Below are 51,831 nucleotides of genomic sequence, written 5' to 3' on the forward strand. Positions count from 1 at the left end.
GAAGAAGAGTCAATGCTTTAAGAACTGACAGAGGTGGAGAGTTCTGCTCGAACGAGTTTATTAAACTTTGTGAAGAGAAGGGCATAAGGAGGCAGTTAACAACAACATATACACCACAACAAAATGGTGTGGCCGAAAGGAAAAACAGGACCATTATCAACATGGTTTAAAGTTTACTAAATAAAGGAGAAGTCCCGAAGGAATTTTGGCTAGAAGTTATCGTGTGGTCCGTTCACATTCTCAACCGGAGCCCTACTTTTTCTGTTAGAGATATGACTTCACAAGAAGCATGGAGCGGAAGAAAACCTACAGTAGACCACTTTAGAATCTTTGGGTGCATAGCATATGCACACATTCCTGATGAGAAAAGGAAGAAACTTGAGGACAAGAGTTTGAAGTGTGTGTTCCTTGGAGTAAGCGAGACTTCTAAGGCGTACAAGCTCTATGATCCTTTGACAAAGAAGGTGGTGGTAAGTCATGATGTAATCTTTGACGAAAAGAAGACTTGGACATGGGAAAAAAAGATCACTGTGAATCAGCAGATTCCTATAGATCTTGAAGAAGAACAAATTGAAGCCCCTATTCAGCCTCACTATGAGCATGGAGAGAGCTCATCACAAGCTCAACAAGAAGAACAAGTAGAAGAAGATCATGATTATAATTAAAGAAATCCAAGAACAAGAAAGAGACCAAATTGGATGGTTGATTATGAGATGACTATGAATCAAGTGATAGTACTTATTTTGCATTCTTTATGGATAGTGATCCAATTGTCTATGAAGAAGAGAAGAAATGGAAGGAAGCTATGGACAGTGAAATCAAATCCATAGAGAAGAACAAGACTTGGGAGCTCACTGATCTTCCTAGAGGGCAGAAAACAATCGGAGTAAAATGGGTTTTCAAAACCAAGTTGAATGAAAATGGTGAGGTGGATAAGTACAAGGCGCGACTCGTTGCAAAAGGACACAAGTAGAAGTATGGAGTTGATGGCACGTCAAGATACTATCAGGCTTATTATTTCTGTTGCAGCATAGAAATCTTGGCCTATTTATCAACTTGATGTGAAATCGACCTTTCTACATGGAGAGCTTCAAGAAGAGATTTATGTGGAGCAACCAGAAAATTTTGTTCAAAAAGGTAAAGAGGAAAAAGTATACAAGTTGAAGAAAGCTTTGTACGGTTTGAAGCAAGCTCCGAGGGCATGGTACAGTCGCATTGATTCTCATTTTGAAAAGATGGGATTCACTAAATGCCCGTATGAACATACGTTGTATGTGAAAACTGAAAAGGGAGGTAACATTCTCATTATTTGCTTATATATTGATGATTTAATATTTACTGGCAATAATGAAGAAATGTTTGAATTTTTTTTAAGAAGAGCATGATGAAGAAATTTGAAATGACAGATCTTGGTTTAATGAGATATTTTCTTGGAGTAGAAGTTACTCAAACTCCCGCAGGTAACTTTATCTTTCAGAAGAAATATGCTCAAGAATTACTTGAAAGATTTAAATTGGATGAGTGCACATTTAGAACTCTGATTTAAATTGGATGAGTGCACATTTGGAACTCCATGAGAATTGGGTTTGAAGTTGCACAAGGATATTGAAGGTTGAGAGGTTGATAATAGGTACTTCAAACAAATTGTGGGAAGTTTGATGTACTTAACTTCAACAAGACCAGACATCATGTATGCGGTTAGTATGATAAGTCGTTACATGGAGCATCCAACGGAAAAACATCTCAATGCAGCAAGAAGGATACTTCGTTATGTGAGATGAACCTTTGATTTGGGGGTATTCTACAAGAAATGAGATGTTCCGAAGATGGTTGGCTATACAGATAGCGACTATGCAGGTGATATAGATGATCGTAAAAGTACTTCAGGAAGTATTTTCATGATGAGTTCAGGAGCTATTTGCTGGTCTTCAAAGAAGCAACCTATTGTAACACTCTTAACTACAGAAGCAGAATTTGTGGCAACAGCAGCATGCTCGTGCCAAGCAATTTGGTTAAGAAAAATGCTTGAAATTCTTAATTAGAAGCAACCAGGTACGACGGTTATATATTGTGATAATATGTCAACTATTAAGTTGTCTAAAAATCCTGTGTTGCATGGAAGGAGTAAGCATATCGATATTCGATTTCATTTCTTGCGTGATTTGTGTAAAAAAGGCATTATTGAACTCAACTTTTGCCGAAGTGATGAACAAATCGCAGATCTATTCACAAAGCCCTTGAAACAACCATTGTTCGAGAAGCTTAGAAGAAAGATGAGGATGTGCAGAATCCAAGATGTATATCAAGAAGATAAAGTGAAGTCCTGATTTCTGCAGAATTCAGTTTAAGGGAGAGCGTTGAAGGGACACTAGTAGATACATTTCTAAAGATAGAAAAAGTAGTAATTTGTTTAACAAATTTAGTTACTACGGATACGGAGAAGGAGGAGGTGAAAGCAATTTCATCCACAGAAATCCCAACCAACTCGGGGAGCAATGAAATCCCGTCCTATAAAATGACCTCCCTTTCCAATCATTCAAATCACTCATCCTCTCAATTTCACTTCAATTTTTGTTGTCACCAACAGGGAAGCTCGAAAGGGAAAGTCCAAAAAGAACAATATCTGCTAGCCGTAGATTTTGGGCTCGTTACATATATATAACAAAGGGTGGTGACCTAAAGATAAAATCCGTGCGAAACTTCGAGGCTAAACTCTCTTAATCGTATTAGGTGGGATAATCACAAGAAAGTTTGGACTCAAATATTTAAGGACGATAATAAATTGTTGGCTACAAAAGAAAATATAAATTAAACTTGTGAGATCTCACATCAATGGAAGAGGGAAACAAAACATTACTTATTAGGGCGTGGAAACCTTTATGAAACCTCTGTGACACTAACTGTGATACGTAACGGGCTAAAGTGGACAATATGTGCTAGCGGTGGACTTGAAAGGTTACAAATGATATAAGAGCCAGTCACCGGGTGGTGTGTCAACGAGGACGTTGGACACCCAATGAGGTAAATTGAGATCCCACATCGGGTTCGAGAGGGAAACGAAACATTTCTTATAAGAGTGTGGAAACCTCTCCCTAAAAGATATTTTAAAACTGTGAGACTAATAACAATCCGTAACGAGTTAAAACGAACAATATCTGCTAGCGGTGGACTTTAAAAATCTAATATAGTCAAAAGCTATTAAGAACATAAATTGACGTAACGAATGGTATTCTATAATAAGCTCAAAATTGAAGGGTGAAAAATAAAAAAATTTAAAAGTAGAGGGGCATAATTGAAATTTAAATAATAAAAAAAGTATTTTTGTATAATTCTAATAAATAAATAAAATCTCATATTACGTAAAATTAATTATTGTGGTCAACTCATTATGGCCGCCCGGAGCTGGGCGGCGATAACTTCAAAATTCTTAACTTACCCGCTTTTCATTTTACTAAAATCACCGACGTTCTCATTGGACGGTGACGCTAAAGTCTTTTATTATTATTTAAAGTTATATTTTGTATTTTTTTTCTTTATTATTATTATTATTATTATTATTTATTTATTTATTTATTTATTTATTAGATAGCACGATTATCTAACGTCGTGTTCACGTGCCCCATTTATCCATTTATTTTTAGGAATGAAGTGAAGATTACCCACGAGAAATTTGTGGGGATCGAGTTCCCATAAATAATTTTTTTTTCCGCTTATTATTCGTTTTTTAAAAATATAGACTTATTTTAAAATTTTCATTTATCAATATAATATTTATTAAGAGGGACACCACAGCCCCACACTCCCCCTATTCTTCATCTAAATGGGGAATCTCCTCCCAGTTTAGTACACGTCTATCATTGTTGAACCAAGCTCACTTTCACTTTCAATAATTTTATAATTTCTAATTTACGAGAAAAATATGTGTTTATTCTTAGTTTTATGCTGGTCGAGAAATTTAATCTTTTTTTTTTTTTTTTTTTGTATTTTTGTTGAAAATACACCATTCATGTCAGGTAAACTATGCTCGTGTTGTTTTAAGTTATTCTATTACATTATCGTACAAATGCTTGTAACATTAAAGCCGGAAAGGAAAAGCCTAAAGAAGACAACCCTTTATAAGGGTATGCGTTTTAAAGCTGGGGAGCCCAGGAGGGAAAACGGAGAATATCTCCTAGCTTTGAAAAAGTAGGAACATGACAATATCTACCGTGGATTTGGGCCGTTATATATATATATATAACTAAGAGAAAACCGAAAAATAGAAAAGCGTAAAATAAAGACGTGTAAATTTGGGCTGAATCTCCGTGGTGTTGTTGGGAGAGGCCGAAAACGAAGAAATTAATTTTGGTTTTCGATTTCATTTCCAGGAGGGAATAAGGTTCGGTCAATTTTTCCCCCTTTAATCTGCAGCCGACCTTTTTTCCTGGTCGGCGTGCACGTCCATTTCCAACCTCTTTCCCTTCCTTCTCTTCCATTTTCTTTAATACCCTAAAACACAATGTGAATTTTTGAGTCCCCAATTGGTTGGATTGTTCAACCTTTTTGGTGGGCCTTTTCTTTGATCATTCTACATTTAATCTCTTTCTGGGTTTTTGTTCTCACTTTGCATCTCTTTTTCCTTCGATTCATTGCTGGCTTCTTTTGCGATCAACGGGATTTCCTGCCCACGGGTACTTTTCCTTCTCTCAATCTCATTTTTGTTTTGTTTTGTTCCTGTTCTTGGTTTGGAATTTGGGTTCTGATCGTTGTGCTTTTTGTTCTGTTCTTGTGTTGTTCTTTGTTGGGTTTGTGCTATGCTTGTCTTTTTCATGATTTTTCCCGTCTTTTCTCTCTTGATCTGCTGGGTTTTCCTTTGATCATTTGTTTTATGATGATCTGGATGCGTTATGATCTGTAACGAGACTTTAGAAGAGCTTGGATTTCTGTATTTGTAGCTATTGATTAATGTTCGACAATAGATTTCATGCTTTTATGATACCTTGATCGTGAGATCCCACGTTGGTTGGAGAGAGTAATGAAGTATTCCTTATAAAAGTGTGAAAACCTCTCCCTGGTACACACACACACGTTCGTTTTAAGACCTTGAGCTCGTGAGAGAAAACCCAAATAGGACAATATCTGTTAGCGATGGGCTTGGGTTGTTACAATTGGTATTAGAGCTAGAAACTAAACGGTGTGCTAGCGAGGACGTTGGGCTCCCAAGGGAGGTGGATTGTGAGATCTCACGTTGGTTAGAGAGAAGAACAAAGCATTCCTTATAAAGGTGTAGAAACATCTCCCTGATACACGCGTTCGTTTTAAAATCTTGGGGGGAAGCTCGGAAGGGAAAGTACAAAGAGGACAATATCTGTTAGGGGTGGACATGGGTTGTTACAAATGGTATTAGAGCCAGACACCGAACAGTGTGCCAGCGATGACGCTGGGCTCCCAAGGGGGGTGGGTTGTGAGATCCCACGTTGGTTGGAGAGAGGAACAAAGCATTCTTTATAAAGGTGTGAAAACCTCTCCCTAGTATACGAGTTCGTTTTAAAACATTGAGGGAAATCTCGAAAGGAAAAGCCTAAAGAGGACAATATGTGTTAGTGGTGGGTCTGGTTGTTACAAATGGTATCAGAGCCAGACACTGAACGGTGTGCCAGCGATGACGTTGGGTTCCCAGGGGGGTGGGTTGTGAGATCCCATGTTAGTTGGAGAGAGGAACAAAGCATTTCTTACAAAGGTGTGGAAACTGAGTAGACGCTTTTTAAAACCTTGAACGGAAATCTGGAAGAAAAAGCCAAAAGAGGACAATATCTGCTAGCGGTGGGCTTAAGCTATTATATTCATTGTGTAGGCTTTTGAATTTATGGATTGGGTTGACTCCATTGATAGATCTCTTCCTGATTACATATTTAGTGTTCTTCAATTCTTTTGAACTTACATGATCTGCCTCTGATTCAATTTGTTCTTCTCATGGTTTGTTCAAGAATTCTGTTCTATCATCAAAGTCAACCTGTTTGTGTTTGAATCTTTTTGATCTTCCTAAGCCTGGTTGTTGTTTGGGCGGTCTGAATCCGAGGAGACGGGTCGTTTTCTTCATAAACGTGCTGTTTCCTTTTCTACACTTTGTATTAATAAGTGTTGTAACTTCTGTCTCTCCACAGTTGATGATTTGTTGAGTTACCTTTTCGACTGCTTTGGAGGGGTGAAGTTTATGCACACGAGACGGTTAATTCATCCCGTGAACTTAGTTTTGTTGGGACGTTGGCTGTATAATGGGAACGTCATCTCCTAAAGCGTGTGCTCGAAAAAGTCCTGTTACTTCTTTGTTGTATGCTGTTTCTGAATGGCTACTGATATTTATGCTGTTTGTGGATTCTATATTCTCGTTCTTCATCACAAAATTTGCTCGCCTTTGGAAATTGTGCACCCCGTGCCTGCTATGTTCGAGACTCGATCATGTTTTTGGCTCGGAGAAGAAGGGGTACCTTTGGAAATTGATTTGTGGCAAACATAAGCTGGAGATTTCATCTTTGGTACTTTGTCATGCTCACAACAAACTTGTTAATGTTCATGAAATGTGTAATAGCTGCCTCTGTTCATTTGCAACAATCCATAAGTCAAATTCTGAGACTTATAGATTATTGGTTGGTAAACTGAGGGAGGATCCTCATCCTGCCAGCCAAAGACTTTGTTCGTGTTGTAAGGTGCCGTATGTTCCAAGAGGGTTCGTTCAAACGTTAATTCAGACCAGATCGAGCGGATTGGAGACGGAGGATCTCAATGTTCTCCTGTCGAGTTCTGTTTCTCGAAATCCATTACCTCATGTTCAATGCAGAGAGTTAAAGATCACTTCAGACACAGTATCTGATGGAAATGGATGCACTTCTAAGGACGATATCGGTGTTCGTATGGAGGCTAACTTCATTTCGGTGGCCAGTGATTTAACCACGACAAAGCTAGTCGAGCCAGCTTTGACGCCTGAACCATTGGTCTTGTTAACCGATACACCACCTCCTGTAGAATGCGATGTCTTGATCGGGCATGGTTTGGATGAATTGACTCCAAAGCACGTCGAAAATAATGCGGTTTTCTCTTCATCAACTGATCTCCTTGCCCTTGATAACGTGGTTCCTTCTTCAAACACAATAGCAACCTCTGTTAAAGCTTTAGAAGAAAGCTGTGAGTTATTTTCTCCACTCATTTCTAGTTCTAGGACACCACACAAAATGATAAGAAAAAAACTCGAGCTTTGTTGTTGTTGTTGTCGTCGTCGTCTTCCGTTTCCTAAGGGTAAATGCTATACAACGTATATTATGCAGTAGGAATACGAGAATAGGCTGCGACCTCTCGGTCTTGTCAATGCAACCAGATGAAACTCTTTGTGATTATCACTGATGTATGTTCTTATAAACATTGTAGATGTTACTAGAGGCGAATACGAGACGAAATGCAAGGAAACCGAGAAGACAGGTATTTTGGCGACAAAAGTGACATCTGAAGCACCTTCAGAAGCGCAATCCGTTTCGAGTGAGGCTGTTCAGATGGCACCAAATGTATTGGAGCTCGGTGATGCTTATAAGCTAGCTTTAGGCGCTCGAGGATTAAGACAAATGTCGGGCAGGCTTTCGCAACAATGGATCGGGAAGGAATCTTCAAAAGAGACTGAAGATCTGAAGCTTCTCTTGACACAACTCTCGTTTAACCGAATGAATGACCAATCACGGGATATGAGTCCGAGGATGTCTGTATATGGTGATGAGCCGAGGAGCTCAGATGTCTCGTGCGCCGCTGGGATTCAGATACTACAGAGAAGGTTTTCGCTTGAAAGAAACGAGTTCAGTTTAGAATCTCTAGATGCATTCAATGTCAGTGAGATCAGTGAAATCGAAGGCGAAAACATGGTCGAACAGTTGAAACGAAAGATCGAGTACGATAAGAAGCTTATGAATTCGTTATACAAGGAATTGGAGGAAGAAAGAAGTGCATCTGCTATTGCTGCAAATCAAGCAATGGCCATGATTACAAGGCTGCAAGAGGAGAAGGCAAGTCTTCACATGGAAGCATTGCAGTGTATAAGGATGATGGAAGAACAAAGTGAATATGATGATGATGCGCTGCAGAAAGCAAATGATCTCATTACAGAGAAGGACAAAAAGATGCAAGATTTCGAAGCCGAACTCGAGTTTTATCGGATGAATTTCCCGAACGCATATACAATAGATAATCTAGTGGAGACGTCTGATGTGAAGGAAAGAGATATCGGGGTCGTTCATTTAGAGTCGAACCAGATCGGAACAACCGGTTACGACAATTCCGTTGCAGGTAAACCCGATATCCACGAGAAAGTTGGAAACGAAGGCAGCACGTACAACAAGTTTTTGTTGGAGTTCGAGGACGAAAAGCTTGGCATCATGCAATGTCTTGAGAAGCTGGAGAACATGCTTCATTTGTTTTCAAACAATGGGGTCAAGATAGATCTTTTCAGCAATGAGCCAAAACATGTGGACGATCATCTTCCCTCGCTTGCTCGTCCTACGTTCGATAAAGAAAGCGGTGAACTTGATTGTGTCGATAGGAACTCCGTGTTGGCCACGGGAATGACGGATTTCACCTCTCTAAGAAGTGAGATGGCTAATCTTAACAAAAGAATGGAAATGCTTGAAGCTGACAAGAATTTCCTTGAGCATACAATCAATTCACTCCGAAAAGGAGAAGACGGGCTTCGTTTTGTTCAAGAGATCGCTTCCCATTTACGAGAACTACGAAAAGTCGGGATAAGAAGTTGAAAGGACGTCCTGGTGATAGATACGCTTCAAAGAAACCATTCAAAACTGTGAGTTTTTTTACTCGAAATCTGCTTACAAAGCTCGTTCTTTGTTTCTGCTATACCATTTTTGTATTCACGAACTCGGTTTTCTACCAGTTATGTACAGGGGAGAAAGGCGACATGAACCGATCAAAGATTTCGGGCAACTGTACAGTAGCTTGGAGCTTGGAGCTTGTTTTCTCCGAAGGTATGAAGAATTTACAAAGGATTTTTAACTCTTTTGGTGTAGAAACTGTCACTTTTAGGACATTTGAACTCTTACCTCCCTACTAATAATTTGAATCAAGACTTATTTATTATTAGTTTGTTCTTCCATTTATGGAGTGGATTGAGTGAATTTAATGTAAAAAAGGAGATGGTCTTGTGTGAATATTGTAACAATTATTTTCATCATTGTATTGGATGATGATCTATATATATCATTAATGAAAAGCGGTTTTGGCTGCAATCTCGGGATTGTTCTTACGAACCATTAGATATAGATTCGAAAAGACTTTTCATTTCTCTTTGTTCGTGGTTTTGGTTGCAATGTCGGGGTTGTCCTTATTAACCATTAGATATAGTGTAACAGTCTAAACTCACTGCTAGCAGATAGTATTCTCTTTGGGTTTTTTCTTTCGGGTCTCTCTTTAAGGTTTTTAAAACGCGTCTGCTAGGGAGAGGTTTCCAAACTCTTATAAAGAAAGCTTCGTTCTCCTCTCCAACTGATGTGAGATTTCATAATCCGCCCCCCTTAGGGGCCCAACATCCTCGCTGACACACCCCCTCGTGACCACCCCCTTTAGGACTCAGCTTCCTTGTTGACAAATCATCTGTTTTCTGATACCATTTGTAATGGCCCAAGCCCACTCTTGAGCTTTCCCTTTCGGGCTTCCCATCAATGTTTCTAAAACGTTTTTGCTAGGGAGAGGTTTCCACACTTGTAAAGAATGCTTCGTTCTCCTCCGAACCGATGTTAGATCTCACAATCCGCCCCCTTAAAGGGCCCAGTGTCTTCGCTGGCTCACCCCCTCGGGGCTCAGCCTCCTTGATGGCACATCACCTGGTGTCTGACTCTGATACCATTTGTAACAGCTCAAGCCCACAGCTAGTAGATATTGTCATCTTTCCTTTCAGACTTTCTCTCAAGGTTTTTAAAACGTGTTTGCTAGGGAGAGGTTTTCACACCCTTATAAAGAATATTTCATTCTCTTCTCCGACTAATGTGGGATCTCACGTATAGATTCAAAAAAGCTTTCGTTTCTCTCTATTCATGGTTTTGGCTACAGTATTGGGATCGTCCCTAATAACCATTAGATGATTTGAATAATTTTAAGATTGAAAACTTGTAATAAAACCAACTAATGGTATTGAGATCCATTTACAAATTACGTTTCAGATAATTCCTTATTTCATGCTAACTGTATTCATTGGTGGGAATCAAACAAACCGTTATCGTTTCAGTATATTATTACACATGAACTATGAACTACTCGTTACAGACATCTAAATGAAGAAATACATAATTAATCGTGTTTAACTTAGAACAATTCTACTTTATAAATGAGTATGAATTTACTCGAAAGAACCACGTTCAAAGGGAATCTCGTATTTTCACTTTAAAGTTGCTTTGATTTTGATATACATAGTTGTTGAATATGTTGTATTATTTAGACGAAGAAGCTAGGCGGTTCAAAAAGGTACAATAAAAAGTTGCTAATCAAACCTAACAACCCACTAGCTTTTCAACCTTTGATCATCACCCTTTTCATATCTATATTTTATTTATATATATGTTGTTCAACTTTAATGTGTATGTATATGTATATTTAATGTGTATGTATATGTATATACGTAGGTGTGCATATATATATATATGCACACGCGAAATTAATATAAATATCCGTATATTTACGATTAGTTTTAGATAGAAACTGTTAGTATTTTATTTCAAAAATACTCTTGAACTTTTTATTCAATCAATTTTTTAATATCTCGTTAATTGTTGCGTTCACATTGGTAAATTTTTTATTTGATGAATCAGTTTCAATGGGTCGTTATTAACTAACCGTTTAATTATGCTTCACATATGTTCGTGGGGAAGAACAAACTTATTATCGAAAAATTTGAAAAAAAAAAAAAAGTATAATAGGTTGATTGCAATGCTTATCATAGTACATTTTGTTGATTGCAACATAAACTATCTAATATAAATCGTAAAAATTTATAGTTTGGATAGTGTTGAATTTTTAGAATATTAAAAAAATTCAGTTTGGCTCACGAGTTAAAACTTTCTTGGTCGGACCTGACCAACCCAATCCTATTTTTAAAATCTCGTTTCTAACAAATATTAGTAATGTATTATCTTATAAATGTTCAATATTAAACTTTATGAGATTTTAGTTAATAATGTGTCACGTATTGTAACTCAATAATTAGAAAATGAATAACTCGAAAATCCAATCCAACCCAATCCGAAAATAAAGAGTTGAGTTGAGTTGTGAACCCTGTTCGGGTAATTCGAGTCAAAGTAGATTGTTTTGCAATAATTAAAAGATGAATAACTCGACAATCCAATCCAACCCATCTCGAAAAAAGAGGGTTGAGTTGAGTTGTGAACCCTGTGTTAGGATCGCTTAACAACGCACATACTCGATCAAGATGAACACAAAGAACATGAGAGGAAAATTCAAGGAGGAATATTAGCAAAAGGTTTTATTGATGACTTCATGTGTGTACAACGATAGAGAATACAAAGAATGAAGAAAATACGTGTACTAGATCTTTACTGTAAATAGGCATCAGGCTCCATCCCAACAATCTCCCGAGACTGATCCAATCAACCAAAAATTTCATTCTCGATTTGCACCATACCATTTGAGGCTCTGTACAATCTCAATGTTCCAACATCAACACAACATGTTGCTGGATTCTTTGCACCCTCTCTCTCCTCCAAACACACCACCATCTTCCACTAACCTCCAAGTGAAATGATATCGCCTTCTGTATTTTGTCTTTGAATGATAAATCGGGTTTCTCACCAATTGTATGACACTCTAACTATCTACCTGAAGAATCTTCTCACACTGCTTCTTGCCTAATTCTTCTAGATAGTATGTCATCCATATCATCTTCTTTTCAGCTTCAGCTATTGCCACGTACTCAGCCTCAAGAAATGAAAGAGCAACGCATTTCTGAAGTCTAGACATCTCATCATCCACGGCTTGCTCCCACTTGGTTGTATCCTCCTACTTTAGGGTCTCATCAAGGGGCTCTCGTTCCCCTTCATCAGTCACCAACTGATAGTGTAAAGAAGGTACATACCTATCTGGTACTCTGATAGCTCTGGATGATATTTTCAACACCTGCTTAGGTGTCACTTGCTCCGCTTCTGGTTCCTCGGCAACAGTGTCAGGAGTTTCTTGAGTATCCACTACAACATCACTAGGTGAATCTTTCAGCAACTCAAACTCAACTCCCACTTGCTTCATTGTACCAAAACCTTTCTTCAATTCTCTAACAGTCTTTGTGAAGCTAACTCGTTTATGTTTGCTCATAACGCAATTCTCACAAGGACTCATATCAATAGATTTCAGACCTTTCAAAACTTCTTCGCAACCAACATCTTCATTCCTTTAACGCTCATATGTCCAAGTCTATTGTGCTATAGACTTGAATTGGAAGCACTCTCAGCAACGACAGCCATGTTCATACACCCTGCAGTAGTGTATAAGGTTCCAGATTTTGTGTCACGTGCTTCCACCATAGCACCCTTCACAATCTTCCACGAACTCTAAACTCTGTTGCATAACCTGTGCTATCCAACTGACCAATAGAGATCAAGTTCTTCTTGAGATAAGGAATGTATCTGACATCCTTTAATGTCCACTGATATCCTGCTGAAGTTTTTATGCATACGTCCCATTTTCCTTCAATCTCCAAATCTTTGTTGTCAGCAAAATACACATTCACAAAACTTCCAGACTTGAAATTTCGAAACAACTCTTTGTTTGGAGATGAATGAAAAGATGCATCTAAATCCAAAATCTAGGATTCAATCGGACTGTCCACACTGAGGATTAGAGCATCCCCAATGTCTTCTGCTGAATGTATAGAATCATCACTATCCTCTGATTTGTGATTTTGCTTCCTCTTTGTACAATTTGCCACCTTTTTCTCCACAACTCTAACACTTTACGTTTGATTTATTTGGAGATTTTCCTCGGTTCTTTGATTTTGATCGCCCATTGTTTGGGCCCTTTGATTTACTTCTTCCCCTTCGATCAACACTGAGAACATTGCCTGATGAATCTCCGATTTCTCGTTTGCGAATACTTTCGCTGAGAACTACATCTCAAATTTCATCGAACTTCAGTTTATCAGATCCTCGTGAACTGCTGATTGCGGCAACAACAATATCTCACGATTCGGGTAAAGATGACATCAAAATCAATGTTTTAATTTCATTCTCAAAATTAATTTCTACCGAACTCAATTGACTTACAGTCGTATTGAACAAATCCACCTTCAGACATTTGTGGATTGAACAACCTCCGCATCAAATACACCTTATTCATAGCCGACGGTTTTTCGTACATATTCGATAGCGCCTTCAACAAATCTGACGTTATCTTCTCCTTGATGATGTTAAATGCCACATTTTTGGACAGCGCCAATAGGATCAACCCTAAGGCCTGACGATCCTTGAGCTTCCACTGCTCCATGGTCATAGTATCCGGCTTCACTCCCAACAGGGGTTCGTGAAGATCTCTCTAGTACAGACAATCTTCAATCTGCATCTTCCAGAAACTGAAATCGAATCCATCAAACTTTTCAATTCCAATCTTTGAAAAATTCATCTTCATAGATCGAGGTGAATCTCTTACCTCGCTCTAATACCAGTTGTTAGGATCGCTCAACAACGCACTCACTCTATCAAGATGAACACAAAAAACGATAGAGAAAATTCAATGAGGAATATTGGCTAGAGGTTTTATTGATGACTTCAAATATATATAATTTCAGTTTAGTATAACACATTTAACCTACTTTAGATATAATCTATCAGATCTTTACGAAATATCTACCAAACATATTTCTATCGGTTAATAAGCATCAAGCTTCATATCTCAACACCCTGTTCGGGTAATTCGAGTCACAAGCTCAACAACTCGATACTTTTCAACCGAACCCGTGCACACCAAGAAAGTTGACCCATTAAAACAATAATTTAATTGACTATGTATTATCTCATAAAAATCCAAATTAAAATTCACATATCATATTTTTTAGTGCCGTTGAATTTTTCATCGTTTTCGTTATTCAACTTTCAAACCCAACTACCCGCGGATTGTATCAGTCAACTCCGACCAAAACCCATTTCATTTTTAATTTCCTTTTTCCTTATAAATATTTTGTTCCTCTCACTCCAAATTCATTCCCTAAACCCATTTCAATTCTATGCCTTTTTCTGTTATGAAGACGCCGGCAGCGGCAGCGGCGGCGTTTGTTTTCATTCTTCTCTGTATTTTCCACGTATCGGCGGCCAGGGTCTTGACCGGAGAGCGGTGGCGACCAGTGTCCGACAGGATGCTACGAGGTCCGGTGCCTCCTTCCGGTAGGAATCCCTGTTCGTTTATTCCCGGGCTTGGCCGTGGACGCTGCACGTTGAGCGAGGTGGAAGACGAAGCCGGCGGCGGCGGCGGCGGTTCCTCCGCCTTTCCCGGCATGAACTTTGATGGGTTTGCGGCGGGTGCCATGGTTAACGGAACCCAGAAGCAGGATCCTTCATTGAGGCCTTGAATCTCATGGGGGAATGGAATTTGAAGCTTATGTATAGTTCTTCTTCATACAAAGTTCTTATTGTTCTTATTTTATTTTGTTAATTATTTGTTTTTTTGTTCCATAGCTTGAGGCTCATGATGTAATTGGATTAGCCAAATTTTGACCATTGTTTGTTCCTTAAATCCCAAGGAATTATCAAAAGAAAAAAAAATGAATTTTTTTTTCCGTGAATTTTTATCTTTCAAGAGGATTGTTGCAACGAGTTTAATATACATAGTTTGTGTGACTTCAGTATTTCAATGCATTTCTTGCAACATGACCATATTACTTATTTATTGGTAGGCGTGCGGGGGGAGCGCGCATAGGAGGTGTGTGGTGGGCGTGCGAGGGCGTGTGCGGGGATGAGCACACGCGGGAGTGTATAGGGGGCGCGGTCGAGGGTGTGTGTTTAACTATTTCGTGTAAAATTATCTCCATACACAGGCACTGAGTTATTTTTAGCATTGTCTCGCTTACATGTTTTTTAGAAAAAATTTTCAAGTTATGGGACTAAATGATTAAGCTACCCGAAGAAAAAGATTTTATTGATAGAGATAATAATTATCAATTCTTTCTTAGGTTCATCTTTGTAATATTCGAATGAACTGAGTTGTAAAAATGAAAGCTTAAGAACTCAACAAGATCCCCTCGAATCAGAAGAAAAAAAATGGTAAGTTTCGTTCGTCTCTTACTAATTAGAATTAGAATAATTTGTGAGATCCCACATCGATTGGGGAGGAGAACGAACATGCCACTTAAGAGTGCGGAAATCTCTTCTTAGCAGACATGTTTTAAAAACCTTGAGGGAAAGCCTAAAAGGAAAAGCCACGAGAGAACAATATCGGCTAGCGGTAGGATTAGGTTGTTACAAAATGTATAACAATATCGGCTAGCGGTAGGATTAGGTTGTTACAAAATGTATCAAAGCGAGATACCAGGCGATGTTCCAGCAAGAAAGTTGAACCCCAAAGGGGGTGGACACGAGACGGTGTGCCAATAAGGACGCTGGGCTCCAAAGAGGATGGATTGTGGAAGAGAAAGAGCATTCTTTATAAAGGTGTGAGAACCTCTCTAGCAGGCGCGTTTTAAAAACATTGAAGGAATACCCGACGAGATCAGAATCACTCTCATTCGAATATGATATCAGTTCGTTCGTTCGTTCACTTCTCATAAGCACAAAAGAAAGAGAAGAAAATTTACGTAATACACTACAAACAAATACCTTAACTTGGAAAAAGAACACCAAAGATCAAAGTTTTATGAGGTTTGAATCCTCACCCCATTGTTTACTCATAATTTCTATTGACTTTATTCTCATACTTTCAGTTCTCATCATCAGCTGATTTCAAGTAGAGCGTCTCACCTCCATCGCCGCCATGGCTCCCGGAGCTCCCTCCACGTCCCTCGCCCGACCCGCTTCCTCCCATATCTTGCTTGCTCCCACCAGCTAGGCTGCGGTGCAAGCTATCAGCTGCAGCATTGTGGCTGAAATCTGGGAATCCTCCTCCTCCTCCAAGGGCTCCTCCGTTGCCTCCGGCATTGGCGGCATCGTTTTGCAGCATGTTGAATCCTATGCCGCCTCCGGAGCTCATCCCGAGTTGGCTGTGTAAAGCTTGCTGCTGCAGGCTAGAAAATGGCTGTTGGGTGTACAACATGGAGGACCGAGCAGCCATCAGTGATTGTGGTGTCATTTGCTGAGCTTGTTGGTGTTGAATGTAATGTCCTCCTGGTTGGATTAGGCCACTAGAAGAGTACTGGAGAGAACATGGCAAAACCAAAACATATTGGATTCATTTCAATTCAATTTACTTTGACATGGTTCGGATATACGTAACAACCGAAGCCCGCTTTGGCCCATTCCGTATTATCGCCAGTCTCACGGTTTTAAAACGCGTATGTTAGAGAGAGGTTTCCACACCCTTAGAAGGAATGTTTCGTTCCCCTCTCGAATCAATGTAGGATCTCGCAAATCCACCCTCCTTAGGGGCCCAACGTCCTCACTGACACACCACCCTGTGTCTGGCTCTAATACCATTTGGAACAGCTCAAACCCACCGCTTGCAGATATTGTCCTCTTTGGGCTTTTCTTTCTGAGGTTCCTTTCAAGGCTTTAAAACGCTTTTGCTAGGGAAAAATTCATTAAGAATGCTTCGTTTGTTTCTCTCTCCCACCGATGTGGGATCTCACAATCCACCCTCATTGGGGGCCCAACATCCTTATTACACACCGCCTTGTGTCGGGCTCTAATACCATTTGGAACAGCTTAAACCCACAGCTAACAGATATTATCCTCTTTGGACTTTTCCTTTTGAGGTTCCCTTCAACGCTTTAAAACGCGTTTGCTAGGGAAAAATTCATAAAGAATGCTTCGTTTGTTCCCCTCAACCGATGTGGGATCTCACAATCCACCCTTATTGGGGGCCAACGTAATCACTGGCACATCGTCCGATGTCTGACTCTGACACCATTTGGAACAGCCTAAGCCCACCATTAGCAGATATTGTCCATTTTGGCCCGTTACATATAGCCATCAGCCAGACACGTTCTAAAACCGTAAAGCTGACGGAGATACATAACGCACCAAAGCGGATAATATCTACCAGTGGTGGGCATGGGCTATTACATACTATTACATATTACATTCTAAAGTCCAAGATTCAAGCCGCTAAATTTGTAACCGACTTAAAGTTAGACAAAACCTCCCCAAATGATCACCCGCCAAACAAAACACGGCTAACTATGTTCATACCTGGGCATGCATGGCAGAAGGTTGAGGTTGAGAATCAGCAATGGCAGCCAGGTACATGAGGTTCCTCTGTAGCCTTGCTTGATTCCTGCACAGGAAAAGATATCAGAAATACTTTTGTTCTTCAAAACCTTCGTTTTCAGCCTCAAAACTTTGTTTAAGCAATATTAGGGTTGGTTTTGACTCTCGATCGACCTTTCAATATATGACTGTCATATCCCATGTGTGAGATCCCACATCCGGGGAGAAGGGAACAAAACATTTCTTACAAGGGTGTGAAAACCTCTCCCTAGCAGACACACATTGAGGAGAAGCCCAGAAGGGAAAGCTCAACGAGGACAATATCAGCTAGCGGTGGGCTTGAGCTGTTACAAATGGTATCAGAACCAGACACTAGACGGCGTGCCATCAAGGATACTGGGCCCCCAAAGGGAGTGGATTGTGAGATGTCACATCGGTTGTAAAGGGAAACTAAGCATTTCTTATAAGCGTGTGGGAACCTCTCCCTAGCAAACGTGTTTTAAAATCTTGAGGGGAAGCACTAGAGGGAAAGTCCAAAGAGAACCATATCTACTAGCAGTGGGTTTGGGCAACAAATGGTATCATAGCCAGTACTGAACGGCGTGCATAGCCAGACACTAGGTGGTGTGCAAGCGAGGCGCTAGCCTCCAAAGGGGTGGATTGTGAGATCTCACATCGGTTGGAGAGGGGAACGAAGCATTTCTTATAAGAGTGTGGAAACCTCTCCCTATAGACGCTCTTTAAAACATTGAGAGAACAATATCTGTTAGTTGTGGGCTTGAGTGGTTGCAAATATATCAAAGCCAGACACCGGGCGATATGTCAACGAGGACATTGGGCCCCTGGAGTGTGGATTATGAAATCCCACATCGAAACGAAGCATTCGAGGAAACCTCTTCCAAGCAGACGCATTATAAAACCTTGAGGGGAAGCCCAGAAGGGAAAGCCCGATATACTTACTCTGTTTCTTCATCCTAGGAACCGAATGGATCAAACCGAAAAAGAAAATTCACATTTATCACAATGATTCAACCATATACTTACTCTGCACATTCATTCAATTTTCCCGAGTTTTGGCTCTCAACAATCTTCAATATCAGCGACTTGTTCTCATCCAGATACTGCAACATAGATGATCAAATAAGACATCATAAACCTTAAAAAACATGAGCTGAAACACAAACAGAACCAGACAGCAACTTATAATACTGTTTCATGGTTGACCAATCACTATTCAAGCTCTTCTGTCTTCCATTATAAACACTTTTTACTTCTCTACTGATGTAGACTGTTTTAACATTATCCTCATTATAGTTCATCACAAAACTGTTAAAAAATACCAAAAAATCACTTGAATCTTGGCCAATTCCAGTGAGATTATATGAACTCCGGCCAAAATTCATGAATAATTTTCTTAAGAAACCTCATCAAAGAAGTTCATAAACTAAAAGAATAATGTAACGGTCCAAGCCCACCGCTATCGGCAGTCCTTTTGACTTCCCTCAAGGATTTTAAAACGCGTCTACTAGGGAGAGGTTTCCGCACCTCCTCCTCCCCAACCGATGTGGGATCTCACAATCCAAGACTTCCGTGTCTACTAGGGAGAGGTTTCTCACAATCATCTCACAATCCAGGACTTCCGTGTCCTCGCTAGAACTCGTTCCTTCATCCAATCGATTTGGGACCCTAATCCACCCCCATTTGGGGCCAGTGTTCTTACTGGCACACCGCCTCGTGTCTAACCCCTTTCGGGGAACAGCCTCCTCGCTGGCACGTCGCCCGGTGTCTAACTCTGATACCATTTGTAACGGCCCAAGCCCACGACTAGCAAGTATTATCCTCTTTGGGTTTTTCTTTTTGAACTTTACTACGTGTTTGCTTGGGAGAGGTTTTCATACCCTTATAAAGGGTGTTTGGTTCTCCTCCCCAACCGATGTGGGATCTCACGAAACAATTTGAATCAAGATTTCTAGTAATTAATGAAGCTGATATCACATTCATAGTCCAAAGAAAAGCTATTATTTTCTTTCTAAAGAAACCCTTTTACCAAAAACATAAATCTTAGTTAAGAACTTCTATATGGTACATTCATTTACAACAAGTTTAGACCAACATGAAAGAACATAAAATCCAAAACCTTAAATTAACCTTATAGTCCTCAAAAGCTCAAGCTCTCAACAGTTTCATGAGCCACTTTTTGCCCCACTTGATGAACAGAGAAAGAGAGAAGAAAAGGGAAAAAAAAATGCACCATCCAACCAGTTCTGATTCCTTTTCCCATTAAGATTAAGGCCAAAAGGGTTCAGAAGTCAATCATGGAATTGAAAGATTAAAAGTAATTAAGCTTTGACCAATATGGAAACAAATACTTAATCAGGAAAAGAGATGGAAATAAACAAGAGAAAAGCCATTGATGGACTGGTCTCACCTTTTGGTATTAGATATTAAAATCAGTCAATAGAGACAAGAGCACGTGAAAAAGGCAACAATTAAACCCAATAGGATAAAGGAAGCAAGACATTCTGATGAATCATCTCTAACATGAAGAACAAGGAAAACCCATATGAAAGAGATTAAAAGAATGAATAAATAAGTTATGAATCATCTCTAACATGAAGAACAAGGAAAACCCAGATGAAAAAGATAAAAAAAAAATGGAAGATGAAGATGAAGAAGAACATGTTATGAATCATTTCTAACATGAAGAACAAGGAAAACCCACATGAAAGAGATCAAAAAAATGGAAGAAGAAGAAGAAGAACATGCTATGAATCATTTCTAACATGAAGAACAAGGAAAACCCACATGAAAGAGATCAAAAAAATGGACGAAGAAGAAGAAGAACATGTTATGAATCATTTCTAACATGAAAAACAAGTAAAACCCACATGAAAGAGATCAAAAAAATGGAAGAAGAAGAAGAAGAACCTGTTATGAATCATTTCTAACATGAAAAACAAGGAAAATCCACATGAAAGAGATTAAAAGAATGAAAAACAAGTTATGAATCATATCTAACATGAAGAACAAGGAAAACCCACATGAAAGAGATCATAAAAAATGGAAGAAGAAGAAGAAGAACATATTATGAATCATCTCTAACATAAAAAACAAGGAAAACCCACATGAAAGAAATCAAAACATTGGAAGAAGAAGAAGAAGAACCTGTTATGAATCATCTCAAACATGAAAAACAAGGAAAACCCACATGAAAGAGATTAAAAATCATGAAGAACAAGGAAAACCCAGATGAAAAAAGTGAAAAAAAAGGAAGAAAAAGAAGAAGAACCTGTTGAATATGATCAGTAGTGACGTTGTTGGGATAATAAGCTGCCATCATGGGCTGCATCTGCATCAGGTGCTGTTGCATTTGAGAGAAATGAATGATGGGTTTTCAAAGAAACAGCTGATTTTCTTCTCTTCTTCTTTGGGGTTTTGAAACAGAGAGGGAAGGGAGAGGGGGTTTGGACGGTGATAGTGACAGAGGAAGGTAGCAGAGCGTCTGCAAATTACACAAACAGAAAATGCATTATGAGAGAGGTAGCAGAGCAGAGAGAAAAGGAGCTTTGGGGCAGCCGTTTTGGCTTTGTTTGTGGCCAAAGATGCCACTTCTCTCCCTCACAGAGCAAGGGAAAGGTGTCACGTGAGCGATAATGAAAGAGAAAATCCAAAGTTTGTTTGAATGTGTATGCAAATTTTAACTTTATTGAGGCAACCAGAGGGGCTAAGGGGTTGCTGCTGCTCCTAACAGAGAAGCTTCTTCTAAGATTTTCCCTCAATGATGTTCTTTCTTGCATCTTTTTTGGACTTTTTTTTTTTAAGTCTTAAAATCCATTAGGAAAAAGTTTCCACACTCTTATAAATGGTGTTTCGTTCTCCTCCCCAACAAGAAGTGTCTGTGTTCATCTTCCCGTCGACCCTTAAAATTCACACTCCCAATATGGGATGATTCTAGTTCGTGTAAACCTCTAATGATTACACTTAAAATGGTTTATAGATCCAATTGTTGAGGATTTGGTTGTTTGTTTCTGAAATTCTAAATGCTCCGAGCTTTAGTTATGACCTATCGAAGTGATTACTAATCCATCCCTGAAACAACATGACTTGAGGATTCCTCATGCAACAAAAATATTGTGTATAATTGTTTGTTTGACCGGTAGGATAGTCTCGAACAAAAGAGAAAATTCATGCTTGAATAGGGAATGAGAAGAGAGTAGGAAGAGATTTTTGTTGAGGATTGTTGGGAGATCAATCCCATATCGGCTTAAGAGGTTGATCATGGGTTTATAAGTAAGGAATGCACATCTCCATCGGTACGAGGCCTTAATCATGGGTTTATAAGTAAGGAATGCACATTTCCATCGGTACGAGGCCTTTTGGAGAAACTAAAAGCAAAGTCACGAGAGCTTATGCTCGGAGTGGACAATATCATACGATTGTGAAGAGTTGCGATTTCTAACAATTTTGAAAATAGAACTATTCTATGCCCTGCTCAACCAGATCTCTGTGTCCCGTGGGGAATCCCTATCCCGATTCTCACATTAACTTACTTAGAGCAATCCTATGTTGACCTCTTGAGAATTTGCATAAGATGTACGTAAATGAGGACAAAACATGTTGGAAAGGCACGTGTTGGTATGTGGGGCTCAACCAAATCTCCGTGACGTCCCGTGGGGAATCCCTATCCCGATTCCCATACTAATTTACTTGGAGCAATCCTATGTTTGGTGACCTCTTGAGAATCTTCATAAGATGCACGTAAATGAGAACAAAACATGTTGGAAAGGACATAGGATCATGTCCTATTTAAAGTTTAAGGATCTATTAGACACGTTAATCAAAGTTCTAAAAACTTATAATTTAACAAAAAGTACGAGAGAACGATGATGGTCGGGTTTGAAATGGGAGAGGGGTGTCGGGACCCGAGAGGAAGATAGTCACATGGGCATGGTTGATGGTGTTGTCCAGTCCATTTCCTTCTGTCCACCATTGGTCCCTCTCACAAAAACCTCTCTTAAAACTTATCCTCAAAGTTCAAACAAACCCACACATTCCCCAATACCCTTTTTCTTTTGTGTTTTTGTGGTTGTGGGTCACCAATCCCAAACTCTTACCTTTTGTCTCTCTAACCCTAGCTATCATACCCTTTTTCTTTCCTTTTCCGACGTCTTCGACCGATTATATTTCACCCGAGCTGATGTAGTCGCATTCTCGACCTTTCAGTTGAGTAGCTATACCATTAAACCTTAGCTATTACACTTTTTTCCCTCCTTTTTCGATATTCTGGATTGGAGATATTTCACTCGAGCCATTACAGTCTCATTCTCAAACCCTAAGTCGAGTAATCATAACATTAAACCCCAGTTACTACACTCTTTTCCTTCCTTTATCGGTCTCTTAGATCGGAGATATTTCACCCGAGCCGTTGAAGTCGCATTCTCAAACTCTAAGTTGAGTAACTATAACATTAAACTCTAGTCATTACACCCTTTTTCCTCCTTTCCCGATCTCTTGGATTGGAGATATTGCACCCGAGCCATTCCGTCGCATTCTTAAACTTTAAGTTGAGAAATTATATCATTACACCCTAGCTATTACGCTCTTTTCTCTCCTTTTTTGGCCTCGTGAATCAGAGATATTTCACCCGTGTCGTTACAATCCCATTCTCAAACTCTAAGTTGAGTAATTATAACATTAACCCTAGCTATTACATTATTTCCCCTCCTTTCCCGATCTCTTGGATCGAAGATATTCCACCCGAGCCATTACAGTCCCATTCTCAAGCTGCAAGTTAGAGTAATTACAACATTAAACCCTAGCTATTACACTCTTCTCCCTCCTTTCCTAGTCTCTTGGATTAGAGATATTCCACCTGAGCCGTTACAGTCACATTCTCAAACTTTACCTTAAATAACTATAACATTAAACCCTAACTATTACACTCTTTTCCTTCTTTTACCGGTCTCTTAGATCGGAGATATTTCACCCGAGTCATTACAGTCGTATTCTCAAACTCTACGTTGAGCAACTATAAGATTAAACCCTAGTCATTACATCCTTTTTTCTCCTTTCCCGGTCTCTTGGATTGAAGATATTGCACCCGAGCCATTACAGTCGCATTCTCAAACTCTAAGTTGAGAAATTATATCATTAAACCCTAGCTATTACACTCTTTTCTCTCCTTTCTCGGCCTCCTGAAACAGAGATATTTCACCCGTGTCATTACAATCTCATTCTCAAACTCTAAGTTGAGTAATTGTAACATTAACCCTAGCTATTACATTCTGTTCCCTCTTTTCCCCGTCTCTTGGATCAAAGATATTCCACCCGAGCCATTACAGTCTCATTCTCAAGCTGCAAGTTGAGTAATTAGAACATTAAACCCTAACTATTACACTCTTCTCCCTCCTTTCCCAGTCTCTTGGATTAGACATATTCCATAAACCCTAGCTATTCTCGATGAGCTAAGTCGAGTAATATTTCAAACGAATATCTTTACTCTAAAAAAAAAAGTAGTAATTAAACGAAATTAGGTCGAATGATGATGGCAAAGAAGAAAGGTCGAGAGGAAAAAGGGCAAAGTGGAGTCAAATCAATAAATGAAAGGGAAAAAGGTGATGCTCCCATGTGTGGGAACATGATGGGTGGTTAGGGTTTCTCTCTATTTTCTGATTTGTGTACTCAAATTCCAATTTTGTCTTTCCCTTTTATCTACTCACATGCCTCCAACATTAATGCATTTTCGATTCTAGGGTTTCCGATATTAGAACTCTCGGGATCATAATTCCGACTTGCGATTTGTCGGAAAAGGTATCGATATTTAATTGATTGAGTTCAGTGCATATCGATCGTGTTTGACCATGTTCGTGTTCATTTGCTAAGCTCGTGAATTTAGAGTTTGGGTTGAATTACAAATTCGACTCGTGTAGGGTTTGATAAAACAGCATAAACCGTTTCTATAGTTTTGATAATATCTTTAAAAAACAGTCTTTGTCGGGACAAACTGTATAAATTTGAAGGCTAAGCAAGAAAGTGAAACGCTTGCAACTCCTACGACATAACTATGTTACCTACTTGACGCACTAAGAACCTATATCCCAACACGAGTTATTTTAATGTGCTTTGTATTCTTTAGGAGGTCACCCAACATAAAATTCCTCAAGTTAAACACGTTTTACCTAATAGATATTGTTCACTTTAGCCCGTTGCATCTCGTCGTCAGCCTCACGGTTTTAAAACGCATCTACCAGGGAGAGTTTTTCACACCCTTATAAGGAATGTTTCGTTCCTATCTCCAACTGATGCGGGATCTCACATTTTAACTTTTAAATTCTTATGACTGAACCACCGAAAAAAAATACACCTTATCAGTATAGATAAAGACATTAATTTTTTTTAAGCATTTTTTAACCATTCTATTGCCAAGATCACTCACTCATAGTAGTCTCAGTTCATTTATATATTTCTCATTTATCCGGGCTTATAATTATTTATATTAAAAATGATATTAAAAAAATTATTCCACGTACTAAGAAAAAGGACCAAGTTGATAAATGGAATATATATATATTTATATATTTATATATATATTATAAAGTATGATGTGACAATATTTTTATAGCATATCTACATCGAGTTGGGGAAAAAGGACCAAGTTGGCTGGAATATGTTCCTTTATTAACTTAATTAATTAAACTTTTCTTTTTAGTCCTTCAATTTATTTTTACTTTTCACTTTACCCCCTACTCCTAAAAATATTTTCCTTTTCCCCCTATAAATAAAACTCATATCTCTTTACGATAATTTAATAAAATAAAATTTGTATATCGTAACCGAGTAGATTTATAAAGTTTAATTGATTTTATATTTGACGTTTTAAAATATTGAGATTTCAAAATCAACCCGTCTTGCTGGGGCAGGGTGACTTTTTTCTTTCACAATAATAGATCTAGACGATCATCCCTACCTTCTGTTTCTTACAAGTTTACGTCTATCCCTAGTCGGGTTCTTTCTCCCTTATCAAACTGACTTGACAAGGAATCCATTCTCGTGACACAAAACACAACCCCTACACACATCTAAGAGCACGCTTCGTGCCTATTCATACAAGACCCGAGTATGCGGGTCGAGGTTTGGCGAGGTACCCACTACTCAGAATACCCTCACAAAAGGAAAAAGATGTGTCTGTCGAGCTCGACCAGAAATGTTATGCTTACACACAAGACTAATCCTCTCGAGTTTTGAGCATTCTAAATGTCAAAATTTTATTTTTATTTTTTTAATTTAGATTTTTCTCTCATGGTATAACATTTATCCCCTCTTGTCACGGTCGTGAAATAAGGAAATAAAATAATAATTAATTTTTTTTTTTGATAATGAAATCTTATTAAAACTATCATGTCTGTCTTCGGGATCAAATAAGATAAGGTCGATAAAATTTTATAAATAGATTTTATGCATTGATAAAACCCTCCTAATCAGCCTCTATAAAATATTAACGGATTATAAATTATAATTCAAATATTTAAAATTATAGGGTCTAAATTCTATATTTATTATTTATGTTTTCAATATATAAAATTAAAAGGAAAAAAAAAAAAAAAAAAACACATGAACTTGTCAGCCTTTCAATATTCTTTTTAAATTAAAGGATATTTTTCTGACAAGTTTTATGATGCTCAAACATTATTCAAACATCAATGAGAGATTCTAATTTAGGAAATTAGCATAAAATTTATTATTATTTTTAATTTAATATTTTAATGTAATCTACCCGACATGTTGTTTTATTAATGAATTGTCCTAGATTAGAGTTATCTAGCTCGGCCATAATAAACACATGGAATCAACCCATACGCTTATGGTCAATTCCTGAAAACCATGAACGATCACTGCACTCACGATTCATCTCGACGATGAACTTATCTAGGATAGGTCTTGAGCGAGTGACCTTGTTTTAATGGCAATGGTCCATGTGGGTAACAAAGTAGTTGGCTTGAGAACGAGATCACTGCACTCACGATTAACTACGAAGCCGCGTCTAGTAAATAGCGGACATGAATTAACTACGTATGAACCAAAATATAACACATGATATTGCATAGACATGATTATGTTGTTATCTATGGCATCAACCAACGGTTTTCTGCCTACTATGTCACGATTATGTGCCTACGGTTAGTGCACATACATATTCTAGTTCGTATAGGCACATGGTCACTCCCCCACGTTTACTAGGTCAATAATCTAGAGGGTCATTAATCTTTTTTAGTAGTGCTAGAGTCATTTACCGCTAACCCACGTATGTATCTTAGTAGGCAGGCACTATGTTATGATGCTACTATGATGAGACTCAAGACGTGTGAGATCCCACATTGGTTGGAGAAGGGAACGAAACATTCCTTATAAGGGTGTGAAAACCTCTCCCTAGTCAACGTGTTTTAAAACTGTGAAGTTGACGACGATACACAATGAACTAAAGCGAACAATATCTACTAGCGATAAACTTGAACTATTACAAGACGTTTATCAGCTACCTCTAGTATTGATGAAGTCATTTATGGCTGACCCACGTGGATAGCTTAGCTAGTTTGACAGAATTTCAGCTATTTGCATACCTAGACCGTTAAGCCTAGATGTATGTACGCTATGTTTCAAGATAAGTACAAATGTTCGGTCAAGACCCATTAAGTGCAAAGTATCAAAAACCTATAATTTTACGTTTAAGTACTTACGACTCTATAAATAGACTGTTTACCGATTATTTTTAAACTCAATCATGTCAAAAGAAGGAACATTGAAAGAAGTGCGAATATGACATGGAACAGGTCAGTGAAAGGTCGTGGTGAAATATATTTTACTTATGTTTTTTTAGGTCAAATTCTAAAACCTATATGATCTCGAGCTTCCAATTTAGTGATTCTGGTTCTCTCTACACGTACCGGTCGTTAGTAAATTATGTTTACACACAGTCATTTTTAGCTCTTATATTGATCAAACTTTTTTCACACGTACCCATCGTAACCATTACTTAAGTACAAGAATACTTCGAAAATAAATAAAACATGCTCGAGATACTCCGTCGAAAGACCTCTAAAAATATATGCATTTATAACCATTTCAATCATCACTGTCCATATATTATCGAGTATCTACCTATGTCAATATCTTTCTAAGTGAATCGATATATAGTTTTATTACGACCCTATCAATATGGTAATATACATATTCAAAATACCCATAAACTTTGTGATTTGTATAAAAAATATCCTTAAGCTTTCAAAATTTTCAATAATATTGAACCCATACGTGTTTATGTGGATCTTAGTGTAACGGGTTTGTCTGAAAATATACGTACCCATATTTTTCCGTCGCGTCGTGCATTTCGTGTCATTACCCTTCGTCCCGCTTCGATTTGTCTAGATTTGATCCAAGCGGGTTCAAGTGACTTGAAAAAAAAGTTTCAAAAATACCTTTAAACTTTAAAAAATATATATACAATTTTAAAAATAACATTAATAAAAAAAATACACAATTTTAAAAATAACATTAATAAAAAAAAATACACAAGAAAGACCGCTCATAAATCACCTCCAAACTTTTTTTTTAAACTTTTTTTTTAGTTTATGTGTATTAATTTTACTTTTAAAAGTTCATGCGTGAACGTCATCTTAATGGTTTCTTCCATATACTAACGTTAACAGTATTAACGATTTTTATAAAAAATTAACGATAAAAATATTCTTAAAAGTTAAAAAAATATTTTAAAACAAAGTACAAAATTTAGGAGTATTTTTATGAACCGAGAGAAAGTTCAAAACTAAATTCATTCGGGAACGATCCTATATAGTATTTGCGTGAACTAGCGGTCCGATCACTCAATGTGGGTGCTCCCTACAGCATGAACGAACCTTTTCGGAACTGCTTAGGAATGGGCGCCACGAGACCAGCCCGAATCCAGCCAGGTTCTCTTTCTTCTCATCTACCCTTCCCAACAATTGTACCTTTTCTAAGCCAAGCGGGAATGGACTCTGTCTTCGTCTTCTTCCTTTCCCTCTTCTCGTAACCCTTATCAGTAAGAAAAAGAGTCCGTGGTTGCCACGAGAGCTCCGTAATATATATATATATATATATATATATATATATATATATATTTTTCTTTTTAATCTTTTAACATTTTTTTGGTGATATATAAAATCCAAAATTACTCCAATTTTAGTCAAACGTTGTAAAGATTAAGTTGGACAAAACAAGATTAAAAAAATAATAATAATAAATGTTTTGTGGAATTTTATGTAAAAAAAACCTTAAAATAATAGATTTTCATGGCCACATGTTTTTTAATTTGTCAAAAGAATATATCAAATCCTTAAAGACATAGATTTATTATTATTTTTCTTTTATTGGAAATAATATAAATATTAGGTGTTAAATGTTTATTGGTCAATGTTTATTTATTATTTAATAATTATAAATTGGAAAAAGAAAAAGGAATCATATAGAAAATTGATAGTCTTTAAATTGAAAATTTTGCATGTTACTTCATTGCTTAGGTGGCTAGTTATCAAAGTTGAACAATCGGTCTAACGGAAATAGTGTGCTCGTATTATATTATTGGGTCTATATATCGAAACTTATCCTTCCAAGTAAAACGTGGTATGTTCGAAGACTAGTATGACTAGCACGACAACTTCGAGCAGGTTTCTCGCTTGTTGTTTTAGAAAGATGACCGTGTAGAATTTATTGATTCACGAATTGAGTTAAAAATAGGGTTATTCTATCTGTTTTGGTGGATCGTGATATAATCACTGTATTCTTGCTTATAGATATGGAAGGTGGGAGAAGGTAGGTCACTTTCGTGGAAAATAAAACACCTTTATCGGATTAGAATCGTTGACATCGAATGTGTTGTTCAGCTTCGTGAGTCTACATGTGTAATAGCCAAAGCCCACTACTAGTAGATATTGTCCACTTTGCCCCGTTACCTATCGCCGTCAACTTTATGGTTCCACACCCTTATAAGGAATTCTTCGTTCCCCTATCCAACCGATGTGGGATCTCACAATCCACCTCTCTTGGGGGCCAACGTTCTCGTAGCACACCAATCAGTGTTTGACTTTAATACCATTTGTAACAACCAAAACCCACTACTATGAGATATTGTTCGTTTTGGCCCCACCTCTCTTGGGGGCCATCGTTCTCATAGCACACTGACCGATGTTTGACTTTGATACCATTTGTAACAACCAAAACCCACTACTAGCAGATATTGTTCGTTTTGACCCCACCTCTCTTGGGGACCATCGTTCTCGTAGCACACTGACCCGTGTTTGACTTTGATACCATTTGTAACAGCCTAAACCCACTACCAGCAGATATTGTTCGTTTTGGCCCGTTACATATCACCATCAACCTGGTTTCCAAACCTTTATAAGAAATGTTTCGTTACTCTCTCCAACCAATGTAGGGTCTCACAATATGTCTTTCTCGTTGCTCCCAACTGGAAAAGTTAAGGAAAGACGGGCAGCCATGTTAGAAAAGTAATAATAGGTTGAAAATCGTACACATGGAAACATTGGACAAGTACACATTCTATGTTTTTTCTTGAGCCACCAATGTTTTTCAAACATCTCTCCTTCTACGAAGCTCACATCAAAACCCTACAAAAACACCTATCTCCTCCTCCTTCACAAACACCCATCTTTTTTCCTCTCTCTTTCATGGAGAATCTTAGAAGCCTTCCTAATCATCTTCGTCACGACAAACTCGAAGCTTCGAATTACCGAGCAACAATGGCGAACAAACCCATCAAAGTGAAGTACATTTCAAGTCCCATGATGGTGAAGGCCAACAACGAGTCTGAGTTTCGAGCCATAGTTCAGAAGCTCACCGGCCAGCACTCGGCCGATGATGCTTTTGATCGATCACCTCAAGAATTCAACCATGCTTTTTATCCCCCATCGTCTACTGTGACTTCTTTTGACTCGAAGGATTGTTATGGTTTGGTTTCCAGTGATGCTTACGATCCGATCGGGGTCGGTGAAATGAAAGATTCTTTATATGGGTTTCAAGCTTCTTATGTTGATGTATGGAGATGAAAGTGAATTTTGTATTTAATATTTTAGAGATAATTAATATAAATTTCATTTTGTTTTACCTTTCGTGAATAAGATGACGGGAAAAACTTAAAAGAATTGAAAGTTATTACTTATACCATTATGATATCTCTTCTTTTTTAGTGGCTCAATCGTAGAAACTTCATAGTTGAGCGTCTTTTACTTCGAGCAATTCTATGTTCGGTGACCTCTTAAAAATTTCTTTAGAAGACATGTGAGTGAGGACAAAACATGTTAGGATGACTCGTGTTTGTTGGTCTGTGGGGATAAAGACAGAATTTGAAGTGGAATTTTTGAATCTAAGAAAGGAACATGATATCAAATGCCAACGAGATATGTCCACATTAGCACGTTAATACATATATTCAAATCTCGAGGCTCAGCTCTAGATAAGTGGTGGAAACTATCGAGCTCGAGTATAGCTCACCAAATATTTTTCCATTTGCTTTCTTTTTCCTTAGATATTGTTTATATTACCCACTCCTACTTTCCCCTCCCTTTCCTCAAAACTAACTATTTTTTTTCTCTCGTTCCATTCGTTAGCTCGATAGTAGTTGATGTGTACTTTCAATCGAGAAGTCAGAGGTTGGAACCACTCTACTTCTCGAACCCTCTTTTATCTTTAAAAACTAAATTTATAGTTGAAGGCAAGGGTGTTCAAAAATCTCGATGATCCGAAAATTTGAGTTGATTCACGAGTTTCTTTTATTCAATTTAAATAAATTATTAATTTAAAAAATACATTATTTTGTTAACTTGAAAGAGTCTTTATTCATTCTCTCATATTATCTCCTTCTTTTTCTCCTTCCCTTGTGAACCTATTTATTCACGAGGTAAAGCAGTTGGGCTCTCGAACCTTATACTCTATTCTCTTATTGAAGAGGATAAACTGGCTTGGCCGATTCTTCTTTCACTTGGTAAAGCAGCTGAGCTCCGGAACCTGAACCGAAACCCTTTGACTGATTGAAGGAGTTTACAGGAGAGGGGCAAAGCAACGAAAACGAGAAGAGGCGCGAAACGGCTCGACTGTAAAGGAGTGGAGAGGAAAGCAAAGAGATAGCATCGAAACGGCTCGACTGCTAATGAAACTTTGTAAAGTTTAGGGCATATCATCTCATTACTGAATAAGATTAAAAAAATTGAATATTTTCTACCGTTTAGCTATATTAATACTTTATATCAATTCCTTAAACGGGAATGATTTACATTGGATTACCCGACAAAGAAGTACCCCAAGTCAAACACGTTTGAGTTTTTATGATCGAGTGACCGAAAAGACAAGTGCATATCATCTCGGTTCATTCATGCTCCTCTTCTTTCGGACCATGGCCTCTAGTACTTACTGCCCCAAACTTCGATCATAGTCGATGGGTTCGGTTCAAAAGCATCCACAACTTTTTCCTCTATGGAAATTAATAATTGAAAGTTAAGGTAGAAAATTGAATTGTTTGATGAAAGAAGTTTATTTTTGTCGTTTATGAATTTGTTTATTTTTCTTTGGAAAAGATTATGTTGATAGATAAATGATTGTGATTGATGTTGATTTTAAATTTGAATAGTATTAGTAAACCACATGAATTTCAAACAACTATGGCCATAGATGTGAGTAGTAAATATATGATGAAAACATTTTGAAAATTTCAATATGTATTCAAACTCCAAATTTGACTTGAAAGTCTACTTTATCGGTTTTATTTTTGTTTTGGTTTAAATTACATTTCGGTTCGTGTACTTTGAATTAGGGGTATATATTGAACACGAGAATCCGAGTACTTGAATCGACCCAACCCAAATTATAAGGGTTGAGCTGGGTTATATAGCATTTTGGGTTGGGTTAGGTTGTGTTTTCAGGACTCGATCCAATTTAGGTTGAGAGGATTAGGTCAACTCGACCCAACTTGATTACGTTAAAAAAAGAAAAAGAAGCCCTGTTCATTTTCGGTGCAAGAGCGCTTGATCAGTGATATTACGCACTCTTTCAAGGGTGGCTGCTTCTAGGCAAATCTCCTGGTTGTCTCTGCACCCCTACCTCCTTTATCACTGAGCGGTCATTTAGTGGCCTTAGCTGGTGATTCGGGCTGTTTTCCTCTTGACGATGAAGTTATCCCCTATTGTTTCACTGGCCGACTTTGACCCTTGTTATTTTAAGATCATATCTAGTATTCTGAGTTTGCCTCGATTTGGTACCACTCTTGCGCCCCGCATTGAAACAGTGCTTTACCCCTAGGTGTCTAGTCAACTGCTGCGCCTCAACGCATTTCGGGGAGAACTAGCTAGCTCTAGGTTCGAGTGACATTTCACCCCTAACCACAACTCATCTGCTGATTCTTCAACATCAATCGGTTCGGACCTCCACTTAGTTTCACCCAAGCTTAACGAACAGATAGTCTTGGGTTCAACTCAGGCATTAAAAAAATTTCAGGCTCAACACTCGCTAACTTAGTAGCGGGCCAACGACACCTTTTCATGTTTCAAGGCCAAGAATATCGACCCGAGTTCAACAGCCCAACACATTAGGGTTTTTGAAGTTCGAGTTCTTCTTTTTCCACGTTCATGTTCCTAGGTTTTTAAAATTGTATGGAATGTTTATGTATCGTGGATAAATAAATTTCTTTTGAACAATGCGACGACACACCCCAATCCAACCAATGTACATACCCTACTTTGAATTTCATTTTATTTTATTCAAGTTCATGCAGTATCAAACGTTTCCATTCCATATACTTTCAATAAATCTTCAAATTAGTCAACTTAAGCCTTATGTTGACGTTGAACGCATGGAAAAATGTTAATAAAAAAGTCTCCGTGTGGATCAAATCAGGGTGTTTGGTCAAATAGCCAAAATCACTCTCAAACATGTCTTTTATGTAGTCTCGAAACCCCTTCTCTATGGCGGGAGGTCGATAAAAATGAATATATATATATATATATATATATATATATATATATATATATATATATATATATATATATTTTGTGGTAATTAAGGTTGACAAAACAATTTGAATCAAAACATTATTCTGAACTGATGACTTATTGTTATATATAAAGGTAATGGAAACAATCTCAGGGAAAATACAACTAAGAGATCTATGACAGGATGATGCCTTCTACTTCACTGGCTGTCTCAAGAACTCTAAAAACTCTGTAAACAAAGCTGGGCTACAATGAATGCTAGCAAGTGATTTCAAGCAATTTCTAAGCCATAATTTGGAGGCAGAGTTGCCTCCATTTCACCTCAAACTGCAGGGAATGTTTGAATCTGAGGAACCCTTTGAGGACATAAGCCTGCGGGGGGTTCCAATTCAGTTTGAATCTTGATAGTTTATGCTCCGACATGAAGAAACCGGAGATTCGTCTGTTAGTCTGTTCGAGGTAACAAGAAACTAAAGCCTGAGTTCTCCCGAATCAGTGGCGGTGGTTCGATGTCTCCGATGTCTATTTGTTCCATAGACTTTGATAAATCATCAACTGAGAATGGAATACTGTAGTACAAGCAAGCAACAAACATGTTAAGGTTGTTTTTGTTGTGTTTGCGAAAAGAAAGAACATTCGAAAGATAGATTTGTTGAGGATTAAGTGCCCAAACCCACCGCTACAGTAGATATTGTCCTCTTTGGGCTTCCGAGGTTTTTAAAACGTGTCTGCTAGGGAGAGGTTTCCACACTCTTATAAAGAATGCTTCGTTCTCCTCCCCAACCGATGGGGAATCTCACAACCCACCCCCCTTCAGGACCCAACATCCTCGCTGACACTCGTTCCCTTCTCCAATCGATGTTGGACCCCCAAATCCACCCCTTCGAGGCCTAGCATCCTTGCTAGCACACCGCCTCATGTCCATCCCCCTTTGGGGATCAACCTCCTCGCTGCACATCGCCTGATGTCTTGACTTTGATACAGTTTGTAATAGCCCAAGCCCACCGCTATAGCAGATATTGCCCTCTTTGGGCTTCCCCTCAAGGTTCTTAAAATGCGTTTGCTAGGGAGAAGTTTCCACACCCTTATAAAGAATGCTTCGTTCTCCTCCCCAACCGATGGGGAATCTCACAATTCGTATGAGGACTTTTGGAAAAACCAAAAGCAAAACAAAGAGAGCTTATGCTCAAAGCGGATAATATCGCACCATTGTAGAGGGTCGTGGTTTCTAACAAGATTAGTGACAATATTGTTGATACTAACCTCGAATCGTCGTCCAATAGAAATGAATTACTAATTGCATGGTTCGAATCTTCAGTCATTAACACCCTCATATTGGATATAACCTAGGAGAACATTCAAACAATAAAGATCTATGCACTTTTGAAAAAAAAATGAACATAAACAAGGGTGCTTAATACAAAAAATGGTAGAATATGTAAGATCTTACATCAGGGGACACACTATGAGTACCATACTTATCGTCCCAGTACATCGTACTGATACGATACAGCTGCTGTATACTTAGTACCTGCAAGCGAAGAATTTGGTTTCGTGAATTCCGAGGAAACGGCGAATAACTGCAAAAAACAGTACTCGTGTATAAGCAGTGAATACAAAATGCTTAGCCGTCACTTACGGGGCATAGATCGTGACTTATTTCGTCTAACGTCTTCTTTGGCTTCTGATGAATAACCTATTACATTACAAAAACAAGAATTCACCCCCGTTTCCTGTTTTCTAATTCAAAAAAATTTCGTGTAAAGAGTTGAACATAGTAAAATAATAGAGATACCAGAAACCCGATCGCTTGTCGTATATGCTTTAGCTCGTCCCAAGCAGAACCTGCATACTGTAGTTTCATTTTATCATTTAGTAACTGTGTTTAACAAAACAAACAAGGTAAAGCAGCATACTCAAGGTACCTCATCAGTAGCTTTATAACACCAATGCTCTAATTCAGACAGTCCAGCTTTGACGTATTCACCGTTGCTAAACGAGCAACACTCTCGTCGTAATAGAAGACTGTCGAAAAAGTAACCGACTGAGAAAAGTTCTTAGTTAAGTACTTCAGGTACAAGAAATGGAAGAGCTCAACACCTGTTAAATAGTTGAACGTTGATGAAAGAAAATATTTGTATGAAGACTTTACGCACCAAAAATGGAGGTACCTACAATGACATGAAACACATGAATGAATCAGAAAAAGAAAATTGTTTCAAAACAATCAAAAAGGTTTTGCATACATGATTTGCTTTTAAGGTGTTCAAGAAGTTCCCGAGGCTCTTCACGATTCCTTGCCAGTGAGCGATTAAGGCACGTTGCGCCTCCGTGGTGGCAACCGAACGAGAAGATCCCTTAACCAAACTTGCCCTTGATGTTCTTGGTGCCTTTTCATATTACAAGAACAAAACTTAGTAATTTGGAAGAAACGAAACCAATGAAGTTAACCAGCTAACTACACATACCTGGATGCACAATCCTAGCAATGGAGAAATTTCTTTCTTCAAATTGTCTCTTATCATTCCATAAATTTTCTCTACATAGGCTGTCAGCTGCTGCTTGAACAACAAAGCAGGGTACTTCGCTTCGACTTGTCGTAACGAGTCCACTCCACCACTAGTTCCACCATTGATTAAGGATAGACTAACTCCTTGTGGAGCTCCTCGAAAACTCTAGAGAAGGATAAAAATCGACATCGAATGAATTCAAGTATGATACTAGTTTATAAACAAGAATTTTTTGTTCTTATGCATTTACTTGAGTCATCCTCCCGAATAGTGTGGCTGATGAGGATCGGCGACGTTGTGGAGCCATTCCAGCAGCGCCACTTGCTTTCAAAGTGCGCTGAAGCAGTAAGAGAAGCGTTGAAGCGTTGGACAACCAATAGGCCAAGACGTCGTTGTTATCCTGAGTCTGTGTATATTCATTTTAGCAATGGCTCTAAATGTTAGAAAGAGATGGAAATAAGGTTAATCAGTATGAACCTCAATGGCATGGCCAATGGTTTGAATTATCCTATCGAATACACTGGTGCGTTCGACTTCGAACGACCTCCATTGAAGCAGGCATTTGTAGATGATACAAGCAGCTATTGGCCTGTTGGCTGCAAAGCCAAGGTGCTGTGCAATACATCTAATGAGCAGTTCTTGATTCTCTTGCTGTTTCTCATTAAGAGATTTTTGAGGTTTGTCCTCTACTTCTGATTCCCTTTGGTTAATAGAAGGGCTGTGAAGATCCTGATTCAGTCATAATAAATGAGAAAAATGAGTTTTTATTGATTCCTTCAAACAAATTCTATGTTCATGAAAAGCTTTACTAACCAAAGGCGTCCTCCCTTCCCCTCCATAATGACCACTTTCAGCACCTCTCTGTTATTTTGTCATAAAAATTTCACATATAAATATTGAGGCATTAATCTTTCCTACAATGCCAATATCTCATGATACCTGAAGAATCGATCTAGATCGTCCCGAGAGGATTTTATTAGGTGCCATAGACACGGCTTGTTGACGTAAAACTTGATTCTCTGATTCCAAATTGGAAAGCTTCTCTTCTAGCCTAATCAAGAGAGTGTTCAGTTAATCAATTCATCAAAGTCAAATTAGTAGCTCTTTCTCGAGTATAACGTAGCTGAAGTGGAGGATCGTTATGCGTTCGGGTTCAAAAGCATGAACTTCTCTATCCATTCTCAAAATAATGATATTACCTGGTCAATGATTCCTGGAGCTGATGAGCTTTTTTCTCTGTGTCTTCTAACTTTTTGCGTTGTTCTTCTCTAGACTGTTCTACTTCCCCATATTTTTTCTCATATTCATCAGCTCTGTTCTTCTCCGTCTCCAGCGAGGTCTGAGACGTCGTAAAGTAAAGGTATTAATCAGTGTAGAAACCATGAACACAAGCTAACAACAAAAAATGAGTTAGCTAAATTCAGCTTATATGATGAACCAAATCATTACTACCTTTAAGCTTTCTACTTCTTCTGTCAAATCATCAATTTTCTTAGTATCTTCAACCAGAACTTGGGTTTCTTGTACAACAGGAGGTGCTTCTTCAGTGGCCTTCTTCACGACCTCTCGCTCCTTTACAAGCAACGCGTTTGTTTCGTCAACTTTCGCCTGCAGTTCTTGCACGATATTTTGGAATTTCGCTATCTCCTGCGCTTTTGCCTCTTCCAGATCCGTCTGCATAGATGATTCAAAGGTTTGCAGGCAAAATATTTATCTTAACTCAACTTCAGTTTCTGGGGTCAACCAAAATGGATGATAAAGACAACAAGTAATTGATTATTTCAAATTGAAGGCATTGACTGAATGGCTTCTTAGGGTGTTATTCTCATAGTTCTAATATAAAACATAATCTGTGACATATATTATCAAATTTAATATCAAAACAGTATAAAATTACCCTTAGACGTTTTTCTAATTGTATGCGCCAAGTAAGTTCTTCCACTTTCTTTTCCAACTTATCCTTTGCTTCTTTAAGTGCACCAGTCTCCCTTGCAGCCTGAAAAAAAAAAAAAAAAAAAAAAATCAGTTGCCAAATATAGAAACAGAGAACAAGGTTTGAAATTTTTAAGGATGTGAGATCCCACGTCGGTTGGGAAGGAGAATGAAGTATTCTTTATAAGGATATGGAAACCTCCATCTGGCAGACACGTTTTAAAAACCTTGAGGAGAAGCTCGAAAAGGAAAGTCCAAAGAGGACAATATCTACTAGTTGTGAGCTTGAGATGTTACAGGAAGTGTCTCGTGTTCATATTCATCGGGGGGATATTTTAAACTGAAAAGTTTCAACTATACAAGAAAATGAATCGATGAATGCTCACCAATTTGAGTTTTCTAAGTTCCTTTCTTGCAGTTTTTCCTCTCCATCTACATTGTGCAACTATTGACCCTCTCTGAAGTTTCTTATAGTACGAGGCAGCTTTATGGCAACGCCATCGAGCCTGCAATTTTACATATCAACAGGAAGAACATTTAATCTAACAACAACAAAGAGATCGCTTGGATCAACCAAAATATTGTTGTTAATTAAGGGGGTTGATCATGGGTTTATAAGTAAGAAATGCACATATCCATTGGTATGAGGCCTTTTGGGGAAACCAAAAGCAAAGTCATGAGAGCTTATGCTCAAAGTGGACAACATCATACCATTGTGGAGATTCGTGATTCCTAATATTTGGTATCAGAGTTATGCCTTTAACTTAGTCATGTCAATAGAATTCTCAAATGTCGAACAAAGAACTTGTAAGCCTCGAAGGTGTAGTCATAAGTGACTCAAGTGTCGAACAAAGAGTGTATTTTGTTCGAGGACTCCAGAGAAGGAGTCGAGCCTCAATTAAGGGGAGGCTGTTCGAGGGCTCCATAGACCTCAGAGGAGGCTCTATGACGTACTTTGTCCGAGGGGAGGATTGTTGAGAATTGTTGGGAGAGGAGTCCTACATTGCTAATTAAGGAGTTGATCATAAGTTTATAAGCAAGGAAAGGAATGCACATCTCCATTGGTACGAGACCTTTTGGGGAAGCCAAAAGCAAAGCCACGAGAGCTTATGCTCAAAGTGGACAATATCATACCATTGTGGAAATTCGTGGTTTCTAACAAATATAAGTATGGAACCTGAATGATAATTGCCGCCTTTGTTTGTTTCCTAAATCGGAATTCATTCCGAGCTGCCATTGCTCTTAAACCAGTTTGCACAATAAGCACTGAGCTTTGTAGTTTCTTATAAGCTGATCTCGCATGAAATCTTCTAGCATTTTTCTGAATTTTCACAGCAGCTGCCTCCCTCTTCAAATTCTTGAAATGTTTGCAAGCCAGTTTTCCTATAATCATGGCAGATGCATGTAATAAAAAAAAAATATAGCAACCAACATAACATGAAGCTTATATACTGGAAAGTTATCTCAAATGGCTTACCTCTCCACCTAGATTGCACATGTATAGTCGCCTTTCGTAATGCAATAAACTGTTTGCGAGCGATATGGGTTCGTGTGCGCCGTTGAATAGTCTTTGCTGCATTACTCAGCACCTCAGCTCTCCGAGCATCTAATTCAGCCATCTGACCAGCTCTAAGGAATACTTTTGTCTTACCAATCTGCAAAATGCAAGTTTAAACATATGCCTCATGTCCACCGTATATGACTTCCCGCTCGGGCATTAACTCCATTAAGAATAAGACGTGATGTTCGTAGATGTTTTGAACACATACAACCACTCAATCATTGTTTCACACACTTTACCTGAAACCCTTTAAGTCCCTGCTTTTCTAGTATCTTTTTGCACACACTTTTCTCATCATAGCTGCTCAAGAAAAAGGTGGGGTTTCAGAATGCAGAATATTAAATCCTTTAGGTTCTAAGGTTTACTAAACTAAAAGTACTTACTTTCCTTCCAAAGATTCTTCAGCTAAAATTCCGAATCGGTTAATGAACTCAAAGAACGCACGGCGAGTAGGGTACCCTGCACAACTGATTCTGATTGCTTCCAAGACACCCTATAAAGCATCATGAAATTATGTAGAGAAGGATGATCAAATCCAGTTACTAGCTGAACAAAATAAGAGTAGTACTCACACCACACCGCAGTTGTTGCATTATGTTAACATTCTCGAAAATGGCAGGTTTTAAGAGGTTGTTTGGCTTTACACATCTGATGTAGTGAGGCTCTGTGGAATTTAATGTCTCCATTAACTGTTGTAGTTGTAGCTGTACAACAAAGAATCCTTAAGGTTGAGGTACTTCAACAAAGGATATCCTCATACATCGATATCGTACGATCGAGAGAAAGTTACCTTAAAGCGAGACCCGATTGAAGAAAACTTGGAAGATTTTGCAGATTCTTCTTTTAGTGGAGGAAAAAGGCCAGCAACAAATGAACATTTGGAGGCACTCAACAAATCCTGATATTCAGGAACAACATAATCCTTGTTTTTGTCCAAAAACTGTTCAGATTGATATAAGACCTGAAAACAAGTACTTTAATGGTAAGCGTAAAATCTTCCATGGCACGAGCAAAATTATGCCTCGGGGTTGATATTACCTCTCCAGCATAATGAGCGATGGTGAAATCCGTTCGAGAAAGCTTAGGCTTTATGAACCGCTTATGTGTTTTGAAAGTCTGATAGAGCTTGTTAGCAAATGTTTCGTGTGTCGATTTCGGAAACATGCTGAAAGAAAATGGTTAGTCTCCATGAAAAGTGATGTTTTAGAGGAGAATTAGAATAACAATAGATTACCAAGCTTCATCAAGGAGAGCCACTATTCCACCAGGTTTCTGTAAGATGAAGAAATTATGATAATATGAATGAACAATAATTGAGTATAAGAATATATCAAAATCATGTTTAACCTTTTCAATGAGATCTAACACATCTTGGTTGTCAACGAACTCAATATAACTCCAATCGATCTCTTCTTTCGTGTATTCTTCTTGTTCCATTTTGAAAACGTGCTGGACGGACACCGAAAAAAATGTATATTAACTAATGAAGACAAGAATTCGAATGGTGAAATGGTGAAATGATATCTGGAATTCACCTGATTGAAATGTTGCTGTAACTTCTCATTTGTGAAATTAATACAGAACTGCTCAAAACTGCATAGCATGATATACTGAAATTAAGTTACAAGAATTTCCTTAATAAAACATAATCACATATATAAGGAATAATGCTTGACCATGATAAACAACAAGTAATATAGCCATATGTTGAAGGAGGCCTGATCCATGCCAAATGATGGCATTTAATGTGGCATAAAATTTCACGGTGATACTAAGATTAAAAGAAGAAAACTAAGCTAATAATGGGACTCGAATAAGAACTCATGTCATGAAACAGCTCAAGTCCATCGCTAGCAGATATTGTTGTAGCGTAAGCAGAAGTAAAATCAATTTACTCACATACCCACGAACAGAAAGTAAACACAGAGACAAGGATTTACGTGGTTCGGAGAGAAGAAATTCCCCTACATCCACGACAGATAAATGAGAATTATGACAATATATCTTCATGACAATTTACAATAGATATTGTCCTCTTTGGGCTTCCCCTCAAGGTTTTTAAAACGCGTATGCTAGGAAGAGGTTTCCACACCCTTATAAAGGATGCTTTGTTCTCCTTTCCAACCGATGTGGGGTCTCACAATCCACCCTCCTTCGGGGCCCAGCATGTCATTCACCCCCATCAACCAGCGGGCTCTAATATTGATATTCGGGTTGATTCAAACACTTAAACCAATATCCATCTGTACAATCATTATTCCTTACCTGTTAGCTTTGAAGCTTTCAAAACCGTAGATATCAAGGACACCGATCAAGGACTTGGAATTAGGATCTTGTCCAATTGAGACATTAATTTTATCAACCAGCCTACATATGGAAGAAAACATACATTTAGTTTCAGGGTGGAGCTCAACGATTAGCCATTAAAGTGGATGATATCTTTCAATAGCTGGGATCTTACCAGTCGAATAGCCGAGAATATATCGTTTTGGCCAAACCATCCCGACTAATAGCCGCACTTTGAGGATCCAAGCTACGTTTGATCACTTCTTCAGGGGTGATCATGACACGCTTACATAATGCATCTTCAAGGCCAGCATTATCACACCTACAACAAGTGAAATTAGATGAATATCGACAATATATAAAGACGTAAACATATGAAGTGACATTCTAATGCAGGATGAGTACATGAGAAGCTCTGAAGTCATTTTAAGATGAAACTTCGCTTTGTCGTCTTTTGGAACTGATGAGTCGCCGTCTTTGCCCTTCGTAAATTCAATGTTACCGAGATGAAGAATTGCAGCAACAACTCTAAAAATTGCTTCCTGAAAAAGAGAGAAGAGAGGAAAGACATAAGAAGATAAATAACTATGCTCAAATTTTGCATTAGTTACAAGTTTCAGCAGATACCATACCTGCTCCTTGGCACTTATTCCAACAACATCCATAGCTCTTCTAGTGGCAAGATAGTCATGAGCATCACTTACATCAACCAGTTCATAGCAATTTGATTGATTAAGATAATGAAATGATTTAGGATTTCCCAGCTTGTACTTTTCAATTTCCTGTTATATCACAAACAACCTTACTCACAAGCCACAACTATGCCAATTCACATGTTTATGTGTTCTAAATAATCTAAAGCTCTCAGTTAGTGGTGTCAAAGAAACTGGTGAATACCTCCTGAGGTGCAGCACAAAGGAGGTAAAAGCAGTGATAATTGCGCTCGGGATCGGAAACTTGGCAAACACGAGATCTCTCAAGAAGGTAAGTTCGGATAGCTGCTCCTGAGATTCTTCCATGCTTGTCAAACTGGATTTCAACAAACTTACCAAAGCGACTGTATGGAGAGAATGATTCTTAGCAACAATTTGAGAAATGAAAATTTGTGTTACTTGAATTGGTTTCTAGAAATGAGTTTTTGTTAACTCTCACTAAGAATTTTACCTGGAATTGTTATTTCTGACAGTTTTAGCATTTCCAAAAGCTTCAAGCACTGGATTTGACTGCAAATAAAGTCAAGGGGGAGAAAAAACCATGAGACTTAAATCAAAATCTTAGGTAAGTGTAACAGCCCAAGCCCACCGCTTGCAGATATTGTTCTCTTTGGGCTTTTCATTTCGGGTTTTCCCTCAAGGTTTTTAAAACATGTCTGCTAGGGAGAGGTTTCCACACTCTTATGAAGAATGTTTCGTTCTCCTCCCCAACCGATGTGGGATTTCACAATCCACCCCTCCTTCTGGGTTCAGCCTCCTCGCTGACACATCGTTTGGTGTTCTGCTCTGATACCATTTGTAACAGCTTAAGCCCACTGCTAGCAGATACTATCCTCTTTGGATTTTCCCTTTCAGGCTTCCCCTCAAAGTTTTTAAAACGTGTCAGCTAGGGAGAGGTTTCCACACTCTTATAAAGAATGCTTTGTTCTCTCCCCAACCGATGTGGGATCTCACACCAGCTGTACTAGAGGAGAAAATAGCGGTTTGATATGAAAGTTCTAATTTATCATACCTCAAGAACTTGTTGCTCAACTGTTCGTCCTTCAGTGGCCGCCCGACCACCTAAAAATGCAAGGTACCGCATAAGCATCTTTGTGGTTTCAGTTTTCCCTGCTCCACTTTCACCACTGACCAGAATTGAATTACTTTTACCCTCGATAACCATTGCCCTGTTACAATACAACTGTTAATCATTTGTGTGTGAAATTTCTTCAAGAATAACATGTTGAAATTTAACCTGTAAGCAACATCAGCAACAGCAAAAACATGAGGACTCAGCTCTCCGAATGGTGCTCCTTTGTATTGATGCATCATGTGACCATCATAAAGATGAGGCAATCTTTGGAATGGATTAATTGCAATAAGAATATTGCCAGTGTATGTCTGCAATAACAAGGAATATTATATGATTTCATTTTTTTCATGAACAAATCTAAAGTTATATTATGAAGGGTGAAAATTTACATAGATTTCGTTGAGTTCATATCGACTTTTTAAATTTTGTAGAACTCCCGGCTCGTGCAGGTAAGATAACTTCGTCATATCATCGACGCCACCAGCGGGAGCCTCCATATCTTTTGGATATATTTTGGATAATTTTGCAACAACCTGAAATTCCAAAACAGCATGACACACAAATCATTATTTGAGAGATGTATAGAGCAGATATTGACACGAGCTTTAAAACGAAAAGACGAGATCTTCGCCTACTTTCTTTCCATTGCTGGCTTCAATCTCGGCTTCCTGCCCTGTAATCTTGGATACCAATCCATCCAGCCAAGCAACTTCTGGATCCTCAATCCAGACATGAGAACCTACAATAATGTTAACTGGTGTACCCTGCATGTGTAGAAAACAAAAACATGCTTCAGAAATCATCTCATTTTCACTTTTTTACAAGAAATATAGTTCAAAATTACTTCTGAACAGGAACATTAACACAAACTCAAGTTGTAACGGCACAAGCCCACCGCTAGCAAATATTGTCCTCTTTGAGCTTTCCCTTTCGGGCTTCCCCTTAAGATTTTTAAAACGTGTTTGCTAGAGAGAGGTTTCCATACCCTTAATGTTTCGTTCTCCTCCCCAACCGATGTGGGATCTCACACAAGTGTTCTCAAGTTCTTTATATTACATTCAATGAAAGGCAGCAACCCAAGATAGATATTTACTAGAAAATCTATATGACAGGAAGGCAGCAACCAACGAGCGCGAAATTTCGACCGTTTGATTAAAAGATCCAGATATTAAGGAATAAATGCCTTAGATTTACATTCTAACATCTCATGGTATCATAGAATACATTAAAGATTAATCAACTACCATTACTGCATAAACAGACAGTTTTTGTAATCTATATTATCTTCAAGGCCTATTTGGAGATATGAACAGATATGAATTAAGAGACATTTGAAGCAAAAACATCACGTGTTTCTGTGATCCACCAAACATAAAACCGGCAAGAACACAACAAGATATTTGAGAGAAGAAGATCACCAACCATTTGAAATGCTGCAATCCGAAGCTTGTTTACGATTGGGGACTTTCGTCGAACACTTCAGCTGCCTAATTCATACACCATAAAAGAAACACAACAGCTGAAAGAAATGGCGTCTTGATCAAAGCTAGAATGACCCAAAATGGCCCAATGGGCAAAAATCATGGCTAGATTCACATAAAAAAGCAGGAAATCAAAGATGGGTCGGAGCGTAACATGAAAAAATGCAGAAAAAAAGGCATTTCCCAGAAGAAATTGTGAAAAGGGAAATGAAGAAAATGAAGGAAAAGAAAGTATTGTGATGTGGGAAAGTAAAGAGTGTGTGCTTTAGAGAGAGAGAGGGAGTGAATGTGGATCCGATGAGATGAGGGAGTGACATTGTTGCAGGAAGGCCGGTAAGTTCGGTAGCTCCCTCAATTGCGCGCCAATTTGGGGCTACCAAGTCTCTCTTTACATGTCTCAGCAGGGTGTGCCAAATGCTACACTAACTTGCCATAAATCAACTCTTCATCCTCACCCTAGGATTCAAATCATCATCCAACGGGCTAGATTTGGTGATACTAGAGATGTCGTCTCTACGAGACCGAGACGGGTAATGCAGCTTATTATAATCTCTATTCTCGTAAAATTTTCTATTTATTTTTGTGACGAAGGATTAATCAGGATCAGATAGGCGGAAAATTTTTCTCTATATTTTTTTTAAAAATTATTCATTTCATATAATATTTTCAAAGGAACCATCGGAAAATGTGACATATCTTAATAAACCCAATAATATTTCATAGTTGAAAATATAATATAATGTTTTATTAACATAATTTCTGTTTAAAGTTGGCTTTAAAAAATATCTTTAACATATTTATTAAAATAAATGGAAGTATAATTTCAGTCTCGGGTCTCATTTAGCTAAGAAATTTTCATTTAAATGGAATTTTTTTGTCCCATTCTCGATTAAACAGACATCTCTAGGTAGGAAGTAACAAAAACCAATTGACGTTTGTTGAACTAAAAAAAATTATGATACGGGTTTTATTTTAATAATTTGGGGTTCTAGCCAACGAGAATCTTTCTCGAAGTTCAGCCATTGAATCTTTATTACGTTCAACGTTCTTGTTAGATATTTTTAACAATTTAGAGATTAAATAAATACAAACCAGGGATATTATTGATCGTTAAAGATAGGTTGAGTTGCAAATTTGGTCTCTATGTGTAACACCCAAGTAAAATAAGGGTACATAAATGAATCGAGACTATATTCGAATGAGAGCGATCCTGAGGATATGATGACTAAGAAAGTGGAAACGAAAGTTACTACCTATACCAAAAGATGTACCTTCCTTTTCGATGGCTTAATCACAAGAACTTTATAGTTAAGCGTACTTGGAGCAATTCTATGTTGGGTGATCTCTTGAAAATTTTCCTAAGATGCATGTGAGTGAGAACAAAACATGCTGGAAGGAGTCGTGATGGTCTATGGGGGTAGTTTTCCCTCTTAAGAATTGAGAAATAGGTAATATGACCATGTCGCAAAGGAGGTAAGGGAATGATAGGCCCATCAAGTGCTAAATCTGAATTCCGAATCTCGGGCATGAGTTGTTAGACTATGATTTTACAATGGTTAGAGTTAGTACCTGTGGTTTGATAAATCTCAATCTTATGGATTATTTAAGGACGCTGGGCCCTTACAAGGGTGTGGAAACCTCTCTCTACTAGCCCAAGACGACACCTCTCTCTGCTAGCCTAGGCCTCTCCCTAACATACGCGTTTTAAAAACCGTGAGATGGACTCCTCTCTCTACTAGCCTAGGCCTCTCCCTAATAGAGGACGCCTCTCTCCGCTAGCCTAAGCCTTTCCCTAACAGACGAGTTTTAAAAACCGTGAGATGGACACGATGGACGCCTCCCTCTACTAGCCTAGGCCGCCTCTCTCTACTAGCCTAGGCCTCTCCCTAACAGATGCGTTTTAAAAACCGTGAGATGGACATGATGGACGCCCTCTCTCTACTAGCCTAAGCCTCTCCCTATAGAGGATGCCTCTCTCTGCTAGCCTAGACCTCTCCCTAACAGATGTGTTTTAAAAACCGTGAGATGGACACGATAGACGCCTCTCTCTACTAGCCTAGGCCGCCTCTCTCTAACAAATGTGTTTTAAAAACCGTGTGATGGACGCCTCTCTCTGCTAGCCTAGGCCTCTCCCTATAGAGGACGCCTCTCTCTCTGCTAGCCTAGGCCTCTCCCTAACAGATGCGAGATGGACACCTCTCTTTGCTAGCCTAGGCCTCTCCCTAATAGACGCGAGATGGACACCTCTCTCTGCTAGTCTAGGTCTTCCCTAACAGACGTGTTTTAAAAATCGTGAGATGATCGCCTCTCTCTGCTAGCCCAGGCCTCTCCCTAATAGAGGCATTTTAAAAACTGTGAGATGGACGCCTCTCTCCTAGCCTAAGCTTCTCCCTGACAAACACGTTTTAAAAACCGTGAGATGGACGACGATACATAACGGACCAAAACAAATTGCAATCAAGCACAATTATCATTAACAAAAGAAGAAATTGGCAACAGAACAACAGGCATCTCATGGTTGATATCAATTATTAAAAGTGTTCGAGGGGTCAGGGAAAGGGGAATAAGGCCATATCTTCTGAAAGAAAGGCACCACTTTACAAGAATCCCATGGGATAGAAACACCATCACAGTGGTAAGGAATCACGGCCAGTGTTTTGCTTCTGATATTACAAAGGTAGATGTTCGATCCCAATCTAATGAAAACAGATTCCGAGTCTCGACAAATGAACGATAATACTTGAGGTTCTTTAGTACGAATACCTGAATTCGGGTTCTGTTTCGACATCTCTTTGCAGCTCAGTCTGTGTCGTAACGTCCACCGGTACTCGTATCGATCGGTAACGGTAGCTTGCTCCTTGTGCAGAATCCATATCTCCAACCCCATCTTTCCACTTTGACCATACTGCAAAAGCCCATCAGATGACTCTCCTAAAATGGAGTCCTCATAGTCATAAGTCAGCTGACCAACCGGTAGCTTGATCGAGTTTATGCTCCTTTCTCCGAATCCCGGATCATAAATGGCTAAGCTTCGATACGTTCCGAACCAGTATATAACTCGGTCGATCACGGTTCCCACCGTCCATGGACTCAAAGAAAAATATGAAGAACAAACAAGAGTTGATTGCTTCCATGTCCAAGTCATTGAGGAGAAAGTCTCAATAGAGATGGTGTTAATAACATCAACTTTGCATTCACAGCTCGCCCGAACGATTCTATATACCATATCTCCGTCAGCTTCACCACGGTTTTCAGTGATGAACGCGATACATAGACATTTATAATGCTTTCGAGGTTGAGGAAGAAGGCATCGATACTTCGATACAGAATTCCAAACATAATAATTCTTAGGATGTCGGCCACAGAGCACAAGGCCATCAGAGTAGTCAATAAAATAGCCTAGCTTCCTTAAGAATCCAGATGACATTAAATCATCACCTTCTTTACATGTTGAAAGTAGAGGTAGAGCAGGCTCGTACCGAGGGCGCCTCAACCCGCCTTGTGGTCTGTCAATGTAAAGAAGATTGCATACAAAAAAGCCAAAAAGACGAGTGTGTGTGCCCCATTGCATCTCGTAACAACGTCGGAAAGGTAAATCACAGATCAGGTATAGCCATTTTTTCGACACGAGTATAAATTTGAAAACATGTTTCTCGGGTAAACGAAGGAGGATTTCGGTGAGGATGTCATCACATGCCAAAGCTGAATGAATACTATCACTAACCATTTTCCTCCCTCTAAATCTGGAGAAGCGTCCATTATAGCCTATACATATTCATTTGCTATCAAGTTAAGATGTACTGCATTTCACATATGACAGCCACAGATATATGCAATGAATTCAACTGGAATGTGAAAGTTCAGAAATAAATAGAAGATCAAAAGATTAAAAGCTTCATAGCTAACCGCCCAAGTACACTGCCAGCAGATTTCCCTTGTTTGGGCTTTCCCTTATGAGCTTCCCTTAAGATTTTAAAACGCGTCCATTAGGGAGAGATTTCCACACCCTTATAAGGAATGTTTCGTTCTCCTCTCCAACCGATGTGGGCTGTTACAAATGGTATCAGAGGCAGACATCGGACAGTGTGCCAGCAATGACGTTGGGCCACCAAAGGGGGTGGATTGTGAGATCCCACATCGGTTGGAGAGGAGAACGAAATATTCCTTATAAGAGTGTGAAAACCTCTCCCTAACAAACTCGTTTTAAAACCTTGAGGGGAATCCCAAATGGGCCACCAAAGGGGTGGATTGCAAGATCCCACATCGGTTGGAGAAGAGAACGAAACATTCCTTATAAGAGTGTGAAAACCTCTCCCTAACATACTCGTTTTAAAACTTTGAGTGGAAGCCCAGATGGGCCACCAAGGAGGTGGATTGCAAGATCCCACATCGGTCGGAGAGGAGAACAAAACATTCCTTATAAGAGTGTGAAAACCTCTCCCTAACAGATTCGTTTTAAAACCTTGAGGGGAAGCCCATATGGGCCACCAAGGGGGTGGATTGCAAGATCCCACATCGGTTGGAAAGGATAACAAAACATTCCTTATAAGAGTGTCAAAACCTCTCCCTAATAGACTCGTTTTAAAACCTTGAGGGGAAGCCCATAAGGGAACGCCCAAAGAGCACAATATCTGCTAGCAATGGGCTTCGGCTGTTACAATCAAGATGAGGTCTAAGTATGAAAATTGATCAAGGAAGCCTCAATCAAGCTAGCAATTGATGATGGCAGTCTCATATATGAGCTCTAAGTTGTTATAACACAACATACTGATGAACAACAAAAAGCTACTAAATGAAACGTCAGGAATGCAAATCAATCACAAACAGAGTAATAAAAAATCTGACATTGACGATATTCTTAACGACGATGCTTACGGGAGTATGCTTCCTGATCATCATAAAAGAACTGTCATAACTTGTTTAACTATTAATGCAACGTTTTAGTATCGAGCGCCGAATAACAAAGAGTTAAATACAGAGCTACAAGAGACAGATTAAACATTAGAACCCCTTAGGGATCATCAAAATGCCATTCCATGATTATGTTTGCATCATGAATCAAAACATTTAGTATCATGAGCTTTTATTGCATCTTTAGTCATCCAAAATTTATAAGAATCATAACCCATAAGAACAAGCAAATTGTTACCAACAAATGTAAAGGATGACACTGAACCGAGCCACATGATTCAACCAAAAGGATGAACTACAAATTTGATCCCTTCAAAGGAGTTAGTTTCCACTTGAACAAAGATCCTGATTCCTAATGGAAGTCAAGGCAGCTTCATGAAAGTTCTCTCATCGTTTCTAAAGTATTCCTACTTCATTGTCGAGTTAATCAACTCGACATTTCTAACTCTCATCAAAGCGAACGGTTAAAGGGTAAGTAGAAAACTTCATCCAAGCATTATAAATGGTTATCAAAGGGAAGGTTCAACGTTCAAGGATCAAGCATCTGAGATCCCACATCAGTTGGAGAGGGAAACAAAGCATTCCTTATAAGAGTATGGAAATCTCTCTCTAGTAGACGTGTTTTAAAACCGTGAGGCTGAAAGTGATACATAACGGGTCAAAGCGAACAATATTTGCTAGTGGGTTTGAACTGTTACAAAGCCCCAAATTGAAAACTTAATCACTACGAAATCTCCTCCCTCTTTATAGGGTGCTCTAAGGCAAGCAAAGCTTCCCAGAGATTAGTGGGATAGGCCATGAGCTTAGTTGAGGATCGTTAGGAGAGGAGTTCTATATTGGCTAATTAAGGGGTTGATCATGAGTTTATAAGTAAGAAATACATCTCCATTGGTATGAGGCCTATTAGAGAAATCAAAAGCAAAGCCACGAGAGCTTATGCTCAAAGTAGTCAATATCATACAATTATGGAGAGTCGTGATTCCTAACGTATAATACAAGAACTGAGGTCCCGACACCTTAGCTATTCAAAAAAAATACCAAAAGCAAAACTAATAGTACAAATTCACATAGGATGCAATCTCTTGAACTAATTTGGTGTCAATCCCACGTTGAGTATCAGTTCAATACGTCTGCTGAACACCAAAATGAACAAATCTAACGAAGATGACATAATATTGTCCAGCCAAGAACAGAGTACACAATGCAACATTAAACGCCTCGAAATCGTGCAAAAACATATATGTATATATCATCACAGACCCATAACACCTCAAACCTGAGAATCACATTACACCCAGAAGAAACATGATAAAAAAACAGACAATCTCATGAAAATCAATCATCAACGAGAAACCCAAAGATGAACACGAATGAATGTTGGAATGCAAAGATGAACACGAGAATCGAAACCCATCTGCATTTGACAAGAATCAACCCAAAAAATGGATTTAAAAAATTATTGATAGCGATTATGAAAGCGATCACCTCTGCCTGATGGGCGATTGCTTGAATAAGTAGAAGCCGCCGCAATGGGAGAATTTTTTGCGTTAGGCATGTTTACATTGCAAGGAAATACGTAAATTTGTTAAGTGAAAATAAATAACAAATTTATGGATCAAAATGTAATTAGCTCGAAATTTATGGTTAATTTTGAAAAATATTTGTGATATTGCAATACTATTATTATGCTCAACCCATTTTTCTTTGTGTTCTTAAGGCGCCGCCATTTAGTTCTTCATCTTTCCATCTTTTATTCACAAATTCAATACCCACTTCATAAAAATGAAAGATTATGAGTTTTGTTAAGGAAGCGCTTACCAAGGTGGCGGTAGCGGCGGCGGCGGCTAGCAGCGAGGTGGTAGCAAGTCAAGATGTCCACCGGGCTAGCTTCCTCATGAACCTTCTCATTTATTTATTTATTTTCGTCGGGATGGGGCCGAGATTCTTAGCCGA

The 51,831-nt window shown here is 38.5% G+C and overlaps 4 protein-coding genes across 9 annotated transcripts; 1 reads left to right on the forward strand and 3 right to left on the reverse strand.

Moving 5' to 3' along the window:
- Positions 1-4,294: 4,294 nt before the first annotated feature.
- Positions 4,295-9,257, forward strand: LOC111798670 (myosin-binding protein 1). The gene is made up of 4 exons (XM_023681962.2): positions 4,295-4,670; positions 6,144-7,161; positions 7,402-8,815; positions 8,906-9,257. The coding sequence occupies exons 2-3, from the start codon at positions 6,255-6,257 to the stop codon at positions 8,766-8,768; spliced, it is 2,274 nt and encodes a 757-aa protein (XP_023537730.2). The 5' UTR covers positions 4,295-4,670; positions 6,144-6,254; the 3' UTR covers positions 8,769-8,815; positions 8,906-9,257.
- A 6,448-nt stretch (positions 9,258-15,705) lies between these two features.
- Positions 15,706-20,987, reverse strand: LOC111798938 (GRF-interacting factor 1). Of its 3 annotated transcripts, none has more exons than XM_023682293.2 (4): positions 20,668-20,987; positions 18,423-18,499; positions 17,361-17,445; positions 15,706-16,365 (listed from the first exon to the last, which is right to left on the reverse strand). In XM_023682293.2, the coding sequence occupies exons 1-4, from the start codon at positions 20,746-20,748 to the stop codon at positions 15,934-15,936; spliced, it is 675 nt and encodes a 224-aa protein (XP_023538061.2). In that variant the 5' UTR covers positions 20,749-20,987; the 3' UTR covers positions 15,706-15,933. The 3 variants fall into 3 exon arrangements, with proteins under 3 accessions (XP_023538061.2, XP_086981235.1, XP_086981234.1); XM_087125109.1 differs by lacking the exon at positions 20,668-20,987 and adding an exon at positions 20,544-20,594; XM_087125108.1 differs by lacking the exon at positions 20,668-20,987 and adding an exon at positions 19,527-20,115.
- Positions 20,988-33,473: 12,486 nt separating this feature from the next.
- LOC111798068 (myosin-11) lies at positions 33,474-45,428 on the reverse strand. 2 transcript variants are annotated; one of them, XM_023681023.2, is made up of 38 exons: positions 44,909-45,428; positions 44,122-44,250; positions 43,876-44,019; positions 43,649-43,794; positions 43,424-43,580; positions 42,863-42,921; positions 42,596-42,755; positions 42,331-42,480; positions 42,104-42,240; positions 41,874-42,020; positions 41,678-41,779; positions 40,948-41,005; positions 40,760-40,861; positions 40,647-40,684; positions 40,451-40,577; positions 40,203-40,373; positions 39,985-40,116; positions 39,796-39,905; positions 39,652-39,712; positions 39,329-39,506; positions 39,029-39,234; positions 38,238-38,357; positions 37,817-37,915; positions 37,372-37,593; positions 37,119-37,258; positions 36,859-36,970; positions 36,733-36,780; positions 36,397-36,648; positions 36,170-36,325; positions 35,878-36,084; positions 35,656-35,799; positions 35,510-35,580; positions 35,335-35,434; positions 35,205-35,261; positions 35,049-35,105; positions 34,860-34,940; positions 34,673-34,755; positions 33,474-33,978 (listed from the first exon to the last, which is right to left on the reverse strand). In XM_023681023.2, exons 1-38 carry the CDS (start codon positions 44,909-44,911, stop codon positions 33,855-33,857), a joined length of 4,590 nt encoding a protein of 1,529 aa, XP_023536791.1. In that variant the 5' UTR covers positions 44,912-45,428; the 3' UTR covers positions 33,474-33,854. The 2 variants fall into 2 exon arrangements, with proteins under 2 accessions (XP_023536791.1, XP_023536790.1); XM_023681022.2 differs by lacking the exon at positions 44,909-45,428 and having other exon boundaries at positions 44,122-44,289.
- Positions 45,429-47,456: 2,028 nt separating this feature from the next.
- Positions 47,457-51,819, reverse strand: LOC111798125 (F-box protein At5g03970). 3 transcript variants are annotated; one of them, XM_087125143.1, is made up of 3 exons: positions 51,696-51,779; positions 51,364-51,430; positions 47,457-48,732 (listed from the first exon to the last, which is right to left on the reverse strand). In XM_087125143.1, exon 3 carries the CDS (start codon positions 48,692-48,694, stop codon positions 47,492-47,494), a length of 1,203 nt encoding a protein of 400 aa, XP_086981269.1. In that variant the 5' UTR covers positions 48,695-48,732; positions 51,364-51,430; positions 51,696-51,779; the 3' UTR covers positions 47,457-47,491. The 3 variants fall into 3 exon arrangements, with proteins under 3 accessions (XP_086981269.1, XP_086981270.1, XP_023536870.2); XM_087125144.1 differs by lacking the exon at positions 51,364-51,430 and having other exon boundaries at positions 51,697-51,819; XM_023681102.2 differs by lacking the exon at positions 51,696-51,779 and having other exon boundaries at positions 51,364-51,690.
- Positions 51,820-51,831: the final 12 nt, after the last annotated feature.

The sequence above is a fragment of the Cucurbita pepo genome, chromosome 7, assembly GCF_057944985.1.
Source record: "Cucurbita pepo subsp. pepo isolate OVF chromosome 7, ASM5794498v1, whole genome shotgun sequence".
Lineage (NCBI taxonomy): Eukaryota > Viridiplantae > Streptophyta > Magnoliopsida > Cucurbitales > Cucurbitaceae > Cucurbita > Cucurbita pepo.

Coding starts and splice junctions, on each gene's coding strand:
- LOC111798938 (XM_023682293.2), bottom strand. CDS start 20,748: ATGCAACAGCACCTGATGCAGATGCAGCCCATGATGGCAGCTTATTAT. Junction 18,500..20,667: donor CTACTGATCATATTCAACAG/GTTCTTCTTCTT, acceptor TCTATGTTGCAG/TATCTGGATGAGAACAAGTC. Junction 17,446..18,422: donor AAATTGAATGAATGTGCAGA/GTAAGTATATGG, acceptor TTTCCTGTGCAG/GAATCAAGCAAGGCTACAGA.
- LOC111798068 (XM_023681022.2), bottom strand. CDS start 44,289: ATGATTTCTGAAGCATGTTTTTGTTTTCTACACATGCAGGGTACACCA. Junction 36,085..36,169: donor TATTCGGGAGGATGACTCAA/GTAAATGCATAA, acceptor ATCCTTCTCTAG/AGTTTTCGAGGAGCTCCACA. Junction 35,435..35,509: donor AACGTTCAACTATTTAACAG/GTGTTGAGCTCT, acceptor CTTTTTCGACAG/TCTTCTATTACGACGAGAGT.
- LOC111798670 (XM_023681962.2), top strand. CDS start 6,255: ATGGGAACGTCATCTCCTAAAGCGTGTGCTCGAAAAAGTCCTGTTACT. Junction 7,162..7,401: donor TAAAGCTTTAGAAGAAAGCT/GTGAGTTATTTT, acceptor TAAACATTGTAG/ATGTTACTAGAGGCGAATAC.
- LOC111798125 (XM_023681102.2), bottom strand. CDS start 51,433: ATGCCTAACGCAAAAAATTCTCCCATTGCGGCGGCTTCTACTTATTCA. Junction 48,733..51,363: donor CAATCGCCCATCAGGCAGAG/GTGATCGCTTTC, acceptor GAATATGTATAG/GCTATAATGGACGCTTCTCC.